The sequence below is a fragment of the Esox lucius genome, chromosome 17 (assembly GCF_011004845.1).
Source record: "Esox lucius isolate fEsoLuc1 chromosome 17, fEsoLuc1.pri, whole genome shotgun sequence".
NCBI classification, from domain to species: Eukaryota; Metazoa; Chordata; class Actinopteri; order Esociformes; family Esocidae; genus Esox; species Esox lucius.
The window spans coordinates 1,577,559-1,649,647 of record NC_047585.1 but is presented as its reverse complement, the minus strand read 5'-3'; the positions used below and the strand labels follow the sequence as shown (position 1 = coordinate 1,649,647).

At 41.8% G+C, this 72,089-nt stretch overlaps 2 protein-coding genes across 2 annotated transcripts; both read right to left on the bottom strand.

Annotated features, from left to right (window-relative positions):
• Positions 1-23,036: 23,036 nt before the first annotated feature.
• On the bottom strand, positions 23,037-27,607 carry abraa (actin binding Rho activating protein a). The gene is made up of 2 exons (XM_010867486.3): positions 26,875-27,607; positions 23,037-24,117 (listed from the first exon to the last, which is right to left on the bottom strand). The coding sequence occupies exons 1-2, from the start codon at positions 27,433-27,435 to the stop codon at positions 23,668-23,670; spliced, it is 1,011 nt and encodes a 336-aa protein (XP_010865788.1). The 5' UTR covers positions 27,436-27,607; the 3' UTR covers positions 23,037-23,667.
• Positions 27,608-44,489: 16,882 nt separating this feature from the next.
• Positions 44,490-70,835, bottom strand: rims4 (regulating synaptic membrane exocytosis 4). The gene is made up of 5 exons (XM_034287530.1): positions 70,720-70,835; positions 51,739-51,851; positions 51,084-51,185; positions 50,664-50,803; positions 44,490-49,097 (listed from the first exon to the last, which is right to left on the bottom strand). Exons 1-5 carry the CDS (start codon positions 70,794-70,796, stop codon positions 48,879-48,881), a joined length of 651 nt encoding a protein of 216 aa, XP_034143421.1. The 5' UTR covers positions 70,797-70,835; the 3' UTR covers positions 44,490-48,878.
• Between the last annotated feature and the right edge of the window lie 1,254 nt (positions 70,836-72,089).

Here is a 72,089-nt window from a genome sequence, read left to right as displayed (position 1 = left end):
TCAAGTCACGATTTCAGTGTCTCCACCACCTGAGGGTCACCCCAGACAGGGCCTGTGACATTACTGTAGCCTGCACGGTCCAACACAATATTGCCTGTCTGAGAAAGGAAAGGGGTCCAGCAGTGGCACCGGAGATTGAGTGGGACAATGCAGCTATATTCCCAGATGACATTAATGGCAGGCTGGTCAGAGACCAATACATTATTTCAGATGAGTGATTTCATTGTCTTGTCCTTCTCCAATAAAGGATTGTTTGTGTTACTCCTTAATTAGGCCTAATGTTTTATTCGATATTATAGTAGCTTACTTTGGTTTCATAACCTCAATTTTCATCTCACCTCACTGAACTAATAACTTTGCATAGTGTAGTGTACATTCATCACACAGGGAACACCACAATGCTTCTTAAACTTTTTATTTTAGTGCTGTCACTTGTCGCTTGGGAGAGAGAAAGAAAAATATGATTAATACATTGTTTTACAGATGAGCTAACAGTGTGGATTGAAGTCACTTATTTTTCTAGTTTCTGGATTTTCCTCAGTGTTCTATTCTTGATTTCTATACCAAGGTCCAGATCCTGGAGAGTCCTTTTACTTACAGCAATCTGTGCATCTGCCAGCTATATTTGCTTGTTCAGATGTCATGTATACAGACATCTTACAGTTTGTGAATTCTGTAAACCACCCATTGATTAGCACAGCAGGAATTGTGCATAATTCAGATTTCCATTAGCCCATACTTACTATGTTGCCAGGCTGGCTGTCATACTGTACGGTGTCTGGATCCTGTTACATACAGATCCTTCCATCACAGGCCTTCCTTGGTTCAAATCAAGGGCCATTTCCTCAGCTGGGGGGGGAAGTCTGCAGCTGGCACCCCCCCCCCCCCAGCCACATTTTTTCTGTATGAACATTGATTGTAGGAAGATATTTAGACTTAGACATAGCTTCTAGAGATTTGTGCACATGGTTGTAAAACATTCTCGCATGAGAGTTTGAAATTATGCCTAGTGTTTAGGGTAAATTTCCTGAGGAACATTAATTCCCTCTGCTCACTTTTATGGCAAAGTAGGCTAAATAATATAATGTTATTTATATTGTGCTTTACATGTTAGGCTACTCAAAGACACCTACAGTACAACCAGCACATTTAGCACACAACGAGATACAGCACTGAAACCGACACATAAAACAAGCATATTAAAAGCAATTAAAACAGTGTACAACTTTTCTAGAAAGTAGATATTTTTAAATCCTTACGCATTCAGTCGGTCCGCTATTGTCTGCCAGGCTTTTTCTCTCAGTTTAATAACAGCCGCCGTATATTTCCTTTTCTGCATATTATATGCTTTACCTCCTCATAACTTTCCATAATTAGTTGCTGCTCCTTGGGTGAAAAATATGCCGCACACGTCTTCTCCATCTCTGAATCGGTGATCGATACCGTGGTCTATTTAAGAACGCCGTGGACGTGCACTTATCCCGACTATCTACACCTGGCTTGACATAGCTTCACCTTCTCATCCTGGCTCGGCAAACGTGCAACCGGTTAAGCCGCGATGAGCGGATCACGCTAAGTCAAGCTGCGCTTTTTCAGTTATCCTGGATTTCTTTATTCTACTTTTGTGCAACAGGCCCCTGGTGTGAACGATGATTGAAGACATGTGACACAAAACAAGTCCGGGATGCATTCGTGGAGTGATGGGAACTGGAGGTGTACGGGACGGTGGCACTGATCCTCACCACTCCGTGACATGGCAAGAAAAGGAGCTGGAGAGATGGTAGCCTGTTTCCGCCCAAAGGAGAACAAGGAAGCTAAAGATTTTATACATTGCATTCATTGCCAAGGGCTTTACTCCAAAAGGACCTTTGGGAAACATTTTTAAAAAAATGCTCATTTAAAGATAAAGGAGATGGTGAAATTCAACGGAATAGGAGAGTTAGATCTCTGTGTGCTATTAAAACACCAGTTGGTCTAAAGGTTAGTGAAGGTTTGAAGAAGGTACTATGCCAAATTAACTATGATGATGTTTTCTGTATTGTCCAAAATGACAATTGCATCATGCAAGTGGGAGAACACATGTACAGCAGGATGGGGACCGATGTTGGCAAACATGACTACATCAGACAGAAGATGAGAGAAGTTGGCAGACTCCAACTTGAAGCAAGGAAGATCACCCCACTAAGAACTATGGAAGACTTTGTCATACCATCCAACTTTCTGCTGTCAAAGTTGTGGCCGGCTACAATGCAGATAACAACTCCTACCACATTCCCTCTTTGGCTCTGATACTTGGCCACTCTCTACAAAAAATCTGTAGTATTGTTGAGAGTAATGCAGTGATTATTGGAGACTACCAACTTGCTGACTGTACTTGAGATTTTAGGCAAATACACCAGGCCACATGAAATGAGTTTATTTCTGCGGGTGCATTAACGACACTCAAAGTGTCAAAGTGGAACACCACACGAGTCATACCATTCACCCAGGATGTGAAGTTGTTGCACTCGCACTTGGAGATGAAACAAGATGAGTTCCAGAGTAGGCAGAGGAGCTGCCCTTCTACAGAAAACTATGTTGCCCTTGTCAAGGTTATACTGCCTCAGATCATCGTTTTCAATTGAAGACGAAAAGGTGAGGTATCGAAGATGACATTGTCTGCATTTAGATCTAGGGAAAGATCTGAGCTCCATGAAGACATAGCCATATGTCTGTCTAAGTTTGAAAAGATGTGTCAACACTTCACTAGAGTTGAGATTTGCGGAGAAACCATCAGTGGTTACTGCACTGGAGCTCTTGGTAGAAACACATAACAACTTATCACAAATAACAAACTGTTCACTGTAATAAATAGAGCTGTGGTTCTCAAACCTTACCTCAGGGACCTCCAGCAATTTCACATTTTCCAACAAGTTGTTGCCCTGAAGTAGCTTACATGTTTCAAGCAGTTGCTTGCAGGGTCAATTTGATTCAAGTGTGCTAGCTCTGATATACATCTAATACTTGGAATTGTTGGGTGTCCCTCAGGAGAGGTTTGAGAATCACTGCAATAGAACACCCAGATTTGGAACCCATCATCTTCCGCTTATCCGGGCCCGGGTCGCGGGGGCAGCAGTCTAAGCAGAGATGCCCAGACTTCCCTCTCCCCAGACACTTCCTCCAGCTCTTCCGGGGGGACACCGAGGTGTTCCCAGGCCAGCCGGGAGACATAGTCCCTCCAGCGTGTCCTAGGTCTTCCCCGAGGTCTCCTCTCGGTGGGACGGGCCCGGAACACCTTCCCAGGAAGGCGTTCCGGAGGCATCCGAAACAGATGCCCAAGCCACCTCAGCTGACCCCGCTCGATGTGGAGGAGCAGCGTCTCTACTCTGAGCTCCTCCTGGGTGACCGAGCTTCTCACCCTATCTCTAAGGGATCACCCAGCCATTTCGGCCGTCTGTATCCGGGATCTTGTCCTTTCGGTCATGACCCAAAGCTCATGGCCATAGGTGAGAGTAGGAACGTAGATTGACCGGTAAATCGAGAGCTTCGCCTAGCGGCTCAGCTCTTTCTTCACCACGACAGACCGATACATCGACCGCATTACTGCAGAAGCTGCACCGATCTGTCTGTCAATCTCCCGTTCCATCCTTCCCTCACTCGTGAACAAGACCCCTAGATACTTAAACTCCTCCACTTGAGGCAGGCACTCTCCACCAACCTGAAGTGGGCAAGCCACCCTTTTCCGACTGAGGACCATGGCCTCGGATTTGGAGGTACTGATTCTCATCCCCACCGCTTCACACTCGGCTGCAAACCATCCCAGTGCATGCTGAAGGTCCTGGTTTGAAGGGGCCAACACGACAACATCATCCGCAAAGAGCAGAGATGAAATCGTGTTGTCCCAATACCTGACACCCTCCAGCCCCTGGCTGCGCCTAGAAATTCTGTCCATAAAAATTGCGAACAGAACCGGCGACAAAGGGCGGCCCTGCCGGAGTCCAACATGCACTGGGAACAAGTCTGACTTACTGCCGGCAATGTGGACCAAGCTCCTGCTTCGGTCATACAGGGACCTGACCCTCTCGTTCCTTAGCAAAGGACCCAGGAACCCATATTCCCGAAGCACTCTCCACAGGATGCCGTGAGGGAAACAGTCGAATGCCTTCTCCAAATCCACTAAACACATGTGGATTGGTTGGGCAAACTCCCATGAACCCTCCAACACCCCGTAGAGGGTATAGAGCTGGTCCAGTGTTCCACGGCCCGGACGAAAACCACACTGTTCCTCCTGAATCCGAGGTTCTACTATCGGCCGTATTCTAGAACCCTGGCATAGACCTCCCCGGGGGAACGGCTGAGAAGTGTGATCCCCCTATAGTTGGAACACTCCCTCCGGTCCCCCTTCTTAAAAAGAGGGACCATCACCCTGGTCTGCCATCCCAGAGGCACTGACCCCAACCGCCACGCAAAGGTTGCACAGGCGTGTCAACCAAGACAGCCCCACAACATCCAGAGACTTGAGGTACTCAGGGTGGATCTCATCCACCCCCGGTGCCTTGCCACGAGGAGTTTCTTGACCACCTCTGAGACTTCAGCCTGGGTGATGGACGAGTCCACCTCTGAGCCCTCATCCTCTGCTTCCTCAATGGAAGACATGACGGCGGGATTGAGGAGTACTCCTTCCACCGCCCGACGACATCCCCAGTTGAGGTCAACAGCTGCCCACCTCTACTGTAAACAGCGTTGGTAGGGCACTGTTTCCCTCTCCTGAGGCGCCGGACGGTTTGCCAGAATCTCTTCGAGGCCAGCCGATAGTCCTTCTCCATGGCCTCACCGAACTCCTCCCAGGCCCGAGTTTTTGCCTCCACAACCACCCGGGCTGCAGTCCGCTTGGCCTGTCGATACCCGTCAGCTGTCTCAGGAGTCCCACAAGCCAATCAGGCCTGATAGGACTCCTTTTTCAGCTTGACGGCATCCCTTACTTCCAGTGTCCACCACCGGGTTCGGGGATTGCCGCCTCGACAGGCACCGGAGACCTTAAGGCCACAGCTCCGAGCTGCCGCTTCGACAATGGCGGTGGAGAACATGGTCCACTCGGACTCAATATCTCCAGCCTCCCTCAGGATCCAGTCAAAGCTCTGCTGGAGGTGGGAGTTAAAGATCTCTCTGACAGGAGACTCTGCCAGACGTTCCCAGCAGACCCTTACAGTACGCTTGGGCCTGCCGAGTCTGTCCAGCTTCCTCCCCCGCCATCGGATCCAACTCATCACCAGGTGGTGATCAGTTGACAGCTCCGCCCCTCTCTTCACCCGAGTGTCCAAGACATACGGCCGCAGGTCAGATGAAACGACAACAAAGTCGATCATCGACCTGCGGCCTAGGGTGTCCTGGTGCCACGTGCACTGATGGACACCCTTATGCTTGAATATGGTGTTCGTTATGGACATACTGTGACTAGCACAGAAGTCCAATAACGGAACACCGCTCGGGTTCAGATCAGGGGGGCCGTTCCTCCCAATCATGCCCCTCCAGTTGTCACTGTCGCTGCCCACGTGGGCATTGAAGTCCCCCAGTAGAACGATAGAGTCCCCAGTCGGAGCACTTTCCAGCACCCCTCCCAGAGACTCCAAGAAGGTCAGGTACTCTGCACTGCTGTTCGGCCTGTAGGCACAAACAACAGTGAGTGACCTATCCCCGACCCGTAGGCACAGGGAAACGACCCTCTCTTTCACCGGGGTAAACTCCAGCACATGGCGGCAGAGCTGGGGAGCTATAAGCAAACCCACACCAGCCCGCCGCCTCTCACCATGGGCAACTCCAGAGTGGTGAAGAGTCCATCCTCTCTCAAGGAGTGTGGTTCCAGAGCCCAAGCCGTGCGTAGAGGTGATCCAGACTACCTCTAGTCGGAACCTCTCAACCTCACGTACGATCTCAGGCACCTTCCCCGCCAGCGAGGTGACATTAAACGTCCCTGGAGTTAGTTTCCGTGTCCAGGGATCTGGTTGTCTAGGCCCCCGCTTTCGACCGACGCCGATCCTCTCCGCACCGGCCCCTTATGGTCCCTCCTGTGGGTGGTGAGCTACCAGGTGTTCGCGTATGAGCCCCAACCCCAGGCCTGGCTCCAGGGTGGGGCCCCGGCTGTGCCATACCAGGCGACGTCACAGAACTCATAATTGTTTTCATCATTAAGGGGGTTTTGAACCGCTCTTAGTCTGACCCGTCGCCTAGGACCTGTTTGCCTTGGGAGACCCTACCAGGGGCATATAGCCCCAGACAACATAGCTCCTAGGGTCACTCGGGTACTCAAACCCCTCCACCACATTAAGGTGGCAGTTCATGGAGGGGCTTTTGGACCCACTGTAAAAAATCTATTTAAAAAACTGTCTCACTTTGTAGAACAAATTGACCCTGCAAGCAATGACATGAAGAGGAGGATTTGAGCAATATGGAGGTACCTGGACCATCTAAGATAGCTCAACCTATTGGACCAGCTAAGACTGCTCTACCTTCTGTGGTGAGAAATTATCCAAGGTGAGCAAACATTATTATACTCTATTTATGCAGAAAAATACATGTGTGGCACAAATTCATTGAATTAATAAATTTTTTAATAATAAATGTTCTTTATAATGCACTTTATATCAATTAAATGACCTCAAAGTGCTACAATGCACTAGCCTAAAAGCATAGAACAGCGTCATTAAAATAACACAATTAAACAAAAAAGGCTTTTCTAAAAAGATGGGTTAGGATTAGAATTAGGAATGTCAACTAAATCTGTCCTAATTCCTAATTTTAATAGCCTCTTCAAAGCCCCCAGTGTGGAGATGGCAGGTAACTGAGACCGATGCAATAGAGCAACAGATGAGTTTCATTCACTCATGCAGAGTTCCTGGTAAGAATGACTGTGAACGATGCCTTGAAGCAGAGCCACATGCTCTAAAGGACCGGATGTGGACTGTAGTAAAAAACTATGTGCAGAACAGAATCACCACTCTAAAGAGGAAGAGTAGCTTGCCACTTTAATAGTGTGATAAAATAAAATTCAGAAACACTTAGTTTGTTAGACTGTTGAAATACAGTAAAGTGTAACCAAAATGTCCTAACAAAGATTTTTTGTACTTTTAGAATGCAAATAACCATGATTCTGATTCTAAACAATGTGAATAAAATAGACCCTTATCTCGACCAAGAAGAAGTGCTCACTAACACAGATTTAGACAGAATTGTGAACAATATTTTTGAAAAATAGGCCTTTTGTGTACATATAAAAAGGTCTTAGATCTTTGAACTCAGCTCATGATAAATGGGGGCAAAAACAAAAGTATTATAATTTTGTTCAGTGTATGAGTGAGAAAATGTGCTTGACTTTATAGACTGGCCTAGTTTCCCAAAACCATCTAAGCCTTAATTATTCTTAGAATCATTGAGGGTCAATGGCATGTGTGTCCTGATTGCTCCAAAAAATACAACTTGGACACGGTTTGAATAGGTTTATTAACTAGCATTAACGGGCTAAGACTATTAGGTGTAAGCAGAGCTTGCTGAGCAAGTGAGCATGTGGTGCATGCCTCTTACGTTGCTCAAACACCATCGCAAATTTGAGCAACTAGCGATTTCACACATCTACAATTATGGCTACAAAAACTTAGTTAGATTAGCTAAAACATACATAGGAGATGCGTAATTGCTTTTTCTTCTCTAAGCCATGCTGATTTAAAGCAGTGTTTCCCAATCCTGGTCCCTTTGGGTCCCCAGGACCAGGATTGGGAAACACTGATTTAAAGTAAAAAGAGAACATATGTCTGCTTATATTTGATCATTCCGCTCAACCAGGGACTGCATCTCAGTTGGATAACGATTCATGATAATGCTGCGTTTTTAAGCAAAAGGTCCTCAATAAAATTTGGTGTTTGATTTCAAGGTTCTCAAATATTTGCTTTATCAGAATGTGTGTTCATGTCCTCAAATTTGTCTTATACTGTCCCCACAGGCAAGGTAAAATTTCAGGTCTTAAAAGATAGGTTTTATCAGATATATCAAGTGATATTGCAGATGATGTTGTCGTGTTGGCCCCTTCTAACCAGGACCTTCAGCATGCGCTGGGACGGTTTGCAGCCGAGTGTGAAGCGGTGGGGATGAAAATCAGTACCTCCAAATCCGAGGCCATGGTCCTCAGTCGGAAAAGGGTGGCTTGCCCACTTCAGGTTGGTGGAGAGTGCCTGCCTCAAGTGGAGGAGTTTAAGTATCTAGGGGTCTTGTTCACGAGTGAGGGAAGGATGAAACGGGAGATTGACAGACGGATCGGTGCAGCTTCTGCAGTAATGCAGTCGATGTATCGGTCTGTCGTGGTGAAGAAAGAGCTGAGCCGCAAGGCGAAGCTCTCGATTTACCGGTCAATCTACGTTTCTACTCTCTCCTATGGTCATGAGCTTTGGGTCATGACCGAAAGGACAAGATCCCGGATACAGGCGGCCGAAATGAGCTTTCTCCGCAGGGTGGCCGGGCGATCCCTTAGAGATAGGGTGAGAAGCTTGGTCACCCGGGAGGAGCTCAGAGTAGAGCCGCTGCTCCTCCACATCGAGAGGGGTCAGCTGAGGTGGCTTGGGCATCTTTTTCGGATGCCTCCGGAACGCCTTCCTGGGAAGGTGTTCCGGTCTCGTCCCACCGGGAGGAGACCCCGGGGAAGACCTAGGACACGCTGGAGGGACTATGTCTCCCGGCTGGCCTGGGAACGCCTCGGTGTCCCCCCGGAAGAGCTAGAGGAAGTGTCTGGGGAGAGGGAAGTCTGGGCATCCCTGCTTAGACTGCTGCCCCTGCGACCCGGCCCCGGATAAGCGGAAGAAGATGGTATGGTATGGTATGGTATGGTATTGTGGATATGTGCACCTCCTGTAGTGGTGTTGTGTAATCCTCTTTTCTCTAAACCTTCTGGAAAGGGGTGTCCCCGAAGTTAGGGTATTCTATCATACATCCTCAAATTCCTTCTAAGTAGGTATGTGTGTGTGAGAGTGAGTGTGACAAAGAGATCGTAGACAGATTTAATAATGTTGACATACAGTCCACCTGCTAAAGGCATAGACACAGACATGGCCATTGACAGATAACCCTCTAAGGCCATAGAAAAAAACAGTGGCAATGGAAAACGCAGTGCTATGACACTGCAAGTACATGGATTTTTAATATGTTTCACTAAGAGTGTGTGTGTGTGTGACAAAGAAATAAAGATAGCATAGAAGTTGGTCACTTAATTTTATCTACTGTCCAATGCACTTACATTAACTTATTTACTGATGTCATTGCGCCGTCATCTGGTAATTTATCTCTTATTCCCTACAGCCCTGTAGAGAGGAACATATGAGACACGTATACACCAGCAGTCAGATCAAAACGACTACCAGGTTGTAGAAAATGTATTTATTGTTATTTATATTTATTCATTATTTTATAGAAGGCTTTTGTACTCTGTATGTTTGATCAAGTACACATATGCTGACAAGCTAGTCTCTCTCTCTGTCTCCAACTTATAAGGCCAGTGTCTTGTCTTCAGGGGCAAAGATTAATGGAATGTCCTTTTAGCAGTAAGAGAAACAGGCCTCTGCCTGTGCCATAAAACCGCCATAAGAAACTGTTCTCTAGGAGGAAGCTCTTGAACAGCAGGGGGTTATTATTACTTACATCCTACAGGTCAACAGAGCTCCATTCCTTATTGAGAAGAGAATAGTCAACTTGAGTCCCCATATAGTAACTGTCTAGATTGATATATCTCAGCCTTTGACCAGGCTGTCTGGGCAACCGACATTCTATGATTTTCTGTCTCCTGGAGCTATTTGTGCAACCTTGCATTTTTAGACTACACTGTAGTGGCTTCTACGCCTTGTATGTTCATTCTGCAAATGCTAATTCCGTCGTCTGTACTGTTGGAGGAGAATATAAGCTTGAAACTTGAAATGCATAATCAGAACAATCTGTCATGACTTACTCTGTGTTGGTGTCTGTACTTGTGTTCTTTTTGTCATGATGGTTGTTCCCGTGGTGCCACGTAATTAAACTTGAAATAATCAACTGTTATACCAGACTGTAATAAATCGCGAACATTTTCCATCTTCCACAAGGTGATTTATGATAATTCTATCTAATTTTTTATGTTTCATGAAATTGTCACTGTAGAAGCAAATCCCAGAAGGCCCAGGTGATAGGTACTTGAGGCAGTTTTGTACCTCCTGGGGAATGAGGCATGTACAGAAAAAAATCAGTATTCTAGGTCAGTCGGGGTGAAATGGCATAATTGTGGAAAACATTCATTAAAGCATGGCCTGTGACGCCCCTTGTGGAGGAATTCGGTCGATTGTCTATGTGACACTTACTTCGATAAGTCTGGCTAATTTAAGTGAGAGTTCCTTTCCATCACTGTGGCTTACAGGAGTCCCTGCTCAGTAACCAAGGGAACTTAATACCTTTGAACTAGCCTGCTCCCTCACAGGCTAACTGTCAAGCTTAATTTAACTTGTTTCAAAGAATGTCCAACAGGCGGAAACAGAATCCCAAAAGAACGTTTCGTGTATTTTCTCGCTCGCATCTCTTTTGTCCTGTCATTGTTCGGCAACAAGTTCAGAGTTTTTTCTGTCATTATAACAAAGCATGATCTGACGTGTTTAATTTAGTCCCAAAGAACATATGAATAAAAAATAAACAAGTTAAGAAAAACGTGTCTTACCACTTTCAGAGTCTTCAAAAGCCAATAGTTATTTTGACATAGGCTTAGACTCAATCTTGAATTGTATATTACAAGAACAGTATGTAGGCCTCCTTCGCGGTTGATGGTAAAGTACGTACTGTATATAGTAAGCTAGTATTCCTGTATTGGGACTGATTGGGACCTACCTTGTCATAATATTGTGTCTCAAGATTATATTTTGTTTTGCATATTAACATCATGCCAAGTTTGAGAATTTTGCTAGACACAATTATGCTAAGCATTGTGTTAAACGGATTAATATTTCTTATGAAGTTTACTTCCACAACAAAATAGCATCTATGAACTGTATGGCTTTTGCCACTGGCCGTTTTAAAAGCATACAGTGGGTAGATAAAGTGTTTGATACACTGTCGATTTTGCAGGTTTTCCCACTTACAAAGCATGTAGAAGCATGTAGAAGAAAATTTCATCATAGGTTTTCACCAGAAGATCACATTGTATGATTTTTAAGTAATTAATTAGCATTTTATTGCATGACATAAGTATTTGATACATCAGAAAAGCAGAACTTAATATTTTAACAGAAACCTTTGTTTGCAATCACAGAGATCATACATTTCCTGTAGTTCTTGACCAGGTTTGCACACACTGCAGCAGGGATTTTGGCCCACTCCTCCATACAGACCTTCTCCCGATCCTTCAGGTTTCGGGGCTGTTGCTAAGCAATACGAACTTTCAGCTCCCTCCAAAGATGTTCTATTGGGTTCAGGTCTGGAGACTGGCTAGGCCACTCCAGGACCTTGAGATGCTTCTTCTTGAGCCACTCCTTAGTTGCCCTGGTTGTATGTTTCGAGTCGTTGTCATACTGGAAGACCCAGCCACGACCCATCTTCAATGCTCTTACTGAGGGAAGGAGGTTGTTGGCCAAGATTTTGCGATACATGGGCCCATCCATCCTCACCTCAATACGGTGCAGTCGTCCTGTCCCCTTTGCAGAAAAGCATCCCCAAAGAAAGATGTTTCCACCTCCATGCTTCACGGTTGGGATGGTGTTCTTGGGGTTGTACTCATCCTTCTTCTTCCTCCAAACACGGCGAGTGGAGTTTAGACTCTATTTTTGTCTCATCAGACCACATGGCCTTCTCCCATTCCTCCTCCGGATCATCCAGATGGTCACTGTCAAACTTCAGGCTGGCCTGGACATGCGCTGGCCTGAGCAGGGGGACCTTGCGTGCGCTGCAGGATTTTAATCCATGACGGCAAAGAATGTTACTAATGGTTTTCTTTGAGACTGTGGTCCCAGCTCTCCTGCCATATAGTTCTGGGCTGATCCCTCACCTTCCCCATGATCATTGATGCCCCAAGAGGTGAGATCTTGCATGGAGCCCCAGACTGAGGGAGATTGACCGTCATTTGAAACTTCTTCCATTTTCTAATAATTGCGCCAACAGTTGTTGCCTTCTCACCAAGCTGCTTGCCTATTGTGCTGTAGCCCATCCCAGCTTTGTGCAGGTCTACAATTTTATCCCTGATGTCCTTACACAGCTTTCTGGTCTTGGCCATTGTGGAGAGGTTGGAGTGTGTTTGATTGAGTGTGTGGACAGTGTCTTTTATACAGGTAACAAGTTCAAATAGGTGCAGTTAATACAGGTAATGAGTGGAGAACAGGAGGGCTTCTTAAAGAAAAGCTAACAGGTCTGTGAGAGCCGGAATTCATACAATGAGATTTTCTGGATTTTTGTTTTAGATTCTGCCTCTCAAAGTTGAAGTGTACCTATGATAAAAATTACCTCTACATGCTTTGTAAGTAGGAAAACCTGCAAAATCGGCCGTGTATCAAATACTTGTTCTCCGCACTGTACATGAGAGGAAGGCCTGGGTGAAACAGGCCTCTCACATCGTCAAAAATGAAGGAATGGATCAAACAAAGGTGGTTGGACAAAGGAACAAGGTTCCACCAATACAACGCTGATGCAGAAGATTAACAATCTTTCTACTGAACAGCAGAGGAGACTGCTGAATGCGGTGGAGGGAAACTAACTGACCCCCTCTTGCGGCCTATCTCTGCAGGTGTACACATGAAATCAGACGGCATATATGTTAGCATATTGGTAAACCAACATCCAGTTGAATTTTTGGTAGACACAGGAGCTGAAGTGACTGTGTTGCCTATTTCCTATGCACAACATATATTGCCCCAGTACACTGGCAACAAGATGAGGGTTATGGGAGTCGGAGGGGGGAAAACTGAAATGAAACAAACAACACCTTTGCCTATCTCTATTGGTCCTATGGTAATCGAAACAACATTGTGGTTTGGATCTTTTGATCAACCCATATTGGTTCTGGACGTCATTATGAAATTGTACTCCACATTGGACACACAAGATGGAACTACTATTTGGACTACCTCAAAGAATGAGTGTGGTAATTTGGTCATGGACTCTGTGCGTCTAACGGGTGAAGCACCGCCATGTACAAAGCACAACTCATGCAGTCCCAGGTTATTTACTTGGATCAACTGATTTCTCAGGGGGAAAAGGCAATAACACAGAGCCACACAACAGCCATACAGACTGTCAAAGAACCCACCACCATAAGAGAACTATGATCCTTTATGGGACTGTGTAACTACAACAGGTGTTGGTTGGATTAATTTGCTGAAATAGCACAACCGCTCAATGATCTCTTGAGGGGTGACCCACAATCCAGAGACCCTGTTCAGTTCTCTGATCAACAGAGAAACGCATTCATTGCATTGAAGAGAGCACTGTCTATGGTCCCGGTATTGGGGATCCCTGATACAGGGCAGCCGTTTACTCTTTTCGTGGCTGAGAAGGATGGCTACATGACATCAGTTCTTACTCAGGACCACGGCGACCGTCTGAAACCAGTGGGTTATTACTCCAAGAAATTGGATGATGTGGCCCTGGGAAGGGGCCCCTGCCTGAGAACGATGCAAGCCACATATCTTGCAGTTTCAATGGTGGCACCACTAGTCCTTGACCAACAACTTATAATCAAGTGTCCACATGATGTGCATACTCTCCTCACGATGAATCGTGCAGCTCAGGTTACTGCCGCCCGGTGGAACAAGTGGTCTACTGTCCTAGAGGCACCCAACATTGTTATTCAGCGTGGCCCATCCACAAACCCTGCCACATTGTTGCTTCCTTCAGATCCCACATTGCTGGACCATGATTGCACAGAACTGTTTTTGGATCAGCTTGCTGACAAGTTCACAGTCCTACATCCTCTTGTGAACCCGGACCATGTGCTGTTTACTGATGGCTCCAGCATTGCGGAGGGGGGAGAAAGGAAGGCTGGATGGGCATTGACTACAGTAACAGATGTTGTTGCCTCAGGAATCTTACCAGCAGGAACGTCTGTGCAGGTGGCAGAACTAGTAGCATTAACAGAGGCCTATAGATATGCTGAAGGGAAAACAGCTAACATATATACAGACTCGAGATATGCTTTTGGCGTAACACATGATTTTGGAAAGATATGGAGAAATATGGGTTTCCTGACATCACTGGGAACACCTGTTCAAAATAGACCTGAAGTGTTGGCGCTGCTAGAAGCTCTCCAGTTACCAGCACAAGTAGCCATTTTGAAGACGAAGGCTCATGGAAAAATCCTCACGGAGGAAAGCAAAGGCAACGATCTAGCAGACAGAGCTACATAAGCAGCAGCAAAGAGAACACCAACCCCACCAAAACTTGTTTGACGATATGTAATGTATACATTGACACATATCAGAGAAATGCAAGACAGTGCCCCAAAGGATGAAGTCTGGGAGTGGATGTCTGCTGGATGCAAAATAGATGGAGAGGGTGTGTGGAAATACAGCCATCGATGGGTGGCACCCAATGCATTACTCCCATACCTTATCGCACAGATACATTCTGTGGGACACATAGGGACTGACAAAGTCCTAAACAGGTTCATAGGCAAATGGTGGAATCCGAAAGAAAGAGGAGAAATAGAAGCCACTGTAAAAGGATGCCTTACCTGTATGAAAAACAACTTGCATGGGAGAGTGAAGGTGCAAACACGTCGAGCACCTGCCCCAGCGGGGCCATTCAGACATCTACAAATTGACTTTACTCTAAAATTCAACCTGAGGCTAAAATGTATTTAGAATGGGGTTCAGGTTCAGGGCCTGCAAACAATTAGCTTTTTTGATAGGTGTTTGGCCACAGCCAATTATGTGTCTCTAAAGTTTTTCAATTACTTAAATAGGCAAAGGCATAAGGTGGGCAAGGTAGCCAGAGATGTTTATATGTTTATATAGCCAGAGCCGTGGATTCGTGCACACACAGCGTCTAGGTATCAGTTTCAAGAAAGGGTGAGCGGAGTGGCACAGCTGTTCGTGTAGGTATACCTATTTCCAACTTGGAACAGCGCAGACTGTGTTCTAACGTACGAGTACTAACGTGTGCTGTTACAACCCGTTCACACATAAAGGACATGTCACCGTTGAAAGCGTAAGTGCTCCATTTAACAGCAGGTTTCACAGACAAGAGGCAAGTAAACATGATTCACAACATGAATGCGTAGGCTACTCTGTTATATTGAAAAAAAGCTAATATGAAGTGCTCTCAACCACTCCAGCACAAGTCAGGTGCCAAATAAAGTTACTAGTATACTGTTGCAAAATTGACAGCTCCTGCTCAAGTCAAATACTAACTATGGTTCTGAGAACTATGGAATAAAGAAATTACGGCAACAAAAACATTCACGCCGTTAGGCTTTTTAATTAATTGCATGCGTTCATTTTGACAGCCCTACTAAATATACTAAGTTTAAGGCTGATTGGTAGATAATTACCATAAGCACACATTTATGCTTTAAATATTCTATATTTCATTTTTGTGAGTAGGGAGATGAGCGCAGGCAGCTCTAATGGCAGAGGATGTGATAATCCATACAATACTCCACCAGAGGCCAAAACGTAGGCCCACACGGGATGTAGTTATCTATCAGTTTCTTCCATATCATATGGAAATAGTTATCTATACTGGAAATAGTTTATTCAGTCACATACAAGCAAATGCATACCTGCCCTATATAAAACAAACTTTTGTTAAACTTGAATTACAAATTTCATCACAAAATACAAAATTTACTGCACTGCAAAAATGAATTTCTCAAATTTATTTTGCTTGCAATAACAGAGTAAATTCTGAAAACAAGTAAAATAGTTCAGACAGCTTGATTCTTAGAAAAAGGGAATGGGTTGCTGCTTTGTAGAATCTGATATATAAATGCATTTAAAAAAAAATTGTGGTTACTACATGATTCCATATTATTATTTCATAGTTTTGATGTCTTCACTATTACCCTGTTGTTAGATTCTGTCCAAGTTTGATCCATGAACAAAATAAATGCAACCAGAAGTCAGAGGAGAGCCATCTTTATTCAGCATGAGTCTATGATGTTGTCCTTCCATTTCTCATTTATATCTCTTTCATAATTACAGAGGCAACACAGTCTTTTATGCAAGGATACATAGGAGGCGGACAATGATTGTAGCCAACCATTACACAGTCTATTATCATGGTATGTTGCAACCTGCCCTATGGTCCATCTATCTATCGATAGAATCTATGACAGTCACATGGGCAACTCCTAGCAGGAGATATGGACAGAATGTATGGACAGGATGTGTGGGGCCCATCAATAACAGGCAACACGTCCTATCGATGGTCCTTCTTTCAGAGTTAGTCAGCACATCTATGTTGTGTTAAGTTTCTCATGCCCATTTCCTATCACTGTACAAATATCCCATTTTAACACCACCAAAGCAGCCCCTGACCACCACATTGCCTCCACCATGCTTGACAGATGGCGTCTAGAACTCCTGTAGCATTTATTTCATTTGGTCTGCATCTCACAATTTTTTCTTTGTGATCCAAACACCTTAAACTTTGATTTGTCTGTCCATAACACTTTTTTTCTAGTCTTTCTCTGTCCAGTTTGTGTTCTTTTGCCCATCTTAAACTTTCCTTTTTATTGGCCAGTCCAAGACATGGCTTTTTCTTCGCAACTCTGCCTAAAAGGCCAACATCCCTGAGTTGCCTCTTAATTTTTGACATTGAGACTGGTGTTTTGCGGGTACTATTTAATGATCATGTCAGTTAAGGAGCTCTAAGGCATCTGTTTCTTAAACTAAACACTCCAGTGTATTTGTCCTCTTTCTCTGGTGTGCACCAGGGCCTCGCACTTCTCTTTAGCTGTGCTAATATAATTGCAAATTATATTCACTGACTCAGCTGACCTGTTGTTCCAGAACCTCGGGGCCCTGACTGCATATGCTCTGTCCGCTTTAGTTTTCAGCTGAGACTCTGGAACAGACAACAGGCTGTTCCAGAGTCGAGGATCTCAAGGTACGTGCCGGTGCATATGGAACTAAAAGGTCAGAGACATAACGTGGAGAGAGGCCATGCTGAGCCTTAAAAGTAATCAATAAAATGTTAAATTCTAAAACATACTGGGAGCCAGTGTAATGAAGCCAAAACAAGGGAAATGTGATCATGTTTCTTGGTTCTGGTTAAAAGCCTGGCAGCTTAGATCTGTACAGTCAGTTTAACAGATTTATAGATGATCGATAGATTTTTGGGTCAAGCAAGTAAAAATAATGTTTTCTAGGATTCCAGTAATCCAGGCATGATAGAATAAAAGCGTATAAAATTGTTTTTGTGTCCTTAAAAGTTAATATTGATTGTATTTTCGATATATTTCTAAGATTGTAAAAATATGATCACACAAGTTTTGTGGTGTACTGTTCGAAAATCATCAAACCAGACACCAAGATTCTTTGCAACAGGCTTGACAAGATCCATTAAAGAACCAGTAGATAACAGTATTTGCTTTGCCATTTGCTGGGATCCAATGATCAGGATCTCTCTTTTGTTTGAGTTCAGCTGGAGGAAGTTATTTGACATCCAATTTTTGACACAAAGTGAACTAAGAATTCCAGGGGCTATAAATCTGACAGAGAGGTACATCTGTGTGTCATCAGCGTAAACATGAAAGGAGACACCAAACTGAATAAAATGTCCAAGTGGAAGCATATACAGCTCTGAAAAAAGTTAAAAGACCACTCCTAATTTTTCTTAAATCAGCATCTCTATGTGTATGGCAGCCATTCCAACACAGGCACACCTCATTTTACTTAATGAGGTACTGATTGAGTGATTACCTGAACCAAATCTAATTTAATGAGGAAAAGTATAAAAACCACTGCTGTGGTTAGTGATGGCCATTTGAGGCTTCATTGTCGTTCTTCTAGCAACAGGATATTACACTAGCAGATTTTATGCTACTCAGATTTTATGACTACTCAAAATAAAAGCTGTTATTCTTGTTTGTTCTTTTTCACAGACTAGATTGTCAGGTAACACTTTATTTGAAGGGGTCTGCATAAGAGTGACATGACATTGTCATTATACTGTCATAGCCATGACATGACACGTGAATGAATCATTATGAACGTTTATGAATGTTGTCATTAAGTTTCATTTGGTTGATTATGTCATTTTTTATGCAAGGTTGACAATGTTTGGGATGTCTTTATTATGACAACTTGACATTAACTGAGGCAACGCAACCTGTCAATGTCTTTGTTATTACAACTTGACATTAACTGAGTCAACATCACCTGTCAGTGTCTTTGTTATGACAAATTAACTTTAACCACGACAACATTAGATTTGATTCAACTTTATTGTAATTGAACAAGTAAAGTACAATGAAATTGAAGGAGTAGGGTAACATGTGCAACTGAAATGCAGGGATAGCAGCAATGAGGTTCCCGAGGTAGACACATACCTGTTCAACTGAAAATGTCAGACTTTGCAAGGCAAAGAGTCCAGTCGTACAAAGGGTGGGTGTGGTTAGTGATGGGTCACCTAGTTCAGCAGGGTTACAGCAGATGGAAAGTGTTCCTGAGCCTGCTGGTTCAGGAATGAAGAGACCTGTACCCCCTGCTTGATGGAAGGAGGGCAAACAGTTTGTGGCATGGGTGTGAAGGGTCCCTGATGATGCTGCACACCCTGTGCAAACACTGCTTGTGCTGGAGGTGTATGATGGCTGGGTGCTGGGTACCAGTGATGTGCTGGCCGGTTTCCACCACCCATTGCAGGGCCTTCCAGTCTGCTACGAAGCAATCGCAAAACCATGCTGTGGCGCAGAAACATCTCTCATAAACATGTCATAACAGGTCTGATTATCAAACTTGAAGAAACTATTTAGCTTTATGTGTTAGCATTAAATACAAATGTCATTTGTGTTTGATTTTGACATTGGTTGTCACAAGACCATTATAATTCTATCATGAATATTTCCTTGACCTCAGCTACTGTGGTACAATTGGGACTATGTAAGTTTGTCAAATACTATCATAAAGATGTAATTAAATCTGTCAACTGCTTATAAATACCTTAACAAAAGCAAGAAATGTATTTTATTTTTTTTGCACAACAAATGTTTCAAAAAAAAAAAACTACTTTCAATAATCCTACTTTGGTAACACTTCCGATAAGTGTACAAGAACAACCATTAACAAAGGGAAGTTTGGGGTCCCCTGCTGGAGCTGCTGCCCCCGTGACCTGATACCGGATAAGCGGATGAAGATGAGATGAGATGTTTCAACAAAAAAAAGAAACTACTTTCAACAATCCTACTTTGGTAACACTTCCGAGAAGTGTACAAGAACAACCATTAACAAATGCAGTAGTTACCTTGAATGAACTTTGATGAACAAACAGTTAACAATGATAACCCTTACTTTATTAATGGTTTACAAATGCATTAACAGAGTGTAGTGTCATTTGTTCATGTTGACCCAGGACATAAGCTCATGTCGTTTTTTGTAAGAACACACAGTTTGTACTGTAATTTTTTAATGTTTTTACAGGACATCCATTCATGTACAGTACCTAGTTCTTTGCATGAACAATAGCCTAAATAATATAAACTATTCGTTATATAATCACATTGAAATATTATTTATAAAGTAGGCTAGATAGTGATAGTTTAACAAATTACCTTCATGTTAACACAAATAGAAAATGGCTGAGCAAGTTAGAAAAGTGCTACCCGGAACTGACAAATACTTGACTGGACCTAGCATACAGCTAACTGGAGCCTGCTAATAACCAACCAAAGGCAGCTAACAACAAGGAACTAGCCAATTGCTAAGCCTTACAGTGCAACGATTGCAAAGTTCCTAAACAATACAGTTACAAAATGCAATTATATTAATCCTAGGGATATTGTTAGGAGTATTGTTTTAGAAAAAAAACGATTCAGTACAGTTTTTTTCTAAGGAATGCACCACCGTCATGGCATTTTACATAGACATGGGTCTCTGTCGTAGTTATAACATTACCATGCTTTTCCAACCCTCTACATACACTTTAACAGGCAAGTTATCAAACTGTATCTAAATGTCCAGTATACTTTTGTAATTTATTGACCTAGAAAAACAGGATAAATTATGATAAATTATGAGATATGGCTTTTCCTAAAAGAGTTACGAGAATGCGCAGGTGTTTTGATCGTTAACAGTCCCAACGCAACATTACCACATCCAACTGCCCCCGATAGGCCAACCATAGTAAGTGTCCTTCAACATAAAAGTGTCCTTCAAAATTCTATATCAACCTCAAATGTGACCATACACCTATTTCAAGACGCAAGTAGCCAGTCTACCTTATTAATAATGGTTACCGCACTGTAAACATATTAACAAATTGGATTATGTATTTTATCTCTTGAATAATGTATATTACTTAGCCTATTGTTCATGCAAACCACTAGTTACAGTAAAGTTATTTTATGGAAGACAGAATACTGCCAAAATAGTTTCTTCAAATTTGATATTTAGGCCCATATTTATGACAGGTTATGTGGTCTCAGTTAATGTCATGTTGTCATAACAAAGACATTGACAGGATATTTTGTCTCAGTTAATGTCAAGTTGTCATAACAAAGACATTGGCATGTTATGTTGTCTCAGTTAATGTCAAGTTGCCATAACAAAGACATCCCAAACAATGTCAACCTTGCAAAAAAATTATCTGGGGATGCTTCAGCATGGCTGGAATCGGGCAGATTTGTCTTTGTGAAGGACGCATGAATCAAGCCAAGTAATAGGTTATCCTGGAAAAACACCTGCTTCCTTCTGCTCTGACAATGTTCCCCAACTCTGAGAATAGTTTTTTTCAGCAGGACAATGCTCCATGCCACACAGCCAGGAGTGGCATAAAGTCACACAATTGGAATGTGACAGACTTGTGGAGAGCATGCCAAGACGCATGAAAGCTGTGATAAAAAATCAGGGTTATCCCACCAAATATTGATTTCAGAACTCTTTCTAAGTTAAAACATTAGTATTTTGTTGTTGAAAAATAAATATGAATTTGTTTTATTTGCATTATTTGAGGTCTGAAAACAATGATTTTTTTTGGGGGGGGGGGGGTATTTTGACCAGTTGTTGTTTTCTACAAATACATACTCTAAATGACAATATCATTTTTGGGAATTTGAGAGTAATGTTGTCAGCAGTTTATAGAATAAAACAAAAAATTTAATTTTTCTCAATGGTTGCAATAATTTTGCAGTGGTCGCAATTTTTTTTCCAGAGTTATATAAGGAAAATTAAATAGGTCCCAAAACCGACCTGAGGCACACCATATGTAACAGCACAAAATTAAGAGACATAGTTATTCACAAAGACACAGAACGTCCTGTTCGACAGGTACAATGAAAACCATTCTATAGCTGTACCAGAAATCCTCACCCAGTTTCTCAGTCTGTCTAACAGGATGTTGTGATCAATGGTGTCGAATGCGGAGCTAAGGTCCAGGTGTACTAGGACTGAGCACCTACCATCATCATCAGACATCAAGAGGTCATTGGTGACCCTCAACAGGGCAGTCTCAGTGCTGTGGTGCTTCCGGAAACCAGATTTACATTTCTCAAATATATTGTTAGTTTCTTATACAGAGAGCAGTCTGTGGGACACTATTTTTCTCTAAAATCATTGATATAAAAGCCAATTTAGATTTTTTAAAATAATTTTGAAGGAGGGAGGGATACAGAACAGGCTTTTTTAAAAGTGGGTTAATAAAAGCAGTTCAAAATAATCAGGGACACCACCGGTAGATAAGGCCCAACAGATTCCATTTGTTGGTGTTACATCAAGTGGGCTGGAAGACACTCTCATTTGCGATACTGTTTTTAAAACCTCAAGTCAATGGGATAAAACTGGTTAAAACTATTTAGTTGCCGGTGAGGGACCTCAGAGTAAGAGGCAGAGGGGGTAATAGAGGCTCTGATTGACTCCACTTCATCAGTAAAACAAGATAAAAACTGTTCACAAGGAGGGGCTGGATATACCAGCTGATCCACAGATTTAAATAAAAATCAAGGATTGCGCTGATGTTTAGAAATTAGTTCAGAAAAATGTGTTCTCGCATCCTTAACCATTTTATTGTAGTTTAATAATAAATAAATTAATGGACAAAATGTGCTTTTCTAAGTGAACCCAAACTTTTGAATGGTAGTGTATATAATTTATCAATTATTTCCCAGAAAACACTTGAAATGCACTGCATATGTGGGCTTTCAGAAAACCAGTTTGAAGATATTTTAGTACACATGGTTTTCAGCCACCCCCTTAGCCGAACAGTTAGCCGAACATTATGTACCATCCCATGTGAAAAAATATTCCTACAAATAGGAACTTTCAGTTCCTAATTTTCCGTGTGCTTGTTTGAGCATAGTGTGATACAGGGAAATCACTTTTTTGAATGCTATGAGCTTTTAAGAAAATGTATCCGGTGTAGATGTGGTCCAGTCCGGATGTGCTTGTCGAAATGTCTGTTACAAGTATGACCAAGACTGTAAACACAACTCAATATTGTGTTTTTGAGAGGGACAGACTAACACTGTCCCAATCCAATCAATGTCATGGACAGTCTAAGTCCTTCTACCTTAAGAATGTCATTCTCTCTATCTCATGCTTGCGCATATACACACATTCAAATACACACACACACACACTCTAAAGCACTTTTCAAAACTTGGTTTGATTATTCCTGAGAAAAAATAAACCCTGTGACAAACAACCCCAGACTATCAACTAATAAGTCTATGGGTCTGTTAATAAAAAGTGGACAATTGTCATTGTTTGGTGAAATATGCATAAAAAGGCAAAAAATCACAAACAATTCTCCAACTTTGAATAGTTTACCTTCCAAGTGAAAATCATGACTTAGTGACTGCAAAATGAATGTCTTGATCCACTGGGGCTTGACTATGTTTCTGTTCTGTTTGGAATCAAGAGTTAGGTTTTTATGATCGTATCTTTATGTAGTAAGTCAAGTTCACATATTGTATTTGCAGCTTTCACAGTATATTGTTTTGAGGATTTTTTGTTCTTTCTGAAGACAACAATATGTTAACATATTTACTGTTTTGCAGAAGACCAATGATGTCTGTGTCTTTTGACCGTTTTGAAAACCAACAAAACAAGTCTATGATATGATTATGATGGTGACATTTGCAGCAAATAATGGTCCCCATATTAAAGATGGCCTTCCATTCCTAAATGCACAGTTTACATTCAAAACCAGCTTCTAGCAGAAACAGTACATTGGAACCTCAGAAAACGGTGACCACCACTATTAACTGTGTGACTGAGACACATCAAAGAGGTCTCCATTAGTGGTTACAACAGTTCATGGCTACCATAGTCAGCATGAGGAAGAGATTTTCCAATGTCCAGCAAAGTTAGCATTCATAATTTGGCTGGTTATTCATGCCCAGTGACCATTGTTAAACTCATGAACAAAGGCCATCTTGGTTAGCAAATGTCTGACATCTGCTACTAACATGTTGCTGTGCAAAACATGAAAACCTGTGTCGTCTGGGTAAACTATGAATGAAAGGGGATATGCAGGTCAAGAATTTCACATCTAGTCCTCTTTCTCATCTCTCAGAGTTATAATTACATGGTCATCCTGGCCTTTCCACAGCATCTCTCCCTCAAAGTCAAGCATTTTATGTTTGCGGCAGCGTAAAACGATGCCCACCACTTTGTCTGAGATTTTGACATAGCGGTCAAACAGCCTGCCGAAGGTGATGAAATATTTGCCATTCTTGTCCTTGTAACCCATATCTCTAATTATCCAGCATAACTCCTCCATCTCTTTGTGGATATGTTTATGAGCTCGTTCACCGCGCAAGGCTGTCTGGGTTCCATCTTTGGGGCGTCCGTAGCCTTCATCACCCTTCTGAAGCCGTTGGGCAATGGCATGATTGTAGTCAAACTCCGCACTAAAGGGGTTGAGCTTCTGACTCTCCGTATGCTGCTGTGACCACTGCTGCCACCTGCTCTTGATGTCACTTATGGAGGTTACTTTTATCTGCAGAATGTGATTTAAAGCATCAGATTAAACTTCATCAGATAATAGAGTTTATTTGGCAGTGGCAATATTTTCATTGAATTAGCAGATAAACTAAAATTATAATAACACAGCAAACATTTACATGTCTAAATTGTCAAACTGTCCTATACAGAAGTGAATGCAAAACAAGCTCAATGGAGGATCTCCATTTCATGCTCAATAGAGAATCTCCATTTATTGCTCAATAGAGAACCGTCATTAATTGCTCGATAGAGAATCTCCATTACTTTTTAAATGAAAATGTATTATATAAGAGTATTTGTGGTGATTAGTACCTAAACTTCTTAAAAAGTAGCAGTGTAATGACTAATTCCTTTGGCATTTCTAAAGAGGTCCATGGTAGCCAAATCTTCCACAACAGTCATTTATACTGTGGAGAATGCGTCTTATGAAATCTGAGGCCCTAGCCTTACACGTCTAGAGCCAAATTAGTAACACGATTATAAATCTTGCTTCTGACCTTATACATAAGGACATTATAATTAACTCTGAACATCCAGTGGACAGCATGTAAGACTTAAAATAACTAACCATCAATGTTACATTTTAATAGAAATGTTCTTGTATTTTAAGGGATTTATTTTCAACTGTTTACTAAAATGAACAGAGGGTTTAATGGACTAGCAATGCTATCATTCATCTTGAGCCAAGATCACAAAAAAGATATGCAAAGATAATGTGTTCCTGTTGGAAATGTTTCTACCAGCCTCTGTGAATGTTAGGTCCTCTTAGACGATAAGGTTATTGAAAAATGTATATACTGATTTTTGTATCAGATCTACCCACTACCTACTACTGTGAACATCATAAGGAAAAACCATTAAGCTTGAGCTTGACTATTAAGAGACCACTGGACTTTTTTCTTTCCTTTTCAAAAAAGTTAAAAAGTAAACTTTTGAGTGAGAAACAGAAGCGTTCAATTTGCAGTGGTCTCTTAATTTTAACCTTTTCTGTTCGGGGCTGTATATTTAAACATTCCTGGAATTTTATTTATGGTAAAGTAATGAAGACCATTTCACAATATTGCAATGGAAAAAGTAAAAAAAGACAGTAGGCTACACAATCAGACTTAAATTCTATTGGTTTATTTTAAGAATGAAGTTGTCTGGATTTGAATATGAAGCTTTTTCTCAATTCTTGTTACAAGCAAGACTTTTTAACCCGATTGTTTGATTTTGATTGATTCAAGAATTATTTTACTTACTTGATTCAAGTTTTCGTACATTTGACCAAAGTATATGCGGTGTGCCGGAAGAAGCAGAGGACAAAGTAAGCGAAAGAAAAATGTTTGTAAGAGAAAGTAAGAGAAAAGTAAGAGAAAGAAAAAATTGGGGAATCGTTTTACTAATCAGTCAATGCATGGATAACTTATAGTCTTTGTTACAATATGCATCTTCCTATAAAAATGCAAACAATATACACCGATTATCCATAACATTATGACCACCTGTCAGTGGGTGGGATATATTAGGCAGAAAGTAAACTATCTGTCCTCAGATTTGATGTGTTAAGAAGCAGGGAAAATGGGCAAGCGTAAGGATTTGAGCGACTTTGACAAGGGCCAAATTGTAATGGTTAAACGACTAGGTCAGAGCATATCTAAAACTGCAGCCCATGTGGGGTGTTCCCGGTCTGCATTGGTCAGTACCTATCAAAAGTGGTCCAAGGAAGGAAAAGCGGTGAACTGGCAACAGGGTCATTGGTGGCCAAGGCTCATTGATGCATGTGGGGAGCAAAGGCTGGCTTGTGTGGTCTGATCCAACAGACAAGCTACTGTAGCTAAAATTGCTGAAAGAGTAAATGCTTATACTGATAGAAAGGTGTCAGAACACACAGAGATTCGCAGTTTGTTGCTTATGGAGCTATATACCAACAGACCAGTTAGGGTGCCCATGCGGACCCCTGTCCACTGCTGAAAGCGCCTACATTGGGCACGTGAGCATCAGAACTGGACGATGGAGCAATGGAAGAAGGTGGCCTGGTCTGTCAAATCACATTTTCTTTTACATCACGTGGATGGCCAGGTGCGTGTTCGTAGACTGTCCAAATTCCCCAGATCTCAATCCAATCGAGCATCTGTGGGATGTGCTGGACAAACGAGTCCGATCTATGGTTGCCCCACCTCGCAACTTACAGGACTTATGAGATTTGCTGCTAACGTCTTGGTGCCATATACCACAGCACACCTTCAGAGGTCTAGTGGACTCCATGCCTCGATGGGTCAGGGCTGTTTTTGTGGCAAAAGGGGGACAGACACATTATTTGGCAGGTGGTCATAATGTTATGACCGATCGGTGTGTTGTCAATATTTCATTGTTTTTTGTTTATAATCCAGTGGGCAATGAAGGTAACAACCACTGATACAGTACCAATTGTTCATCTTTTTTACCACTACATCAGTGATGTTAATACAGATCTGTAGGTCTCATAATTCATGTACATTTTATAATACAATTATCTGTATACATTTTTATTTGATTAATATCCAAGTATTGAATATCTAATGCAGTTCATCATGAAATCTGATGCTACGTATCAATATGAATATTTACTCATATTACATTTTCTTTTTAATTAGCACATCATTGAACCTCCCCTTGGACTCTCTGACAGTGTAGATGGATGAGACTGTGTTCACATCCCTCTACATTATGTTATTAGTGTATCTATTATTTACAATGTGTATTCAGCCTCACAGAATGTATGCTGTGGTACCTTAGGTCTGTTTATCTGTTCCTTCAGCTGGCTTTGGTTGCTCTGGTCGCTGTTATGGCTGAGTCCGGCCTCCTCTCTGTCTTCTGTGACCAAACTGTTGCTACAGGTGCCCATCTTATACTCCTGCCTACCCAGGTGGACGTGTGCTCTCACAGCCAGACGTCTACGGGTGGGCGACTCGTTGCCCAGAAAGGGCTTATTACCACCCTCAGGCACCATCTGGATCTTGTCCTTGATGGAGTTCACCAGGTCGCTGCTGCACTCGCTGCGCTTTGTAAGGTGGCTTTTGATCAGGTCAACTGTCCGGATCAAGCTGTCGCAGTCAGAGTCTGCCTTGATCACGCGGGTCTTGACCACGACTTTTGTCTTGTTCTGCTTTGCCTTCTCTTCATCCTCAATAATGGAGGTGGGCAACCACCCAGAGGGTATTGTCTCTTGTCTGACTGAGTTCTCAGTGGCCCAGCTTTGCCAGCTTTTGGCAAGACTGTGGACCATGGCGGCACATTTGATCTTCTGCACGGCCTTGACAAAGGGTCTTTCCTCCTGGACAGTACTTGTCATGGTTCCTGCTTGACTGTGCTTGTATGTTTTGTGTTGTAGGAGGGAGGGTCAGTGAGTGAGCAAGTGGAAATAATCCTTTAGTGCCTTCATGTAGCCAGACAGGGCTTTAAATAAGCCATCGTAGAGAGCAGTCACAGGCCCAACGTGTGACATTTACTTGCTGTGTACATGGGTTCCTTCCATGACCCTAAAACACTGGTGTAATTTCCCCCCAGGAGAGTCAACAGGTGGTCACTTTACAGTGATGTCAGTCTGCAGTCTGAACATGTAGACATATAAACATTAATACAAATTACAAAACCACTAACAGACCTTACATTTGCGTCACTGATCTATAACCAGGGTTTGACTAAGTACAAAACTGCTCATAAAATAATACAGCATTTTTATAGAGAACTAGATTTATAAATACTTTGTGTTTAAAGGCATATTCCAGCATGATCCACAGTGATATAGGATATGTGTTAAGTGACTATTCTGTAGCATAATGAGCATCTGCTAGAATTGTGATACCAATGCAGTACGTACCATTCTATTTTGCATATAGCTTGCCAGTCCTCGTGTTATTCTATTTTGGAGCCTGCTGGAGAGTGCATGTGCTGCTACTGCTGATTGATGCACGAGTATGGCCAGAGAACTTGAGCTGGGTTATTTTGGGGAGATGCACAGGACTAAAAGGAGACCTGCTTTGTCTATTCCTCAAACACAGTTCTGTTGAAGCAACTAAAAAAGTATTAACATGGATTATATCCTTTGTGTGTTTGACATTTGAAGAAATGCAATTGGTGTCAGCAACAGAGCCCTGTAAACAATAAAAAAATGTATATGTAAATACTGTTCCGGAAGATATTAAGAGACCACTGCACTTTTTTCTTTCCTTTCCAAAAAAGTTGAAAAGTAAAGTTTTGAATGAGGTACAGAAGCATTCAATTTGCAGTGGTCTCCTAATTTTAACCCTTCTGTTCAAAATGTTCTTTTTCGACTTTTTTGGAAAGGAAAGAAAAAGGTGCAGTGGTATCTTACATTTTTTCTGGAGCTGTATATGTACCATATTTATAAACCATGTTGTTCTGCTTCCATCACTGCTCACTCAACCAGAAACATTCACTGGGAGGAGTGAGCACATTCCCCAGTAAACTAAAAAGATTAAGCAAGCAGATGCTGGACCAACCAAGAGGATTTGCTAGAACAATTACTTTAGATTTTATATTCACCAATAGGCTCTAGGGCTGATGCAGTTATGTAATAACTGCCAGATCACAAAGATTTTTTATAGAAAACGCAAAATACTTTGATTCCAAAATAATGTTTCCAATCGGAATTATGGATTTTAGGCCAATGTTAGTAACGTCTACAAAAATACCAATCAAATTATGCCAGTTTCCATAGGATGTCTAACTCATGCATGCATTCAGAAGCATTTGACATGCTCTGCAGAAAGTTATAGGCTCAGATCATTTACTGAAACTCATTTGCTTCTTAATTTCAGTATATTTAAACCTTGTTGTCACGTGTTGGAGTGTGGAAGGACACAGGCGCAGAGTCGCGATAACGGGGATAATCCATGTTTAATGAAAACAAAAAGGCTCAAACAAAGCGCAGCGCAGCGACGTGGGTCTAACTGAAACTCAGGCAAAACCGAAATGAACCACACAGCATGGCAAAAACAAAGAACTTAAATAGGGCGCCCAATTGGAGGTAATGACACCTGCCTCCAATTGGGGAGACCAAAAAGGATTGGAGGTGGCTAGATGAGCCACCTCCTGTCCTGTCCTGGCTATGCCCCAAGCCCAGCGCAGAGATGGCTAGGGGCATAGCCAGGATGTGACACTTGTTTAAAATTGTTTTGCAATTCACCATAATGTAGCCTAATTTTGCAACATAATTATTAGACAAAAACGTTTCATGCGCTAATTTGTCACATCAACTCAATATTTTAAGTCGAATTTTGTCATTTCCAACTATATGACATTAAAATGTATGGATAAAAATATATTTTGTCACATTGCATATTAAACATTGAAACTTGTTTTGCTTAGTCACATGACCAAAACATTTCTTATGTTTTCTTGGCAACATATATAGGTCCCACAATATTTAATACTTTAACCCTTTGGCGCGTACGATCACACCAGTGTGATCAATCTTGAGTGGTCCCTGGAGCGTACGATCACACCGGTGTGATTAGAACGTCATGTTTAGAACGCACCATTAGCATAGCTACAAGTAACGTAACAATGGCTGGTAAAACCGCGCTATTATTTACTCACATTTAGCTCAAACAGTGTTTATAACTTTATTTCCTGATTGTAATTGTTTCAAGACCATACTATGATATTAACCAGGTAGAAAGCATTCAAATCGGGACAAGAAGTGTTAGTTACGTACCAACAGACAGCCAACACTAATGCACAAAAACGAATTATATTAGCGACTACTACCGATCAAAACCATTGCAAAAACTTTCTAGAAGTTACGTTCCCCGTTGTATGCATTTTATATAGTTTATTCATTTTCACTGCATTGAATAACTGGTCACGATTTGTTAGCTAGCGGGCAGCTGATGTTTGCTAGCGGTTAGCTGACGTTTTCTAGCTAGCTACAGTAATAAATCAACCAACTTTTGTAGCTCTTAGAATTCGAGTCAACGAGAGAAGCTTGCAATGCAATGCATGTAGTGTTCCTTACCTAGCAAGGTGACTGTTCAAAGGCTGGCATGAGTTCAAATGCTGCAGAGTACCGAAGTCACGTGCAAAAAAACTCACGCTGGGGGGTCGGTAAGGAATATTTGAAACTCACGCGTGAAAAGGTTAATACTCTATTAATCAATGTATTTATTTATTTGGCATTTTCCCCACCGGACATTTTGACCGTTGTTATTTTCATCTGTGGGACAACTACACAAATTACCAGCTAAAACCCTGGCCTGGTTAGCTTACGTAGGCGCCTCAACTTACAGCGCTTGCTATAAGGCTTACCGCAATATTAGAAAATATTTTTAGGTTAGCCATACAATTTATTTTACTTTCAAATAGTTTTTGAATCAATCCTATTGTTGATAAATACATGATGGTGTGAATATGTTATTTAATCTTTTAGGCCATCTATATGCATTTGCAAGGCTATTATTCGCTTTGTGGTGGTTTGGTCGCTAACCTGACTGTACAAACGCGCAAACACACCCACACAGTTCTTTTAAGTGCCTCTTGATCAACTGTCCTTCTTCCGGCGCTAATAGTGTCATTCGCATTGGATATACACGCAAGATGTGCCATCTAACGATCATTGCGTGTCAGGAACACCCTCAAAACATGCATGGGTCAAAATGACCGCTGACGGTACATCTAGTAGATGTGAATGGCTTGGCGCTTCTAGAGTTAAAAAGGTATTGTCTTAATCGCGAGGGTATTATGATCATAGAAGAGCTAGTCATTGATGCAGTCACTTAACCAACAAACAGAAACAACCCAATAACACTGCTCTCTAGACCCCATATCGTCCAACAAATCATTTGGCTTCCTCATTCACCAATTACAAAGAAACAAAGCTAACTACATGGCCATAACTGGACCATGGCCATGTAGTTAGTTGGTGCTATATATGGGACACATAACTGCACTAATTATTGAACCATCAAAAGATAAATGTGCATTTCTTTACGTGCTGCCAGTCTTTTAAGAGACTGATAATTATCGAAACATATCTTGACTAGTCAGTATGTCACTCTTGGTTTCTAAGCTCAGCATTCAACACAGTCATCCCCTATAGGCTGGTCAACAAACTCCATGACCTGGGGATTTTCCCCTCTCTCTGCAACTGAACTATGGACTTCCTCACCAACAGACCCCAGTCTGTCAGGTTAGACAAATTCACCTGCTTCACCCTGATCCTGAACACTGGTGTTCCACAAGGATGTATGCTGAGCCCTCTCCTGTACTCCCTCTTCACCCCTGACTGCGTTCCTTTACACAGTTCCACCACCATCATCATATTCGCAGATGACACCAAGGTGGTAGGCCAGATCAGTGAAAATGACGAGTCAGCCTACAGGGAGAATGTTGAGTGCCTGGTGGCAGGGTGCACTGACAACAACCTGGCCCTCAACACAAAGGAAACCAAGGACCTCATTGTGGATTACAGGAAACCTAAAGGCTGCAGTCATGCCCCAGATCTCATGGATGGTACTGGGGTGGAGCGTGTGTCCAACTTCAAATCCCTGGGTGTCCACACCTCAGAGGACCGCTACTGGACCTGCAAAACCTCAGCCCTGGTCAAAAAGGAGCAGCGCCTGTACTTTTTGAGGAGGCTGAAGAAAGTCTGCCTGTCCTCCAAGATCCTTGTGAAATTTTACCAATACACAATCAAGAGCATCCTGACTAACTGCACCTCAGTATGGTTTTGAAGTTGTTCCGTAGCCTATTAGAAGGCCCTGCAATGGGTGGTGAAAACTGGTGCCCAGCTTCCTGACATCGCAGACCTCCAGCACAAGCGGTGTCTGTGCAGGTTGCACAGGATCATCAGGGACCCTTCACACCCATGCCACAAACTGTTTGCGCTCCTACCATCAGGCAGGCAGTACAGGTCTCTTCGTTCCCACAGCAGCAGACTCAGGAACAGTCTCTTTCCATCTACTGTAACCCTGCTTAACTCTGTGACCCAGAGAACTCTTTGAACACTATGAACCATCTCTAAACATAACCCCCCGCCTCTCAGGGACCTTGATGCACTACTCCCTTTGTACTACTCTGATAATGGAAGTTTTCAATTGTTACAGTACATGTTTACCCTGGGAACCTCCCTTCTGCTATCCCAGCATTTAATTTGCGTGTGCACCTTGCACATTCAGTTGGCCTCTTTGCACATATAGAATTGCCATCATGCTTGAATTTTTACAGTTGTTACATATGCATGTTTACCTCTGGGGCCTCATTGCTGCTATCCCTTGCACATGCTACCTTACTCCTTCAATTTGCCTCGATTGCACATCTAAAATGCCATTTAGAATTGCCATTTGTACCCGCACAACTATTATTCCACTTGAAACATACTATGCATACTACTTGTAAATTTTCTGCCAACGTCTGTTTGAGTTAATTGCACATTTAGTATTGCCATATGTACTGCATTTGCCTTCATTGCACATCTATACATTCCACTTGTAATATACTTATTACTTGTGAATATTCTGCCCTCTTCTGTTTACACTTCTGGTTAGATGCTAACTGCATTTCGTTGTACTGATCAATGACAAAAAAGTTGAATCTAATCAAATCTAATGTTTAATCAGTAGCACTTAGCCTATATTTCAATATCACAACATGACACATCTACAGTATTGCTATGATAAATTCACTGACAGACCCCTCCATTATCACTGTGGGCATAGTAAGTAGGTTTGTTTGTGGAACACAACATTATCCATAGCAACAGGTTCAATCCCGCCCTTCCTCCTAGCTTAAGATTTCTCCCCATTCCTTAGTAAAAGTTGGTCTTAGCAGCTTTTATGTTTTGCGGGCGGGTGGGTATGGTTAGTGATGGGATGGGTCACAGAGTTCAGCACGGTTACAGTAGATGGGAAGAAGCTGTTCATGAGACTGCTGGTCCGGGAACAGAGAGACCTGTACTGCCTGCCTGATGGTAGGAGGGCAAACAGTTTGGGATGTGAAGTGTCTTTGATTGATACTGTGCACCCAGTGCAGACACTGCTTGCGCTGAAAATCCATGATGGCTGGGAGCTGGGAATCAGTGATGTGCTGGGCAGTTATCACCACCCATTGTAGGGCCTTCTGGTCGGCCACAGAGAATCCAAACCACACTGTTGCACAGTTTGTCAAAATTCTCTTGAATGTGCAGCGGTAGAACTTCACAAGGATCTGTGAAGACAAACAAGCAAGCAAGCAAGTTTATTTATATAGCACAATTCATACATAGAAGCAATTAAATGTGCTTTACAAAGAAAAAAAAAAAATGTTGCTATTTAAAAATGCCCAATGCCGCTAGTATTCAGGATGTCCAATCGAAGAAGAGGAAATAAAAACAAAACAATCTTTAATTGCTTCTATGTATGTCTTTAATCATTATGCTATTTAAACAGTAGAATGCAACTTTCAGCTCAGCCATTACATTTTTGAGAATGTGGACAACAGAACATTTATTAACGGAACTAAAAAGTAGTCTTGTAGAAAGATTTCTGTAGATGGCTAGCTAATAGCTATACAACCTACATATAACGAAAGCAATGACTCCAATCACTCCATGGCTGGTTCCTTTCTTTGGAAAAAAACAACAGTAGAAAAATTTCACATATTACAATTTTTCTCATAAACAATATGAAAATCATGGTATTACAGATATGTATTGTTGTCTGGCTATACTAGTTGTAACGAGGACGCGCGTGGAGGACGCGCGCCATCCCCCCCGACGTGGTATTCGGCGCACGTCGTCGCCGGTCTTCTAGCCACGCCGCTCCTCCTCCCACGGCACTGTCATGTCTTGTTATTGCACACACCTGGTGTCCATTCCCTCATTAGGTTGCCTATATTAGTTCCTGTGTTTCTGGGTGTCTTTGTGTGGTATTGTTCTATGTCTTTATATTGTGGAGAGAGGCACGTTCGTTTGAGCGTTTTCATCGCCGTGTATAGCGTGCCTTTGTTGTATGATTATTATTTTTGAGAATACAGTTTTGTTTATCGCCTCCTTGCGTTTGGCTCCAAGTTCTTCGACACACTCCACTACACCCAGCCGTGACACTAGTCTCCTCCTGGCTATACTAGTGATCATATCCCCCGTGCATCCCGAAAAGGAGGATTTGTTGCTAATATTTATGACAGTAAATATAAACACCTGTTGAAGTCTTACACTTCCCCGAGTTGGTTTGTTGGAAAGGAGAATAAAACACCAGGAGTCAGGTCAATTACCGTATCGTATATCCATCTATTACAGAAGCTTCTGGAGACAAGTGTCGCCGCACAATGTCTAAGGATCAACAGTCAAAACATCATTTTATACTTCAACTACGCCCAAAAGATAGAGGCGTTAAGTTACAAAGCAAGTGTGCCATTGGCCCAATCCCAGTTCTATTCCTTATAAGGATAACTGCAAGTATCCCCTTGCCCCCCTTGTGGTTTCTGTGTTGTCTGTCCGACTATGTGTGTGTGTCTCTAACCTGTGTCCTGTTTCTCAAAAGACAGACATACTAAATCTTTCTCTCCCCGGCAACCGCTTGAACAGGGTTTCCTATTCTCCTACTTGCACCTTCCGTTGTAGCTCATATTACAAACAATTAATATTTTCCTTCATTGCTTACAACAGTTCACAACAGTTCACTAACTAATACAATCAATATATCTACACACCTTAGATTTAGTCCTGTCACGAGAAATAGATATTGTAGATAATTTCCACCCCAAATCCTGGATTATTGGATCACTGTCTTATTACATTTACTGTTAAAACAAGAAATCCACTTGCTCCGCAAACAATGAGTTTCAAAGCCGTGCTATAAATTCTCCGACTACAAATAGATTTCTAAGTTTGCTCATCAACGACAGAGTAAATAAATCCGCAAACGATCAAATAGAAGATCTCAACTCAACACTGCGAAGTACTTTAGATGTGGTTGCACCACTTAAATCAAAAGAAATACGCAACAATAAACTTGCTCCCTGGAACACAGACAATACTAGAGCACTCAAGCAAGCCTCCACCAAGTTGGAAGTATTCAGACTAGCCTGGATAGACAGTACACTACAATACCGAAAATCACTCACATTTGCTCAATCAGCTTATTTTTCCAACCTGATTGAAGCAAACAAAAACAATCAAAAATGTCTCTTGGATGCAGTTGCAAAGTTAACAAAAAAGCAATGCTCAACATGTGAAGTGGGTCTTTACTTTAGCTGTAATGATTACATTAACTAATTTGATGAAAAGATCCTCACCATTAGAAAACATAAATAGTTATATAGTTATAGTCCCTAAAATCTCAGTTGTCCTGACAATGTCCTGAACCTCCCTGACCAGGTGTAAATGGGGACACTTGAATTTTTTTACACTTTATCGCTCGACACATTCACTAAATTTGTAATGAGTTCTAAACCCACAAATTGTCAGCAAGACCCGATTCCAACAAAATTACTTAAGGACATATTTCCTGTGCTAGGTCTGCCAATGTTGAACATAATAAATTGCATCCTTTCCTCCGGATGTGTACCAAACTCACCAAAAATTGCTGATCACTCACTTCTCTTAGAGAAAATGGAAACTCATATTGGGCCACATGGAAATGTTCTAGCCTGATTTAAATCTTATTTATCTGAAACATATCAGTTTGTTAGTGTGGATTGCATATCCTCTGACAAGTATGTTTTAGTGTTCCTCTAGGCTCGGTTCTGGGCCCATTATTGTTCTCACTATATATGCTGCCTCTGGCTGATGTAATCACAATGTCAACTTTCACTGTTATGCTGATGACAAACAGTTATACAGTGGGGCAAAAAAGTATTTAGTCAGCCACCAACTGTGCAAGTTCTCCCACTTAAAAAGATGAGAAAGGCCTGTAATTTTCATCACAGGTACACTTCAACTATGAGAGACAAAATTAGAAAAGAAAAATCCAGAAAATCACATTGTAAGGTTTTTATGAATTTATTGGTAAATTCCTCTGTAAAATAAGTATTTGGTCACCTACAAACAAGCAAGATTTCTGGCTCTCACAGACCTGTAACAACTTCTTTAAGAGGCTCCTCTGTCTTCCACTCGTTACCTGTATTAATGGCACTGTTTGAACTTATCAGTATAAAAGACACCTGTCCACAACCTCAAACAGTCACACTCCAAACTCCATTATGGCCAAGACCAAAGAGCAGTCATAGGACATGTTGTGGAAATTCTTCAACTGATGTATACTTGGTCTTATAGACTTACCTAAAGGATTATTAGGAACACCTGTTCAATTTCTCTTTAATGCAATTATCTAATCAACCAATCACATGGCAGTTGCTTCAATGCATTCAGGGGTGTGGTCCTGGTCAAGACAATCTCCTGATCTCCAAACTGAATGTCAGAATGGGAAAGAAAGGTGTTTTAAGCAATTTTGAGCGTGGCATGGTTTTTGTCGCCAGACGGGCCGGTCTGAGTATTTCACAATCTGCTCAGTTACTGGGATTTTAACGCACAACCATTACTAGGGTTTACAAAGAATGGTGTGAAAAGGGAAAAACATCCAGTATGCGGCAGTCCTGTAGGCGAAAATGCCTTGTTGATGCTAGAGGTCAGAGGAGAATGGGCCGACTGATTCAAGCTGATAGAAGAGCACCTTTGACTGAAATAACCACTCGTTACAACCAAGGTATGCAGCAAAGCATTTGTGAAGCCACAACACGCACAACCTTGAGGCGGATGGGCTACAACAGCAGAAGACCCCACCGGGTACCACTCATCTCCACAAATAGGAAAAAGAGGCTACGATTTGCACGAGCTCACCAAAATTGGACAGTTGAAGACTGGAAGAATGTTGCCTGGTCTGATGAGTCTCGATTTCTGTTGAGACATTCAGATGGTAGAGTCAGAATTTGGCGTAAACAGAATGAGAACATGGATCCATCATGCCTTGTTACCACTGTGCAGGCTGGTGGTGGTGGTGTAATGGTGTGGGGGATGTTTCTTTGGCACACCTTAGGCCCCTTAGTGCCAATTGTGCATTGTTTAAATGCCACAGCCTACCTGAGCATTGTTTCTGACCATGTCCATCCCTTTATGACCACCATGTACCCATCCTCTGATGGCTACTTCCAGCAGGATAATGCACCATGTCACAAAGCTTGAATCATTTCAAATTGGTTTCTTGAACATGACAATGAGTTCACTGTACTGAAATGGCCCCCACAGTCACCAGATCTCAACCCAATAGAGCATCTTTGGGATGTGGTGGAACGGGAGCTTCGTGCCCTGGATGTGCATCCCACAAATCTCCATCAACGGCAAGATGCTATCCTATCAATATGGGCCAACATTTCTAAAGAATGCTTTCAGCACCTTGTTGAATCAATGCCACGTTAGCATTAAGGCAGTTCTGAAGGCGAAAGGGGGTCAAACACAGTATTAGTATGGTGTTCCTAATAATCCTTTAGGTGAGTGTACATGTGTGAATGGGTTACTAGTTAAAGGTACTGAGTCCCCATGTTCAGATTAGAAAAGGAATGTGGGGGGATCTGGGGTTTTGCTTAAGGGGCATCCTTGACCAGCACCAGAGGATTAGAGGGTAAATCTTAAATCGGCAAATCTGTATAACCCATCATTGTCTATCTGTTGTTTGTCCAGATGCTGTGAGTCTTCTCCTACAGTTGAAGAGGTTACCCTTGTGGGGGAGGATAGCTTGCCCCTTGTGTGAAGCCTATATAGTAATAGAACAAAGGGAATGTGTTCTGTTGAGTTAGGACAGCAACTTACCACACCCCTTTTAACTGTGATAAATACGGACTGTTCATGTGTTAAAGTTAGAGACTCCTCAGACGATTATGTTTGTAAATAATTAATAAACTGTTAAATTGTGCCAAGAGAATTTTGTCTTTGTTTCTTACTCCATTAAGAGTGTCGATCGATGGAATTGCCATCACAGACACCAGAAACATAATTGTAGACCTGCACCAGGCTGGGAAGACAGAATCTGCAATAGGTAAGCAGCTTGGTGTGAAGAAATCAACTGTGGGAGCAATTATAAGAAAATAGAGACATACAAGACCACTGATAATCTCCCTTGATCCGGGGCTCCACGTAAGATCTCACCCTGAGGGGTCAAAATGATCACAAGAACGGTGAGCAAAAATCCCAGAACCACACAGGGGGACCTAGTGAATGACCTGCACAGAGCTGGGACCAAAGTAACAAAGGCTACCATCAGTAACACACTACGACGCCCGGGACTCAAATCCTGCAGTGCCAGACGTGTCCCCCTGCTTAAGCCAGTACATGTCCAGGCCCGTCTGAGGTTTGGATGGTCCAGAAAAGGATTGGGAGAATGTCATATGGTCAGATGAAACCAAAATAGAATTTTTTGGAGGAGAAAGAATGCTGAGTTGCATCCAAAGAACACCATACCTACTGTGAAGCATGGGGGTGGAAACATCATGCTTTGGGGCTGTTTTTCTGCAAAGGGACCAGGACGACTGATCCGTGTAAAGGAAAGAATAAATGGGGTCATGTATCGTGAGATTTTGAGTGAAAACCTCCTTCTATCAGCAAGGGCATTGAAGATGAAACGAGGCTGGGTCTTTCAGCATGACAATGATCCCAAACACACCGCCCGGGCAACGAAGGAGTGGCTTTGTGAGAAGCATTTCAAGGTCCTGGAGTGGCCTAGCCAGTCACCAGATCTCAACCCCATAGAAAATCTTTGAAGGGAGTTGAAAGTCTGTGTTGCCCAGCGACAGCCCCAAAACATCACTGCTCTAGAGGAGATCTGAAAATTACAGGCCTCTCTCATCTTTTTAAGTGGGAGAACTTGCACAATTGGTGGCTGACTAAATACTTCTTTGCCCCACTGTATATTTCAATGAAGCAAAATTAGCTACTTTGGAAGCATGCATTTCAGATATTAGGAAATGTTGACAGAAAATATATTGCTTTTAACATTGCAAAAATCTGAAACTTTTTATCTAATCCATGCTTTTGTTACTTCTAGACTAGATTACTGCAATGCTCTACTTTCTGGTTACCCTGACAAATCAACAGCACACAGCTGCTAGAATCCTAACTAGAACAAAAAAAAATTAACACATACTCCTGTACTAACCTCTTTACACTGGCTGCCTGTTAGGGTTCGGGGTGATTGTAGGGTTTTATTGTTAACCTGATGTGGAACGTCACCTCGCTGGCGGGGAAGGAGCCTGAGATTGTGCGTGAGGTTGAGAGGTTCCGACTAGAGATAGTTGGGATCACCTCTACGCACGGCTTGGGCTCTGGAATCACACTCCTTGAGAGAGGATGGACTCTTCACCACTCTGGAGTTGCCCATGGTGAGAGGCGGCAGGCTGGTGTGGGTTTGCTTATAGCTCCCCAGCTCTGCCGCCATGTGTTGGAGTTTACCCCGGTGAACGAGAGGGTCGTTTCCCTGCGCCTAAGGGTCGGGGATAGGTTTCTCACTGTTGTTTGTGCCTACTGGCCGAACGGCAGTGCAGAGTACCCAACCTTCTTGGAGTCTCTGGGAGGGGTGCTGGAAAGTGCTCCGACTGGGGACTCTATCGTTATACTGGGGGACTTCAACGCCCATGTGTGACACATGGAGGGTGGTGATTGGGAGGAACGGCCCCCATGATCTGAACCCGAGCGGTGTTCAGTTATTGGACTTCTGTGCTGGTCACAGTTTGTCCATAACGAACACCATGTTCAAGCATAAGGGTGTCCATCAGTGCACGTGGCACCAGGACACCCTAGGCCGCAGGTCGATGATCGACTTTTTTGTCGTTTCATCTGACCTGCGGCCGTATGTCTTGGACACTCGGGTGAAGAGAGGGGCGGAGCTGTCAACTGATCACCACCTGGTGGTGAGTTGGATCCGATGGCGGGGGAGGAAGCTGGACAGACTCGGCAGGCCCAAGCGTACTGTAAGGGTCTGCTGGGAACGCCTGGCCAAGTCTCCTGTCAGAGAGATCTTTAACTCCCACCTCTGGCAGAGCTTCGACTGGATCCTAAGGGAGGATGGAGATATTGAGTCAGAGTGGACCATGTTCTCCTCGGCCATTGTCGAAGCAGCCGCTCGGAGCTGTGGCCGTAAGGTCTCCGGTACTTGTCGAGGCGGCAATCCCCGAACCTGGTGGTGGACACCGGAAGTAAGGGATGCTGTCAAGCTGAAGAAGGAGTCCTATCAGGCCTGGTTGGCTTGTGGGACTCCTGAGGCAGCTGACAGGTACCAGCAGGACTAGCAGACTGCAGCCAGGGTGCTTGTGGAGGCAAAAACTCGGGCCTGGGAGGAGTTCGGTGAGGCCATGGAGAAGGACTATCGGCTGGCCTCGAAGAGATTCTGGCAAACCGTCCGGTGCCTTAGGAGAGGGAAACAGTGCCTTACCTATGCTGTTTACAGTAGAGGTGGGCAGCTTTTGACCTCAACTGGGGATGTGGTCGGGCGGTGGAAGGAGTACTTCGAGGATCTCCTCAATCCCGCCATCACGTCTTCCATTGAGGAAGCAGAGGATGAGGGCTCAGAGGTGGACTCGTCCATCACCCGGGCTGAAGTCACAGAGGTAGTCAAGAAACTCCTCGGTGGCAAGGCACCGGGGGTGCATGAGATCCGCCCTGAGTACCTCAAGTCTCTGGATGTTGTGGGGCTGTCTTGGTTGACACGCCTGTGCAACATCGCGTGGCGGTCAGGGACAGTGCCTCTGGGGTGGCAGACCGGGGTGGTGGACCCTCTTTTTTAGAAGGAGGACCAGTGGGTGTGTTCCAACTATAGGGGCATCACACTTCTCAGCCTCCCCGGGAAAGTTTATGCCAGGGTTCTGGAGAGGAGAATACGGCCGATAGTAGAACCTCGGATTCAGGAGGAACAGTGTAGTTTTCGTCCAGGCCGTGGAACACTGGACCAGCTCTATACCCTCTATGGGGTGTTGGAGGGTTCATGGGAGTTTGCCCAACCAATCCACATGTGTTTTGTGGATTTGGAGAAGGCATTCGACTGTGTCCCTCGCGGCATTCTATGGACAGTGCTTCGGGAATATAGGGTCCTGGGTCCTTTGCTAAGGGCTGTCAGGTCCCTATACGACCGAAGCAGGAGCTTGGTCCGCATTGCCGGCAGTAATTCAGACTAGTTCCCAGTGCATGTTGGACTTCAGCAGGGCTGCCCTTTGTCACCGGTTCTGTTCATAATTTTTATGGACAGAATTTCTAGGCGCAGCCAGGGGCCGGAGGGAGTCAGGTTTGGGGACCACACGATTTCGTCTTTGCTCTTTGCGGATGATGTTGTCGTGTTGGCCCCTTCAAACCAGGACCTTCAGCATGCGCTGGGACGGTTTGCACCGAGTGTGAAGTGGTGGGGATGAAAATCAGTACCTCCAAATCCGAGGCCATGGTCCTCAGTCGGAAAAGGGTGGCTTGCCCACTTCAGGTTGGTGGAGAGTGCCTGCCTCAAGTGGAGGAGTTTAAGTATCTAGGGGTCTTGTTCACGAGTGAGGGAAGGATGGAACGGGAGATTGACAGACGGATCGGTGCAGCTTCTGTAGTAATGCGGTCGATGTATCGGTCTGTCGTGGTGAAGAAAGAGCTGAGCCGCAAGGGGAAGCTCTCGATTTACCGGTCAATCTACGTTCCTACTCTCACCTATGGTCATGAGCTTTGGGTCATGACCGAAAGGACAAGATCCCGGATACAGGCGGCCGAAATGAGCTTTCTCTGCAGGGTGGCTGGGCGATCACTTAGAGATAGGGTGAGAAGCTCGGTCATCCAGGAGGAGCTCAGAGTAGAGCCGCTGCTCCTCCACATCGAGAGGGGTCAGCTGAGGTGGCTTGGGCATCTGTTTCGGATGCCTCCGGAACGCCTTCCTGGGAAAGTGTTCCGGTCCCGTCCCACCGGGAGGAGACCCCGGGGAAGACCTAGGACACGCTGGAGGGACTATGTCTCCCGGCTGGCCTGGGAACGCCTCTGTGTCCCCCTGGAAGAGCTGGAGGAAGTGTCTAGGGAGAGGGAAGTCTGGGCATCACTGCTGCCCCGCGACCCGCCCCCGGATAAGCGGTAGATGATGGATGGATGGATACAGGGACATACTGTGTTCACCGACATTGGTTTTCAGAATTGTTCCTGAGCCCATACAGTGATTTCCACTATAGAATGTAGTGTCTGTTTTTAATGCATTGCCGTCTAAGGGCCCGAAGATCACAGCCATCCAATATTGGTTTTTAGGCCTTGTCCCTTGCATACAGAGATTTCTTTGAATTGTTATGATATAATGTATCATACATGATGAGATCCCCAAACTCTTTGCAATTTTATGTTGAGAAACTTTATTCTTAAAATGTTGCACTATTTGTCTGCTCTGTCTTTCACAGAGTGGTGAACCTCTCCCCATTTTTACTTCTGAAAGACTAATCCTCTCTGGCATGCTCTTTTTATGCCCAATCATGTTACTGATCAGTTGCCAACTAACCTAATTTGTTGTGAGATGTTTGCATTACACAGCATTTCCAGTCTTTTGTTGCCCCTGTCCCAACTCTGTTGCCCCTTTCTATCCCCTTGCACATTCCGTTTTCAGTTGGCTACTTGGAAATATCTGTTGATCACGTTTTCTGCCAACGATGTATACTGCATTTGTATACAAAATTAAATTACAATTAGGAGTAAACTATTTTATTGACAGTTGGAATAGAATAACAATACATCAAACTGTGCATTACTGAACAATTACAGTTTGAAGAATTTCAAATATACATGTTAAAATTATTGGGAATAAACCAATGACTCACACACTTGTCCATATCGCTGCACAAGAGAATGATATGCTCTAGGTGAAACGGAAACATTTGAGGAACTTAAAACAGCATACAGTCGATATAAAAAGTATACACACCACTGTTAAAATGCCAGGTTTTTGTAATGTAAAAGAAAGATACAAAGATAAATCATGTCAGAACCTTTTCCACTTTTTATGTGACCTATAATGTGGACAATTCAATTGATAAACAAACTGAAATCTTCGAGGGGGAAAAATAAAAAATAAATACCTCACAATAACCCGGTTGCATAACTGGGGATGTGGCTATGTTAAAAATGTACCAATCACATTCAAACTAACGTTAAATAGAAGTCATTAAACACCTGCCATCATTTAAAGTGACTCTGATTAATCACAAAAAAAGTTCAGCTGTTCTTGTAGGATGTTCCTGACATTTTATTAGTTGCATCTCAGAGCTAAAGCCATGGTCCGCAGAGAGATTACAAAACATCAGAGGGATCTTATTGTTGAAAGATATCAGTCAGGAGAAGGGTACAAAAGAATTTCCAAAGCATTAGATATACCATGGAACACAGTGAAGACAGTCATCATCAAGTGGAGAAAATATGGCACAGTAGAGACATTACCAAGAACTGGACGTCCCTCCAAAAGTGATGAAAAGATGAGAAGAAGGAGGCTTCAGGGAGGCTTCCAAGAGGCTTATAGCAACATTAAAGGAACTGCAGGAATTTCTGGCAAGTACTGGCTGTGTGCTACATGTGACAACAATCTCCAGTATTCTTCATATGAATGGGTTATGGTGTAGGGTGGCAAGACGGAAGCCTTTTCTTACAAAGAAAAACATCCACTCCCGGCTGAAGTTTGCAAAAACAAACATCCAAAGTCTGATGAAACCAAGTTTTTGGCCATAATTCCAAAAGGTATTTTTGGTGTAAAAACTACACTGCACATCACCCAAAGAACACCATACCCACAGTGAAGCATGGTGATGGCAGCATCATGCTTTGGGGCTGTTTTTCTTTAGCTGGAACCAGGGCCTTAGTCAGGGTGGAGGGCATTATGGACAGTTCCAAATACCATGCAATACTGTCACAAAACTTTCAGGCGTCCCTTAGAAAGTTGAAAATGAAGAGGAAGTTCACCTTTCAGCACGACTTAGACCCAAAGCACACATCCAAATCCACAAAAACTTCACCAGAAGAAGATTTAGGAATGGCCCAGCCAGAGCCCAGACCTGAATCCAATTGAACATCTGTGGTGTGATCTGAAGAGGGCTGTGCACAGGAGATGTCCTCACAATCTGACAGATTTGGAGCGCTTTTGCAAAGAAGAGTGGGCAAATATTGCCACTTCAAGATGTGCCATGCTAATAGACTCCTACCCAAAAAGACTTGAGTGCTGTAATAAAATCAAAAGGTGTATTCAACAAAGTATTAGTTTAAGGGTGTGCACTCTTGTGCAACCAGGTTATTTTGAGTTTTTTATTTTTTTCCCCTCAAAGATTTAAGTTTGTTTTTCAATTGAATTGTTCAAATTATAGGTCACATTAAATGTGGAAAAAGTTCTGACATGATTTATCTTTGTTTCATTCTTTTACATCACAAGAACCTGACATTTTAACAGTGGTGTGTAGACTTTTTATATTCACTGTAGTTATCAGTCTCTTTAGCTTACATTACAATTTAATTCCATGTCACGCAAGGGTGATACCCACAGTCGCAGTCACCAGAACCCCAGGCCCACAACAAATGAGCTGGGCCTAAAGTGTTTTGCAAGTCTGGTGGTGTCCCAAATGTCATGTTCCAGAAATTTCTATTTGGCAATGACAAAGGAGTGGCAAGGATTGGAATAATAATGTTATTCCAATAAATGTATATTATGAATAGTCATATAATCATATAAATATAATAAGCTAATTCTATATATAAACCTGCAAAGTAAAAGAGACTGTACCTTGGGCAAATCAAACTGGAAAACAGGAGCATTGAAAAAATCTCATTAAAACATTAGTTGAGACAATTGGACAAAACGGTTAACATTTAATACATTTTTTGCGTCCTTGTTTTACATTTTAGAATAAAGTCCTCTGGTATAATTATTTGTGTTTTTAAGGCCTCTTCTTGCATTACAATTCATAGTAATGAATTTAGATGTAAATGAATACGGATAAACCAAAAGTGATTAACCTTTTGCTCAAATACAAAATATAACTAATTCATAGCCATACAATAGACCTATGAACTATTGGATTGTTGGATACTTGTAAGGCGACATACTAAGCAACCACAATTACATTTGAAATATTAGTATATAGGTTATTGGATAAATATTGTGAACATTCTTCAAGAACAGTTCCAACAATAACCATGTGTTTCATTTAATCATAATGTTTGTTCTTTAAAATGACCATGTTCCATGCCATTGAAACACAAAAATTGTATTACAATTAAGTGGACTGGTGAATGATTTCCATGCAATGTCAAAATTGTTTTATAGATGATGGATGTAGTTACGTAAAGCAATGTTATAGGAAAGAGAAACCTGGAAGCTATTGTGTTGTTAAATGTTATTCTTCAAATCAAAACTTTTCGTCACTTTGACGGTTATTCAAGTTTTAAAATGGAGATTGATTATTGAACACCATGTTTACCTTTCAGTTTCAATGGCTCTAAATATTATCAGTTCTTTTTCATCATCTATACTTTTTTCTGCACATTTCTAAGCAAAATATATAAAAGAGAGGATTTGGCACCAAAAAAATTACATAAAAACATTCCAGATGTCGATTTACCATAGGTAAGTTGATTGAATCTATATGTTTGATCTAAACCATTAGTTTTTCATTTGTTAAATGCATAAAATAGATATATTTGTATGGTTCAATTAACTTTTTCACCAAAAATACTGTAAATGTTTCTTTGATGTATATTTGATGTGTGTTCAGGCTATTACAATTTGAAAATGTGTTTTTGTGTGATTGAAAGCTTTTACAATGTGTTAAATGTGTTTCAGGTTACTGAGTGAAAATGTTACTCATACTACCACAAATTGTTTATTCTTGCCCTCTATTACGCCTGCATAGCCGTCAGCTCAAACACACACACACACACACACACACACACACACAATATCAACATGGTTAATTGAGCAAAATGTACTGAATAAGATAAATTATACAAATCAGCTAATGAGATACTTAGCTATATTATTTGCAAAAAAATTTCAAACATGGTAGGGGATATTTTATATTCTGAACTTATTTTTCTTATTGATCATTGGGGCCATAGTCAACTGCATTATAAACTTTTGTCAGTACATGTTTGCCAAAAACCTGGTTGCCCTGCCTGGAAACTGAAATTTGGATATACGTGGATCTAAAAGCAAGACAAAAAACCCTAAGCAAACATCAAAATCCCCCCAATTTTTTTTATTTGCCTAACAATGTAGATTTTGTAGCAATGGGCAATTCAGTGGGGACATAAACCCCATTCAAAACCTAGATGCTAAAATTGAGGAGGGCAGTCCTTAAGCACAGATCTGTAAACATTTGATATGAAGGATTTATCAAGCTGTAAGCCAATCTCAGAAAAAAAAATCTTAAAAGGTGATGTATTGAAAAGCATTAAAATCAGGGGCACTTGTTAATATAAATTGTTCTCCAAGCAATTGTATAATTATATATTGATGTAACTTAGCATAAATATATAGCTGAGTATTTATATTATTTTATATAGTATTGTTGGCTCATCTTGATCAAAGATCATTACATGCATTCATTCACATTCACACAAACACACACAGTCATTTTAGGTTTTAGTATCCTTTTGGGTACAAAAATGTAAAGAAAGTATTTCCTCTCATAAACCTTTTTTCCATAACTACTGATCCCTAACCAGAATTGTAGCTTTTTTGGGCATCAGAACATATTGCCTAAAATACCCCTTTTCCTCATGTGGACTAGCAAAATATCCCCACAAGGTCCAATTTAACATTCCTTGTGGGGATTCTTGCTACTCACAAATATAGTAAAACATGGAAACACACAAATGCGAAGTATGGAGCTTCTCAGACAAGTGTGGTTGGGTGCTGCTTCTTATTGCTTCATGAAATTAAGATATTGATTGGAAAGTTATTACTTTTTAACAGTAGGTCTTGATAGCATATTCCAGTACCAGTCCAACTTGCTTTAAAGAGCTTGACCACCTTGATGTTGCGTCTACCAACTCAATTGAATTTAGTCTTAATTTATTGTTACAAACATTTTATTTTCTCCATATTGGAAAATGTAGCAAGGTCCAAATCACACAACATCGTAAAAAATTAAAAACGTTCAAATACCTGGGCTGGGCTTTATTAGTTTGTGTTCACACTGAAATCAACAGAAAAGAGCCAGATGTGCAAACCTTACGCTGTAAGTATTTGGAAGTATTTTGTTGCACAGAACTTGATTTCTTCTTATTTTCAAAAAAGATACCACCATGTGTGTATGATACTTAAAGGGACCAAATTCACTTGTTTTTTAAAACGTAATACGGCTATCATTTTTTCCACAGCAGCACACAAGTCAGTATTGCAATTATCTTTATAAATGTGAACTAAACTGCTACATGTTAAAGACAATACACAGTGTGCCAGCATATGGTTAAACACAGTAGGTGTCCTTTCAATCCCTTTTAACTAGAACTTGGGCCAAATTTTATGTTTATTTCCCATAACATTCTACATCATAATACGGCACAGATTGTCGACCCCTCTGCCTTAAAAACACAAGTGATTTTGAGGCTACCCACTGCTTTTAACTCTTGGCACTCAGGGTGTTATGCCCTTTAGCTTGTCAATCAATGTACATGTTAGTTTCAAACAAAATTTGTTTTACATTCCCCCGTAAAATATTATGCTTAATATTATTATTCTGTTGTAAGTTAACACAACACACTGCCATGCATACGCTACCACCTAATGCTACAACCTTACTGTGCTACAAAAGTTCTGAGTCTCTGCCCTTTTGAACATTAATCAAATACATAATAAAAATAAACGTTTGGCTCACTGAAGACTAACATTCATAGAAAAACATCTATAAAAGTGCCCAAATAAAATGTTCTTCTCATTACCCTACTGCACTACAATGTGCACCCTATTTCTGTACATTTCTCATTATACAGTCTATATGCTATATATTCTCTCAGACCTTGGTTGATGTTGAAAAAATATGGTTTTCTTCATTGCTTCACTTCTGGAATTGTTTTAATCACTACCTGTGACAGTCTACTTGACGGTTTCATAATGACAACTGTAATTTAAAAGGGACTAACTGATACTTCAGTGCCCATGTCACAAGCTGTTTCTGTTCCAAAATTACCCCTTTATGCTGAACAATGGCACAAGTTTCAAAGTAAAGACACTTGCTGGTAAAATGGCACAGTTGAAACTGTTAGAATGTTAGCCAAGCTTCAAAGACAATCTTAAATATATTCAAACAATACTTATGAACAATCCAAATCAGAAAAATTATAACATTTTTGAGAGAATCTGCTTCCCTTGGTGTTGGGTATCTATAACTTGTGTTGCCTTGTTTGCATCTATACCAACTACAGTATAACATTGATATTGCACATTCCCATTTGAGTTACATCCTCAGGTTTTAGCTCAACTATCTACCACCAGAGCCAAGATGGAAACTTCTAAGTAGTAGGGTTGTTTCAAACCTCTCTCTTACTCCCATGACACTCATTGACATGTTCTATCCAAAAAACACAGATTGGTGTTGTAGGGCCACTTAAGAAAATAACAGCCCAACTTAAGAGTAAGAACAAGAAAGTTCTATGCTCAAAGTCTTTCTAGACAGTTGGTGCCCCTTTATCCACATTTTTTAAAAAGAGTGCAAGGCCAGTGTCACTTTCACCATCAGCGCAGTACACCAAAGAACATGTCCCTTTTAAGGGTCTGAAACGGGTCCCTCTGAAAGAAGGCTATGTCCAAAAAGAGCCAGTACCAAAAGGTCTTAAGAGCGCTCAAAGGATGGGCCCACAGTGCTCTCCAGAGAAAGCTGGGAGGAGTGGTGGATCAACGGGGCCATCGAGGGGTCCACCATAGATGAGGTGGGAAAAAGCTTGTACCAGCCAATCACCATGCTTGTCAAATCCAGCTCCTCCAATAAGATGCGAGCAACACCCATGAAGCATTTACGATCCATTCGTCCATAATTTCCCCAAACAATCACCTGTAGGAGGAAAGAATGAGAACGTGAGAAAAGGTGCCTATTCTGGGCTTTTCTGGAAATTATCTTTCATAACGTACTGTACTTCCTCTCTTCCAAATCCACGTTTATACACTCTAATAATATTGCTAACAGCATACATGTTATTTACTGCTGGACAAAATAAATAATGACCATCATTGATTAACCTTTGAACTAGGTAGAATACATCAGCACTTCTTTTTTCTCTCCATTTTTGGACACTTGCCTTTTCCCTGCCTCTGCATCATCTACAAATATGGTTCCTCCTCTAGCTTAGGTTTCCAGAGGACGTTTTGCCGAGTGGCTGAATTCTGTTCATGCCTTTAATATTTGTTATGACAGAGTGTGTTAAATGTTCTCCTTATGTTTCAGATGAGTGTTCAACATTTCCATTTTTCAGTTATTTCCTGTGTTTCTGAGCCAGGTCTGCTTGAGGCTGACATTTTTCTGAACAGAATGATGAGGAGGTATTTGCAAACATCAAATTACGTTGTGATGGGACACCTAATCATTGCTGAGATTATTTTCAAACTGTTGAATAAACTGACCATTTTGTAAGACTACTTATCTCTTTTCATTTTCTAAATGCAAGGGCATGACTTCTGTTGAAATAGATCCATACAGAGCCCTTATGTGTCTTGAACAGACAAGCTAGACTCAGGTTATACAAAGTTTGCTTTAAATTTAAAAGGCTAGAAACATATATCCTATCACTAAAATGTCATTAGTGTAAACTCTTTCCTTGTTGAATTAGATTTTGTAAGTATATACGGCCTCAGGTGTTCATAACTCGTGTGAGGTATGAGAAATAGGTAAGGTGTGAGGGAGTAGGAAGGAAATAATGAGTTTAGAAAAAACTCTCCTGTGCACTTCTTATCACCTTTGGGGCAAGAAATATGTTATACTAATTTGTTCCACAGAATTAATTTCTTTGTGTAGATTATGGTAGATTAATCTACACACACATATACATATATAACAGTATACAGCTCCGGAAAAAATTAAGAGACCACTGCAGCTTTTTTTTTCCTTTCCAGAAAAGTTGAAAAGGAAGGTTCTGAGTGAGGAACAGAAGTGTTCAATTTGCAGTGATCTCTTAATCAACCCTTCAACCCTTCTGTTCCTCACTAAAAACCATCCTATTCAAATTTTTTGGAAATTCTTTCCGGAGCTGTACATTTGGTTCAGAGGTAATTTGATTTCCTAACTGTTTTTTTATCATTGTAGAGACCACCAATGTTGTGTTACAGCAAACAGAAAAGTTTTCTCTTGCAAAACCTTTTAAAACCATTTCACTGAATGAACGTACTTATTGATTTTACCCTCATATTACCAAGGAAATTGACTAAGAATACATCCTCATTTACAGCAACATACTGGGGAGTTCTTAGTGTTTATTTGCCTTGCTCAGGCACATAATTACAAATTTTCCATCATGGCTCTCTAGGTTATTAGTTAAATGCTGTAACTGCTAATGCTAACTGCAGCCCCATAATTGAACAAACACATTTGTGGAGGGAATGTTGACTGAAATTTGTTTTACCTTACCTGAACAACTTTTCCTTGTGGACTCTCTGAGAACACCAGAACCTGGTTATACAGAGGGTCCAGAGATTTCCTGATCGACTTTGTCTTCTTTTTGGCAATGCAGATTCCCTTTTCAAGTATATACACTTTAATGTAAGCCGCTAGCAACAAGAGAATACATGTATTATTTCATTTCATGTCTCTAGGGCTTGTGTAACACATCAGAACAATTAGATGACATGGCATTTCATCCCCAGTTTTAGATTACAAGATTAAATATTACACTTTGACATTGCAAAATCCACCATGAGAAACAATGTTGCTGTATCTTAAACTTTGTTTCTCCTCTCACTGCAACAGTACATGGTTTGTTGTAATTTATGATTGGATAACATTCCCCAGAGAGTTTAAGGGATTAGAAGGTTGCAGCGTTCTGTTTACCTGGAGGTCCTTTGGATCCAGGTTTCTGGGTGAGTCCTCTGGCTTGCACAATCTCCACCTCCAAACCACCATTTCTCTCCAGCAGGCCTATTTCAACATCACCTGAATAATAACAAATATAAGGTTATGTACAGCTCATAAAGTCGGATAAAGGAGTCATATTTCTGGTTATAAATTGGGCAGTTTCTTTCCTGATTGCTGAATGGCTAAAAGCTGTGGTATTTGAGACCGGATACCATGGGTATGTCTTCACTTAGCATTTAATTGTTCTGAGTTGATAACCGGTTTATAATTGTAATAATGAAACACAGGGCATTTGTGGTATTGTAACATGTATCACACTCTTGTACTTTCTTTTAATTATAGCATCTGTCAGGGCAAGGGAAGAGAGGTTAAGGGCTTTCTATTAGTGGTAAACTGGGTTCCTGGACTTCCAACTTCAATAGCTGAGAACTTACTCCAAGCAGGTCATCAAATAATCATGAGTCCAACTGTGTCATCAAGAGGGATCAGCCAATTAAGGGTGAAGAATTAGAAATGGACAATATTAAAATGATGATAGCCTTCAAAAGCCCACTAGAGGACTTTATCCATCAACTGTAATGTTTGAAGGATACAGGTTTTACTCAGACATGCAGTTTTCATTTAGTCTCACCCAACGATGTTGTGGCTAATGTCTGTCGCCCAACAAACTGTGCCGGGCCCATTCCATCCAGAAAGTCACTGAACTGGGCATCAGAGGCTAGGCACATCCCACTGTAGTTCAAACTGGAAAAAAGAAAAAGAAATGAAGAGCAAGGAGAACACAGTTACCTTGCTTGTCTCAAATATAATCCCTGTAAGGCTTTATTTAAGGCCAGACACCAGAGTTAAAAATATTTTGCATCCAGCTGTTGATTTTCTGATTTAGGGATGTTTTGCAACTAACTTTCATAAAATGTACAAATAATTCAAAAATAATTCATATCATTTTATCCCTAATCTGTCAACTACACCTAGCATAAATGTCGTTATTGTTAGCATGTTTCATGTTCACATTTAACCGGTACTTCTAAAATGTTCCATGTTGAATCATATATAAAGAAAAAGCTTGTTTTCATCCTCTAGTCCTCTAGTCTACTCCATATAGGTCTTCCAGTGCATGCCTTTTATCCGCCTGTAGGGGAATATAGACTGCTGTGATAATAGCTGAGCTGAAAAGGTAGAAGGGCCTTATCTTTATATGATCAAATTGTATCTTAAAATTATCGTACGATAATTTCCCCAAAAGAGCTGGTATTCATCTATATTATCTTTGTTGTATCCTTACGATCAAACTCATGTCACGATCAAACAAAAGTAAAAAAATAAGATCATGCTTGATTCGCAATAATGCCATCATTATCACAAAAAACAACAATCGTAACAGCCTCAATAACAACAACCACAATTATAACTATAATAATTGGCAATATAAAATAATGAAGAATACAACACATACAAACATACCACAATATTAAATGTTGTATCACTATCGTAGGCTATTATTTTATTATTTGTTTAACTTTATTCTGCATTCTCTTGTTTCTGTTGTTCATGTGTTTGTAAGGTTTGAAATGCCTATGTGCATATGTAATGCGCTAGAGAAATAAACTTGCTTTGCATGCTTTTCCTATGTCACTCCGTGTCACGACTCCCTCTCCTATGGCTTCCCCTGTTGGTGCGCCTTGCCCCCAGCTGTCAGCGTCAACGGTGTTCTGAAGCCACTTCCCCTCCCCCCTTCAGTAACAACCAGTCGCACCTATTTTGTATTAGAGTCCTTAGTTCAGGTATATGTATGTCTGTTGGTTAGGTAGGAGTTGTGGGTTATTGTTTGTTGGCACCATTCTGTCTAGTTTATATCAGGGATTCTCGTTATGTTTGCACGTTGTTGTGTAACACAGCTAGACCCTGCTCTACAGCCCTGTTGGGCACGTTTTCTTTTTTTTCTTGGGTTTACTGTTGCCCATTATTAATGTATTGCCTGCATAGGCATTCCCTTACACTTGCTTGTCTGCTAAATGAACTCAAGCAAGCAACTCCATGCGTCTGACTCCTACTTCCAGAAGACAGAACGGGAAACTCTGGCTATATGGACATAGGCTACTTGGAGATCATAAATAGTAATTATAATTTCGGTGGCTGGCATCTTGATTAGTTAACAGGTCCTAAATTGACTAATGAGAGTATAAATAAACCAGTGGTTCTGGGTCAAGCATTTACCCTAATGACGGCAGAGCTTGCTCTTTTAAAAGACTTCGGCTCTGGGCTGAAACGCGAAAGTGTTCTGTAACTGTGCGGATTTCGTCATGGAGAATGACGAATGGTTAATTAGCCATTTCAGCCAATTATTTATGTTGAAATATGTTCGTTCATTCATAGGCTGTTGGTCACCACACCTGCATAAATTGCACCTGTCATATGTAAATAAGTACGCAGTGCGTTGTCGTGTCCACGGCTTTATCTGATTTATCAATCTGCAATGACTATGCTTATTTCGACCAGGTGCGACAGTTTCGCAAATCACACTTAAATCTCTCCCAACGTTTAAACCTGAGATATTTTCTGAGAAGGTTTCATGAATGAAGGCCAGTAGCTCCAGGCCCGGTGAAGAGTGTGTTGATAGCACTGCAACATCCGTTCTCCAGCGAGAGTTAATCATAATGCAGACCTCTCCACCTTTACTTTTACCCGACTCCAACGTTATGCCCTGCCGATAGATAGAAAAGCCAGCAGGGGTGATGCACGAGTTTGGCATATTAGGATCCAGCCATGTTTCCACGAACGCTAGCACACATCAGTTTGCAGTGTCCCGTTGGAAGTTAATCCGTGCATGTAGTATTGTCCAGGGATTGAACTTTTGCGATTAGAATGCTCGGTAATGGCGGATTGCCGTATCTCATCCGAGATCTGCATAGGACACCGGCACATTTGCCCCTCTTCTTTCTCTTCCGTCGGCATGTTGGCAAACAGGCCAGCGGCAGAACAAAGGACATGCAGCAATCGCTCTGGTGAGTAGTGTAAAAGTCTGTGATCAATAATGAACGAATATAAGTGCTTGTTGATCTTACTGTATGAGCAACAGAGCAGCATGAACAAAAATAAAAACAATAATAAACAAAAAACAACATAGTGAAAGTGGAGCCATTGTCAGTGTGACCTTTCTCTATGGTGCACCGGAAGTTATGTTAGTATGGCATACTGGAACTTACGTTAATGTTGTTGTCCTGGCTGGATTCATTACGCTGTGTCTTAAGTGACACACTGTCTTTAACCACTACACCATTTAAACAGCGGGTGTTGTTGCATGTGATGTGTAGAGATGTGATGTCTGTTTACATCCTGCATTGTCAAACCAATTAATTGAACCTCCACGTTTCTAGAAACTAGTTCCCTAAATAACCTATTAACATTCAAACCAACAACAGGTACCATAGGATCGCAACACAATGACTCCGAAATGGTCCTTGTCAGTGCAGTTCATCCATCACAATATGACCGCAAACAGTTTTACTTTAGGCTTACTATAATGTAGCCACTGAAGGTTGTAGCCAGTAAAGTTTTAGCCTATCCTGAAGAAATCCTAATCCCTACTTTGTTTGGTCCATGGGGAGGATCAAACCCCCGTCAATTGTATGAGACATTCAGCGCAAACTAATCCTGGTGGAATATCACTCAATTAATTACGTCTTTTGGCAACAGGTCAGTAACATGATTGGTTATTAAAAGATCCTTCCAGGGAGGTCTGTCAAAAGTGAGGATGTGGAGGGGTTCACCACTCTGTAAAAGACTGCGTGGGCAAATAGTCCAACAAGTTAATAACATTTCTCAACATAAAATTGCATAGAGTTTGGGGATCTCATCATCTATAATACATTATATCATTAAAATTCCAAGAAATCTCTGTATGCAAGGGACAAGGCCGATAACCAATATTGGATGGCTGTGATCTTCGGGCCCTCAGACGGCACTGCATTAAAAACAGACACTAAATTCTATAATGGAAATCACAGTATGGGCTCAGGAACAATTCTGAAAACCATTGTCTGTGAACACAGTATGTCACTACCTCTAGAAATGTGAGTTAAAACTCTACCATGCAAAGAAGAAAGCATATATATGAGGAAGATCCAGAACTGACGCCGACTTCTCTGGGCTTGAGCTCATATAAGATGGACTGAAGCGAAGTGGAAAACTGTCCTGTGGTCTGACAAATCAAACTGTGAAATTATTTTTGGCAATCATGGACACCGAGTCCTTCCGACTAAAAAGGAAGGGACTTTGTTACCCATTGAAAACATTTGGCGAATCATGAAATGAAAAATTGTGACAAAGGAGAACCAGAACGGTTGATCAGCTGAAATCCTGTATCAAACAAGAATGGGAATATATTCCACTTTCAAAACTACAACAAATAGTCTCCTTAATTCCCAAACGCTCATAGAGTATTGTTAAAAAAAAGAGGTGATGCAATAGAGTGGGAAACATGCCCCTCTCCCAACTTTTTTTGAAATGTGTTGCTGGCATCAAATTCAAAATAGGCAAAAAAAATATTTCACAGTTTCCAAATTTTATTTGTAGTCTTTGTACAGTTTTCAATTAAATACAGTGATAAATGATTTGCACATCATTGCATTCAGTTTATATTTGCATTTTAGGCATTGTCCCACCGTTTTTGGAAACAGGGTTTTACATTCGAATTGTTTTAGCCTATCTTTACCAGACCTGTTTTCCATGTGCCAGTCAATTTTTCTCAGTCTTCATAGGAGGTACACAATATTCCACAGAGATTCTTAGGTCTTATAGTCAGAAATAGTGGCTTTCTTTGAGTCTTGGGTGATTTAGATTTTTTTAGTCATTTCATCATCATCTTCTTCCGCTTATCCGGGGCCGGGTCGCAGGGGCAGCAGTCTAAGCAGAGATGCCCAGACTTCCCTCTCCCTAGACACTTCCTCCAGCTCTTCCGGGGGGACCCAAAGGCGTTCCCAGGCCAGCCGGGAGACATAGTCCCTCCAGCATGTCCTAGGTCTTCCCCGGGGTCTCCTCCCAGTGGGACTGGACCGGAACACTTTCCCAGGAAGGCGTTCCGGAGGCATCCGAAACAGATGCCCAAGCCACCTCAGCTGACCCCTCTCGATGTGGAGGAGCAGCGGCTCTACTCTGAGCTCCTCCCGGGTGACCGAGCTTCTCACCCTATCTCTAAGGGATCGCCCGGCCACCCTGCGGAGAAAGCTCATTTCGGCCGCCTGTATCCGGGATCTTGTCCTTTCTTGTCCTAGTCCTTGAGACTAGGAACATAGATTGACTGGTAAATCGAGAGCTTCGCCTTGCGGCTCAGCTCTTTCTTCACCACGACAGACCGATACATCGACCGCATTACTACAGAAGCTGCACCGATCCGTCTGTAAATCTCCCGTTCCATCCTTCCCTCACTCGTGAACAAGACCCCTAGATACTTAAACTCCTCCACTTGAGGCAGGCACTCTCCACCAACCTGAAGTGGGCAAGCCACCCTTTTCCGACTGAGGACCATGGCCTCGGATTTGGAGGTACTGATTCTCATCCCCACTGCTTCACACTCGGCTACAAACCGTCCCAGTGCATGCTGAAGGTCCTGGTTTGAAGGGGCCAACACGACAACATCATCCGCAAAGAGCAGAGATGAAATCGTGTGGTCCCCAAACCTGACACCCTCTGGCCCCTGGCTGCGCCTAGAAATTCTGTCCATAAAAATTACGAACAGAACCGCCGACAAAGGGCAGCCCTGCCGGAGTCCAACATGCACTGGGAACAAGTCTGACTTACTGCCGGCAATGCAGACCAAGCTCCTGCTTCGGTCGTACAGGGACCTGACAGCCCTTAGCAAAGGACCCAAGACCCCATATTCCCGAAGCACTCTCCACAGGATGCCGCGAGGGACACAGTCGAATGCCTTCTCCAAATCCACAAAACACATGTGGATTGGTTGGACAAACTCCCATGAACCCTCCAACACCCTGTAGAGGGTATAGAGCTGGTCCAGTGTTTCACGGCCCGGACGAAAACCACACTGTTCCTCCTGAATCCGAGGTTCTACTATCGGCCGTATTCTCCTCTCCAGAACCCTGGCATAGACTTTCCCGGGGAGGCTGAGTAGTGTGATCCCCCTATAGTTGGAACTCACCCTCCGGTCCCCCTTCTTAAAAAGAGGGACCACCACCCCGGTCTGCCACCCCAGAGGCACTGTCCCTGACCGCCACGCGATGTTGCACAGGCGTGTCAACCAAGACAGCCCCACAACATCCAGAGACTTGAGGTACTCTGCTTCCTCAATGGAAGACTTGATTTTGGGATTGAGGAGATCCTCGAAGTACTCCTTCCACCGCCCGACCACATCCCCAGTTGAGGTCAACAGCTGCCCACCTCTACTGTAAACAGCGTTGGTAGGGCACTGTTTCCCTCTCCTGAGGCACCGGACGGTACCCGTCAGCTGCCTAAGGAGTCCCACAAGCCAACCAGGCCTGATAGGACTCCTTCTTCAGCTTGACTGCATCCCTTACTTCCTGTGTCCACCACCGGGTTCGGGGATTGCCGCATCAACAGGTACCGGAGACCTTACAGCCACAGCTCCGAGCGGCCACTTTGACAATGGCGGTGGAGAACATGGTCCACTTGGACTCAATATCTCCAGCCTCCCTCGGGATCCAGTCGAAGCTCTGCCGGAGGTGGGAGTTAAAGATCTTTCTGACAGGAGACTCGGCCAGACATTCCCAGCAGACCCTTACAGTACGCTTGGGCCTGCAGAGTCTGTCCAGCTTCCTCCCCCGCCATCGGATCCAACTCACCACCAGGAGTTGATCAGTTGACAGCTCTGCCCTTCTCTTCACCCGAGTGTCCAAGACATACGGCCGCAGGTCAGATGAAACGACAACATCGACCTGCGGCCTAGGGTGTCCTGGTGCCACGTGCACTGATGTTTTTGAAGTCAATGGACGCTCGGCTTCAATAGGGAAATGCACTGTGACGCTGCGGGATTGTTTGAGAAGAAAATCGAGTCAGCTGACCTGTAGCTGATTCTGAACTAACTAGTTTTAGAGATTAACGTGCTTTAGCACATTTTTAGTCAATAAAATGTTTACACAATAGTACATATTTTACCATAATTTTTTTTTGACATTATAGGGGAAGCCGGGCTTCCATTGCAGTCTTAAAGAAATCCCCACTGATACAAAATGTATATTGTCTTTTTTAAATAATTTCAAATAACAATATTTAGACTTTTCTGTCTAAGTCTGACCATTGGTGACTTACAATAGATAAACAAAAAACTTTCTGCCTTGAAGTAATAACATTTATGAAATGCTCCATTCCGGTTTCAGACTCCATCATTGTACTGAAACTGCACTCATGAAGGTAACTAATGGCCTCCAGCAAACGTTCCGCATCCGTCCTGTTGCTTCTTGATCTTAGTGCTGCTTTTGACACTATTGATCACTCCCTTCTCTTAGAGAGACTGGAAACCCATATTTGGCTACATGGACATGTTCTAGCCTGGTTTAAATCGTATTTATCTGAAAATATATCAGTTTGTATGTGTGGATGGCATATCCTCTAACAAATCAAAGGTATATTTTGATGTTCCTCAAGGCTCGGTTCTGGGACCATTATTGTTCTCACTATATATGCTGCCTCTGGGTGATGTAATCCGGAATAACAATGTCAATTTTCACTGTTATGGGGATGACACACAGTTATACACTCACCTAAAGGATTATAAGGAACACCATACTAATACTGTGTTTGACCCCCTTTCGCCTTCAGAACTGCCTTTAATTCTATATGGCATTGATTCAACAAGGTGCTGAAAGCATTCTTTAGAAATGTTGGCCCATATTGATAGGATAGCATCTTGCAGTTGATGGAGATTTGTGGGATGCACATCCAGGGCACGAAGCTCCCGTTCCACCACATCCCAAAGATGCTCTATTGGGTTGAGATCTGGTGACTGTGGGGGCCATTTCAGTACAGTGAACTCATTGTCATGTTCAAGAAACCAATTTGAAATGATTCAAGCTTTGTGACATGGTGCATTATCCTGCTGGAAGTAGCCATCAGAGGATGGGTACATGGTGGTCATAAAGGGATGGACATGGTCAGAAACAATGCTCAGGTAGGCTGTGGCATTTAAACAATGCACAATTGGCACTAAGGGGCCTAAGGTGTGCCAAAGAAACATCCCCCACACCATTACACCACCACCACCAGCCTGCACAGTGGTAACAAGGCATGATGGATCCATGTTCTCATTCTGTTTACGCCAAATTCTGACTCTACCATCTGAATGTCTCAACAGAAATCGAGACTCATCAGACCAGGCAACATTCTTCCAGTCTTCAACTGTCCAATTTTGGTGAGCTCGTGCAAATCGTAGCCTCTTTTTCCTATTTGTAGTGGAGATGAGTGGTACTCGGTGGGGTCTTCTGCTGTTGTAGCCCATCCGCCTCAATGTTGTGTGTGTTGTGGTTTTACAAATGCTTTGCTGCATACCTCGGTTGTAACGAGTGGTTATTTCAGTCAAAGTTGCTCTTCTATCAGCTTGAATCAGTCTGCCCATTCTCCTCTGACCTCTAGCATCAACAAGGCATTTTTGACCACAGGACTGCCGCATACTGGATGTTTTTCCTTCTTTGTAAACCCTAGAAATGGTAGTGCGTGAAAATCCCAGTAACTGAGCAGATTGTGAAATACTCAGACCGGCCCGCCTGGCACCAACAACCATGCCACGCTCAAAATTGCTTAAATCACCTTTCTTTCCCATTCTGACATTCAGTTTGGAGTTCAGGAGATTGTCTTGACCAGGACCACACCCCTAAATGCATTGAAGGAACTGCCATGTGATTGGTTGATTAGATAATTGCATTCATGAGAAATTGAACAGGTGTTCCTAATAATCCTTTAGGTGAGTGTATATTTCAATGAAGCATGGAGAAGCCCCAAAATTTGCTACTTTGGAAGCATGCGTTTCAGTAATTAGGAAGTGGAAGACAGAACTTCTTTCTTTTAAACTCAAGAAAAACAAATGCTTGTTTTAGGACTCATGAAACAAAGAGCTTTGTTGGCAGATCTCACTTTGCATCTCATTGTTACTTCGAGATTAGAATACTGCAATGCTCTTCTTTCCGGTTACCCTGATAAATCAAAAAATTTACTTTCATTAGTGCTGCACAGGGTTGCTAGAATTCTAACTAGAACTAAAAAAATTGAACACAATACTCCAGTACTAGCCTCTTTACACTGGCTGCCTGTTAAGGTTAGGGCTGATTTTAAGGTTTTATTGTTATCCTATAAATCAATACATGGACTTGCTCCTACTTACCTCGCTGAAATGGTGTAGCCATACATACCTACACGTAACCTTAGATTGCAAGATGCAGGCCTTTTAATTGTACTTAGAATTTCTAAACAAACCGCCGGAGTCAGGGCCTTCTCTCATAGAGCTCCACTACTGTGGAATGATTTCCAAACTCTATGATTTAGTGTAGTCTGGCCCAGGGGCGTGAAGGTGACCAGAAAGGCTTGATACTGTCCACCCTTGTTATCTTTGCAGGTGGGCTCTCATCGCCACTGGGATGACCTCCCTCCCATGCCATTCGGGGGCGGAGTCACTGGCTTGTTGTTGTCTCTCTGTTGCGCACCTGCGCAATTGGGCTGTACTCTGCTAGAAATACTCGGCCCTCATTCATGTTGGTTGCGGTTGTTGGGTGTCCCTTTGGTTTGATGCTTGTCAATGTGGGTGGATTGATTTCCTGCCTGTTGGGTCACTGGACCCCCCTGTCTCAGCCCCAATGTCTTACACTGCGATATTATTGTGCTGGGGAAGTAGGATCAGTTTTCTTTCACTATAAATCCTTGTAGATCTAAGGAATGGATTACCAGGCTTGAAAGACCCGTTGCTGTCCCTGTCCAAAGTCCTTCTGGTTGTGTTGCAGGTCAAGACGATACCTGACGATTTCAGCAACCACTGTGCTGACCCCACCATCCCACGTTGTCCCTGTACTTGTCCATCTGGTCATGCTTCTGACCTCAATCACAATGTCTGGACTTTGGAAAAATTGTGTCCATTAAAAGAACCTTGAATTGATCAGAAATACAATGTAGACATTATTAATAATGTTGTAAAAGATGAGTGAAGCTGGAAACAGCAGATTTTTTTTAAATTGAATATCTACACAGGCACATTGTATTGCCTAATCCAAGTTTTTCATTTTATTTAGGCTGGGTTTTTCATTTTATTCATAAGAAAACCAGAAACAAATAACTTTCTTCTGAAACTTGTCAGTCCATTCTTGTTCTGAGAAAAGGCTATTCCATGCGATAAATTGTCAAGAAACTGAAGATGTCATATAACGTGTAGTACTCCCTTCACAGAACACTAAAAACTGTCTCTAATTAGAATAGAAGAGGAGTAGGAGGCCCTGGTACACAACTGAACAAGAGGACAAAGGCATTAGAGTGTGTAGTTTGAGAAACAGATGCCTCACAAATCTTCTACAACTTCATTAAATAGTATCTGCAAAACACCTGTGTCAACTTCAACAATGAATAGGAAACTCTGGGATGCTGGCCTTCTAGGCAGAGTTCTTCCTCTGTCCAGTGTCTGTATTCTATTGCCCATCTTTTATTTTTATTGGCCAGTCTGAGATATGGTCTTTGCTTTGCAACTCTGACAATTTAATGTAATTATTATAAATTACCTTTTTTCCTTTTCTGTTAATAAACTTACCTAAAACATTTTTTTTTTTAATTGTTGTGAACACATTATATACTTGCTAGACTTTGGTATAGCACCATTACCCAGAAACACAATGTGAAGTCTAATGCAGGGGGTAAAATGTTTGAGAGTCTACTACCCTGTTCAGACATATAGAAAAGACATTTAGTCATAATAAAATTGATCTTTCTACCTTATCATGAAAAATAAGAAAGAAAACTGAATGTAAACATCATAGTTGTCCGGGAAACAATTTAGAATTTTCTATTCCAGAGCAGAATTCTAATTTCTTATGCACCACATTTTTAATTATCTGAAAGGTTATCAGTTGCCACTATCAACATGTTACTAGTGGTGTTCTGTGTCTGAAAAGGATCATAGTGAGGGAGAACTTCCAAAGTAATTTTCTCAATGCAAAATCTATACCCACCATAGTGACATAAATTTGATCTTTGATGTAAATTATTTTTGGTGAAAATACATCAAAAAGGTTTTCTCAGTCTGGTCTGAATCAATCTGTAATGTTAGTTTATTGTCTTAAGGTTCAAAAGCTGCAGTGGGTAGAGTTGATTTACATGATGTTGCTGCTTTACTAATTTTGGTCATATAGTATGACAGTGATTTATTATGTTAGGAAGTTAAAAGAACTTGAAATTTATTTTCAATGATTTCGTAAAACATGAAATATGAAAATAGATTGACATACACTGATCAGCCATAACATTATGACCACTGACATGTGGAGAGTGAAGGCTCGCCTGTGTGGTCCGACCCAACAGACAAGCTACTGTAGCTCAAATTTCTGAAAAAGTTAATGCTGGTACTGATAGAAAGGTGTCACAGTGCATCACAGTTTGTTGCATATGGGGCTGGGTAGCTGCAGACCAGTACGGGGGCCCATGCTGACCCCTGTCCACTGCCAAAAGTACCTATAATGGGAATGTGATCATCAGAACTGGACCACGGATCAATGGAAGAAGGTGGCCTGGTCTGATAAATAACATTTCCATTTACCCCACGTGGATGGCCGGGTGGGTGTGCATCGCTTACCTGGAGAACACATGGCACCAGGATGCATTATGGGACATAGGCAAGCCGGCGGAAACTGTGTGATGCTTTGGGCAATGTTCTGCTGGGAAAGTCCTGCCATCCATGTGGATGTTTCTTTGAAAAATACCACCTACCTAAGCATTGTTTCAGACCCTATCGACCCTTTCATGGCAACAGTATTCCCTGATGGCATTAGCCTCTTTCAGCAGAATGATGTGCCCTGCCACAAAGCAAACATGATTCAGGAATGGTTTGAGGAACACAAAAACAAGTTCAAGGTGTTGTCTTGGCCTCCAAATTCCCCAGATCTCAATCCAATCAAGCATCTGTGGGATGTGCTGGACAAACAACTCCGATCCATGGAGGCCCAATCTTGCAACTTACAGGATTTGAAGGATCTGCTGCTAACATCTTGGTGCCAGATACCACTGTACACCTTCAGAGGTCTATTGGAGTCCATGCCTTGACGGGTCAGGGCTATTTTGGCTGCAATAATATTTGGCAGGTGGTCATAATGTTATGCCTGATCAGTGAATGTTTCACCTCATGTTAATATTCCTCAAACCATTCTGTGCCCCCTCGTGCTTTGTGGCTGGGGCATTGTTATCCGGGATGAGACTACACCCACCAGGATAGAAAAAAAAGGGGGACCTACACAATATTAGGCAGGTGGTCATAATGTTATGGCTGATCGGTGAGAAATTCCCCACCCACACAAAAATGAAAATACTTGTTCAGGACCCAAGTTCTTGCTGTTGGCATGTTTGCTGCCCAGCAGCATAACTTTTGAATAAAATCTAATCATAATTGTCTACATTATCATCAATATGTGTCCTGGATGTCTGATACAGAGAAGAAAGACAGAGGAGCCTCCATTCTTTCCGTATCCTGAATTTCCACGTGTTAGGGCACAAGTAGTCGACACAAGATTACTATTCCAAAATGCCCACACAATCTAATAGCCAGATCCATTGAAGATTATATTTGAAGCATGAGCATGGAAGATCATCAACATCAATAATTTGACAAAAACCCACCTTATTTTATCAGCTCTGTGACTAGCTTGCTTTGAGACACTAACTAGCTTGCTTTGTGATTTTGTTTAAGGGTGTTGCTGTAGAAATAATTTGTGATGTTGGTCGAGTGTGTTGCTGCAGAATAAAGTGATATTTTGTGTGTTGCTGCAAAAACAATTTGATGTTGGGTGACTTCGTTGCAGCAGAAATTGTTTTTGATGTTGGGTGAATGTGTTGCTGAGGCTGAATGTGTTGCTGCAGAAGTATTTTGTGATATTCATTGAATATGTTGTTGTAGAAATCATTTATGTTGGGTGCAAGCTTGGAATTTTGTCATTTAAGGGACAAGGCCATTTGGCCTTCGGTGTCACAAAGATTTTTAGGGCACAAAGGCCACATGCCAGGGCACAAAGACCATTGAGTGAAACAAGAGGATTTGGAGCTTACAAATAAACAACTTGAATTGCTGATAAGAAAAAACATGCATGTCATAAAAACATACATTATAAAAAAAGGTATATCATATTTTGAATAATAACTTATAACTGATGTTTTTATTCCACATAAAAAGTTAAATTGTCACGTTTTAATCCTTGAAATTACATCGACTCATTATAGATTCTGAAATCTGTTTCATTTCAGAAGTTTTAGTTGGGAGCGTTCTGATGTCGACTCCAAACAGGCAACAGTATTGACAGTTAAGTATCGTTAAGGCTAGCTAGCCAGAGGCATAACATTACCTGACTTACTCGAAAGTAAACCGCTAAGTATCCTTTAGCATCACAATTACCTGCGATAATGAGTACGGCCTAAATAAACAAATATACAGACTTTTTTTGTGCACGGATAAAGTAATTCTTGTTTTCTAATCTTTCACCACAAACACTGCCATGTCGACTGATGTCAAACCTAACGTTAATTCTCTGAGCTCTCAAAAAGCTTTCAGGTGTATTTGCCCACTTGGAAGTCGGAACTTTCCCACCACACAATTACTCATGAATGCACCTTCTAAAACAGGTTTGATTCAGGTAAGCACTAAATAAGTCCGCTATCTATCAATGACTAGCTAGCTTGCTTACCTGCATGGTACCCGTTCTTGTGGTTTTTCTCAATTGCAAACTACAAACATACTTTGGAACAAACTGCTGACTGCGTTTTTCAGTCTCAAGGGAACAAAGTCCATGGTGGCCGTAGGGCGTACAATGATTTTTGGGGCATCACAGCCAGAGCGAAGGGCAATGACGGCCCTGGCCATTGTGAAATTCCTACGTTGGTTGGGTGTGTGATGCTGTAGAAATAATGTAGACATTTTTTGTGATATTGGATGAGTGCATTGCTGCAGAAATAATTAGTGGTGTTGGGTGAATGTGTTTCTGCAGAAGTAATCTGTGATGTGAAACAAATTGGGATAGTATTTTTAAAATTTTCGAAGATGTATTTGCACTTTTATGAGTAATGAAAGTAACCTTTTTCCAAGAGTATGAGAAGTAGGGGTGGGTGTGTTTGATGACTGGTAATAGCCACTCCGGGGAAAACTAAAATACCCTAATTGATTGCTTGATATACCATTGGCATGTGCCTGATGTTCTCCATATTAGTGATATCCTCTAGTTGTGCTTGTATGTGTGCTGGGGGCAGCTAAACACAGCAGCTAAACACAATGCACTGTATTGGTGCAACTCAGTGGTCTTATATAATAGCAGCCGCTTTGGCTTAATGGTGTCTGACAATGAGGCTAAAGTTTGGGCGGCCTGCCAATGGCAGGAAGCGGAACACAGAGTGGTCGTCTGGCCATGGGCCAGCACAGAGGAGCAGCTGAACCACCAGCCTGGAGGCAGAATTAAGGGAATTAGTTGATGTGTTATTTTTGGCGTCATTCCCTCCCCAAGAGAATTAAATGCAAAGGGAAAGTGGATTCTGCTTTCTCTATCTTTCGTCTCCTTGTTTGTATTGGGCTTGCTCTCATTAGGCTGAACATAGGTGTGGAAGGCGCATAATGAATTTCCTCAGTGTGTTGCAGTTTTGACCTGAATTCCTTGTTTTTTCCCCTTTCTGGTTCATTGCTGATCTATTTTTAAAGCACTTTGGGGACAGTCCAAACGAGCCACCACACATTTGGACAGGCAGAGTCTTGGGAGATCTCTCACCCAAGACTAATCACTCCTGCCATCTGTGAGGTTTCATCTTTACCCTGTCTTTCTGTCCAAGTTTTCCATGTGTGTGTCCTGTCCTCAGTATACTTCGCGTTCATGTACTCTGTTAAGAGCTTGGTCTTGTCTTCAGTCCTTCCCCATGATCCATGTCCTTCCCCATGAGTCCAGTCCGTTTTTCTGTATGTCTGTGTTGGTTTTCGGCTAAAGTAATTTAATTTCTATGTTTGGTTCCATTGTTACTGGTCTTTGTTTTCACCTGCTCCTTGTTAGTCTTACCCTATATATGTCAGCTCTTGTGTTCAGTCGGTGTGGAAGCATTGTTTGCATGAACTTGTCACTATGCCAATCGGCCTAACCAATGTTATATGGCTTGTTTGGTCCGGCTGTTTGTCCTGCCTTCGCGTTCTTCTTTGTCCTGCCCACCAGTGTTTTGGCCTCACCCTGCCCAATTGTCGCTTCTGCCTGCCTGTCATTGTTTTGGGTTATTTTTCTGTCTAGTTTCCATAGTTTATTTCTTGGTATTTGCATCGGTGTGTTTTGTGATATGGGTGTTTGCCAACCTTTTGTTTGATTGTTTGACTACCTTGTTTGCGGGCTGATGGCCTGTTTGCAAAAGAAAAAAGAAAAATGAAGCGAAATAATAAAAATACAAAAACTGGAGCTTTGCGCCTGTCTCTCGTCACTGCCATGCTGGCGAATCATGATGCCATCGTTCCCCACTCAGGTTCAATGCCTCTTCATCAGATAGCTTTTGAAGAAACATGCCAATCGTGGGCAACAGCGGAGTGACAAAATACAGCATGACCCAAAACTTCCAATCACCGCCCACTTTCCTGTTGAAATTACTGTTTCAGCCTTGACAAATGAAAATGATTACCCCAATATCCCTAATGTACTCCATATGTCTAAAAGGCACATTGTGAACACAAAGACATTACTACTTGTCAAACAAGTCTGTTTACATCCCTGAATAATGATCCTGTACCCATTTCACTAACACTCTGAGCCATCACATTTCATTACTTTGCGTATTTAGATATGCAAAGCTCAGTTTGTTTTATACAGTGTACTGAGTTAACATATCTCAGCGTATTTTGCAGATAACCTGTGATTTGTATTTAATGTTGTGCTGTACATCAGGCAATGTCATGTTTCAGGATTATGTACTTCATATTTCAGAGAAATGCAGAGCCAACCTCATGCAACCTCTATTAAATAGCATTTCAAAAGAAGTGATCTACATTCATCTTTAATCTCTCTGAGCTCCTCTCACCCTTACACCATCTTTGCACTCTATTCCTATATAGCTTATGGTAGAATTCTGGATAAAGGAAACTAAACAGTTGCAGCTGATAGTTTGAATATATGTAGATCATGTCCATAGGGGACTATCCAAGATTTTACTGGATTTTTAAACTCTTGCCTCAACCTAAGATGTTGACCTGGATAATCCTGCATTGATAAGGACACACTAAAGAGTTTGCTCAAATTGCTGTTTAAGAGCCTACAGCCTATATAATCAATAGCTAACCATGTTTTCAGGTAAAATTAACAAGAAAAAATCTAAGAAAAAACACTAATGGAATAGTGTGTGTTTGTACGTGTTCATCTTTTGAACCAGAATATCTCTTCTCAAGAGGATTTCTCAGGATGACTGTCTTGTTTGGATTACATAATACACCAAGACATTACTGTACACCTTGATTTATTTGCCTCCAAACAGGAGATTTCATGGAGAAAAACCAAATTAGTAAAAATTCCCTATTTTACTGCTGGCGATCAATTGTTTTGATTGCTGTTTATGTAAAGATGTATTATTTGTTATGTATTCATGAGATTCATATGATCCAATAAAATATGGTAAACCATCCTCTGTGCCAGAAGTGTAATTCCCTGACTGTTAAATTCCCCATAATCCAGCTTCGGTTGGGTTGATTTCTCCTCCTGATGCTGTTTTCCCTGACGGAGTGGCCACAGATGTTACATAACACCACAGTGTGCATGCAGCTTGCCTGGTTCCTTTGATAATGGCAGAATGAAGAGCCAGGACTGCCGTTCAGGCTTGTGGTCAACAAGGCCCACTGCCACAGAGCGAACACAGTATTTTTATTTTCTTGTAATGTATGCAGGCATTGTTCTATTTATAATACCTCCAGACTATGATTCTGTTCCACAAGCTTCATACTGTAGGTGCTCGTCTGAGCCAGCTAATACAAATGTTTTGTGTGGTACATCAAAAGTACACTGCACTTCCACAGATGTGTCCCTTTAATCTTGTTCATATTAACATTCTCTTTGCTTTTGCAAAAGAACAGTAACATTGAATACACACAAAAACTTTGTAGAAGCGGTCTACATTCTGACTGACCAAAAGTACATAGACAAAATACCATGGTAAATAATTGTATGCCATTGCCTAGAAATGTGGAAATGGGAATATGTATATTATCATAACGTAAGATGCAATATATAGCAGGATCTCTCCAAAAACATTCTGCTGGGTTTCTTATTTTTTCAAAAAGGAAGGGAGGGTGATTTGTGCAAGTTTGAAAATGTGATGCTTAAATGCTTAATTTAAAATGAAATTCAGTTGAATTTATATGATTTATGCCACAATGAATTGTAAAGAGAACAGCTAGTAAAAATGTTAATCCATTTTAAATGAATTCTCCATAGAAAATGATTAATTCTCCAAGCGGAAAATGGTAAATGCAATGTGCAACTGAAAAGGAATATGGTTGTTACTTTGGCCATCCAATTGCACAGCAGTCTAAAGCACTGTGACACCGGATCCCTCTGATCCTTCATATTTAATACATTGGTGTAGTAATGTATATGTATGTGGCATGCACATTTTCTTAAGACAGGTAGACAGGAAATCTGTCCTACAGTCCATTAGAGGACATAAGCCCAGCATTTGCAGATTGGGTACTTTTTTATACATATAAATAAAAAGACAATGTAATTCACGGCATGGTAAAAATTGCGGGTATATAGGCTGTGTGTGAATGGGTTATTGTTATTTTGAGAGTAGATAATCCTTCTCATGTTGCCTTATCTTCTGATAGGTACTCAAGCCCATCAGCACTTATCAAAAAGTTAACCTCCTGTTTATATAAAATGATGGCATACCAAGCCATGCAGATCTGTTTTTAGATGTTTTTTTTGGATGGGGGTGCTGATTTGGTGGTAGCTCAAGCTGTTTTTAAAGAGTCATTATGTGCTTTTTTTTACACTTTTTTCACATTTCTTTTGTATTATCAGAAATTCCAGATTATATGCACTAAAAGTTATATAATAGTGCTTCACACATCTCATCAGAAATTATTTTGGAGTGCATACAGAAGCCCATCCTAAAAAGCTGAATTTTCAGTTGGTCAACAGAAGTTGCACCAGCTGCATTGGAAAGCTGCATCTACCCTCTCCTCCATGAGCATCACTAAAACAAATGAACATCAGCAGACGGGATGAGCAAAAAACCTTCGCAATTTCCTGATTGCAAAAGTGAGAGAAAACAACAATTGAAGAGAGTAGGGAATCAACTAAACCTAAAGTGCATTATTATTATTATTATTGAAATGTCAAAAATAATGATTCTTACAGATTTTGTAAGATGCTCAACCAAACATGAAATTTGTCTGAATGCATACTGTTGTTTGGGTTATTCAGTTATCTTCCACAAAGGTGTGAAGCACAATAGGAACACTCCTTTATGAGTTGTAACATTAACACGTATTGGGGTTGACTTCCCCAGAATTTATTATACTTATATATAATATATATATTACATTTAATCACGAGGGGCATACAAATTATTTTTGTGAAAATGGAATCAGATGATTTGCCAGTGGCTGTCAGACCGTTGTCTACTATTTGCAATTTTAAGTGATTGGCTGTTCAGTTGAAATTTGGCAGCTATCTTAGAAGGCTCTTTGGGGTGGTTATAGCTGCTGTAAGTGAGAGTGACCGGCTTGTTGGGTTAAAACTAATGACAATGTATACTTACTTGGCCAAAGAAATTGACCAGAATCGGAGTAAAAAAAGAAAAGCTGACCTATTATCAATACAAACAACAAAACTGCCACTTTTTCAAAATACTTTTCTTTGTGTAAACTTGGAAAAATGTACAGGGAACTGAATGTTTTCCTTCCTCAAAACTGTACTTGGTTCTCTTTCCACACTGTTTAGGACAAAAACATTAGACTGTGACAATTTACACATTTTTGCCAATATCACACTATAGTAACTTCACTCAGCAGATGGCTTTGTCCAGAGAGAGGTACTATACAGAAAACCCTAACTATTTTAGTATAGTTTCTGTGATCTTGTGTGTGAGCCTGAAGGCAAATTGGTGTTGTTAATACAATAGTCCATAGATCTTCAACCCTCTCTGGGGATCCCCCAGCCATTGCATCAATTAGATGTATCCCAGAGCTAGCACACCTAAATCAACTTATTAACTTATTAACAAGCCCTTACCTGTTTGAATCAGGTGAGCTAGCTCAGGGCTAAAACTAAACTGTGAGATTGGCTGGGGGGTCTCCAGGAGATGGTTGAAGATCTATGCCGGGGCATAGTAATAACAACGGATCCACACCGAAGCACAGTGTATGAAGTTGTAATGGCTAGTTGTGTGTGACGCCACTCACTTGCCCTCTGAGCCGTAGCTGTTCATGCTGTCTTCAATGGACTCGTGGCTGGCCTGACGTACTGTGCGGCTGGGCATCCTCTACAGCCAGACCCCGTCTCAGTGCTTCTTCTCTGGATCCCTATTTAGCCTTTGTGCCCTCGGCATCTACAATCCAGACAAGAAATCCATTGACATTTTAGTCACTGAGCAAACATTGTTACCCAGAACGACGTACTACTGAATACGACTTAAGATAGCCAACTGAGGTAAGATGTATCACAATCTGTGTAAAAAAGTGCAGTCTCAATCAATGTTTTGTTATCTATATGACATACAGCTCCGGACAAAATTAAGAGACCACTCAACTTTCCTTTTCAACTGTTTTGGAAAGAAAAGAAAAAGGTGCAGTGGTCTAAAAAAAAAAAATCTGGATCTGTATATTGTCCATTAAATAGTGTGGAGTCGTATGTCCCACTGTCAAGCAGACGTATGGCCATTGAAATGTAATTTGCCTAATGCCAATTAGTATTGAACAGTGAAACCTTGTATATCTCTTTCTATAGGAGATAGAAGGAAAGATACTAAACAATTGGTAAAAAATGTTTTGTGCAGTTCTCAATGGCCTTTTCTGATGCCATTTGTCATGGAGGCCTGAAGTCCTCTGCACTGCAGACAACATAGCTTGGATCCCAGTTTAAAACACTGCAGATTATTAACCATTACAAATATATTCATTAGTGGAGCAATGGCTGATCTCATGTGTGGGACCCAACTCTCTGAGGGTACCTCAGGGAGAGGGGGATATGCAAAAAATGTATTTCCAATTCACACATGAGTACAATACACCTTTTGTGAAATAGAACCGATATGAACTCACCTAATTATTATTATAAGTATTAGGTTTGCAGTTTTTTTTTTTTTTATTACAGTAGGCTAAACCAGGCTAGGAAGCCAGTCAGCACCTTTTACAGTGGATATAAAAAGTCTACCCACCCCTGTTAAAATGCCAGGTTCTTGTGATGCAAAAGAATGAGACAATGATAAATCATGTCAAAAATGTTCCACCTTTAATGTGACCTATAAAGGTGAACAATTCAATTGAAAAACAAACTGAAATCTTTGAGGAGGAAACATTTTAAACTCACAATAACCTGGTTGCATAAGGGTGCACACCCCTAAACTAATACTTTGTTGAAGCATCATTGGATTTTATTTCAGCATTCAGTCTTTTTGGGTAGGAGTTGCCCACTCTTCTTTGCAAAAGCGCTCCAAATCTGTCAGATTGCGAGGACATCTCCTGTGCACAGCCCTCTTCAGATCACCCCACAGATGTTCAATTGAATTCAGGTCTGGGCTCTGGCTGGGCCATTCCAAAACGTTAATCTTCTT

What these genes read in the sequence shown, in the direction of transcription:
- rims4 (XM_034287530.1), bottom strand. Translation starts at nt 70,796, where the DNA reads ATGCCCAGCCGCACAGTACGTCAGGCCAGCCACGAGTCCATTGAAGAC. An exon ending in AGCTACGGCTCAGAGGGCAA is followed by an intron (nt 51,852 to 70,719) that starts GTGAGTGGCGTC and finishes TCTTTTTTCCAG; the next exon opens with TTTGAACTACAGTGGGATGT. An exon ending in ATTAGCCACAACATCGTTGG is followed by an intron (nt 51,186 to 51,738) that starts GTGAGACTAAAT and finishes GTTATTATTCAG; the next exon opens with GTGATGTTGAAATAGGCCTG.
- abraa (XM_010867486.3), bottom strand. Translation starts at nt 27,435, where the DNA reads ATGACAAGTACTGTCCAGGAGGAAAGACCCTTTGTCAAGGCCGTGCAG. An exon ending in AACAGATAAACAGACCTAAG is followed by an intron (nt 24,118 to 26,874) that starts GTACCACAGCAT and finishes CACATTCTGCAG; the next exon opens with ATAAAAGTAACCTCCATAAG.